Source organism: Salmo trutta, chromosome 7, assembly GCF_901001165.1.
Source record: "Salmo trutta chromosome 7, fSalTru1.1, whole genome shotgun sequence".
Classification (NCBI taxonomy): Eukaryota; Metazoa; Chordata; class Actinopteri; order Salmoniformes; family Salmonidae; genus Salmo; species Salmo trutta.
In genome coordinates this window covers 47,431,763-47,503,851 of record NC_042963.1, presented here as the reverse complement: position 1 = coordinate 47,503,851, position 72,089 = coordinate 47,431,763, and the positions used below count along the sequence as shown (strand labels likewise).

At 43.5% G+C, this 72,089-nt stretch overlaps 2 protein-coding genes across 4 annotated transcripts in view; both read right to left on the bottom strand.

Annotated features, from left to right (window-relative positions):
- Positions 1 to 21,123: 21,123 nt before the first annotated feature.
- dusp6 (dual specificity phosphatase 6) lies at positions 21,124 to 25,871 on the bottom strand. Its single transcript, XM_029759192.1, has 3 exons — positions 24,849 to 25,871; positions 24,205 to 24,639; positions 21,124 to 22,907 (listed from the first exon to the last, which is right to left on the bottom strand). The coding sequence occupies exons 1-3, from the start codon at positions 25,246 to 25,248 to the stop codon at positions 22,594 to 22,596; spliced, it is 1,149 nt and encodes a 382-aa protein (XP_029615052.1). The 5' UTR covers positions 25,249 to 25,871; the 3' UTR covers positions 21,124 to 22,593.
- A 35,991-nt stretch (positions 25,872 to 61,862) lies between these two features.
- Positions 61,863 to 72,089, bottom strand: part of poc1b (POC1 centriolar protein B) — a 53,852-nt gene continuing 43,625 nt past the window's right edge. The window contains exons 11-12 of one of the 3 annotated variants that reach the window (XM_029759188.1): positions 62,524 to 62,769; positions 61,863 to 62,279 (exon numbers count right to left, since the gene is read on the bottom strand). In XM_029759188.1, the coding sequence (XP_029615048.1) occupies positions 62,124 to 62,279; positions 62,524 to 62,769 (402 nt within the window). In that variant the 3' untranslated portion in view covers positions 61,863 to 62,123. Of the gene's footprint in view, positions 62,280 to 62,523; positions 62,770 to 64,479; positions 64,601 to 72,089 lie in introns of those variants that run through there. The other 2 variants (XM_029759189.1, XR_003879028.1) reach the window with 2 other exon arrangements.

The following is a 72,089-nucleotide window of genomic DNA, read 5'->3' as shown; positions in this document are numbered from 1 at the left end:
GAGACAGACAGCGAGAGAGAGATAGACACAGACACAGAGAGAGAGACACACACACACACACAGGGAGGGAGAGAGAGAGAGAGAGAGACAGACAGAGAGAGACAGACAGCGAGAGAGAGAAGTGAAAATAAAAAAGGAGAGAATGGGAGCGTTAGTTACATTGGTGACTAAGAGGCCGGTCTAACACCAGATTTGTTGAAGGGTGTGTGGGCGCTACTTCGCTGTGATGTTTTTTCATCACTTTTTCTCCACAGTGTTATTTATAACCCGCTTTTAAAATGGACATGATAATGGCTATTTAAACTCCTGTTCAGCCAAGCTCTCCGCGTGGGACTAATAGAGACACAGGAGGTGATTCACAATCACATCACAGGCGTTGGACCACCGCTACCTCTCTTCCTCTCTCCCTGCCTCTTTCTCCACCTCTCTCCAAATCTGTTCTCTTCCCCTGCCTCTCTCCATGTAAAAAAAAAGGATTGTCCTAGGCTGCTCAGGGATGCTTCAAGGTAGAGATGTTAATCCAAGGTGTTTGCAGGCTGTTTCTTTGAGCCAAAATTAAGTATTGTTTTGTTAATCATAATAGATTACTAAACTTTACATTTTAATCATTTAGCAGATGCTCTTATCCAGAGCGACTTACAGTTAGTGCATTCCAGTGGTGACCCGTCATTCAGGGCAGGTGGGGAAGAGCCGTGTTACATATCAGTTTGCAAACAATGTAAAAAATACATTTGTATGAGTTAATAAAGCCACATACAAACATGGTCTCTTTTTTGCTTTCTTGAGTAAGGCAGCTCCAAAATGCAGGTGTTTCAGCCTAGCTCAGTGCTTTTTGTGGTGGTGGGGCTAGCCAGCAGAAAATACAGAGTGTTGCGCCTGATTGGCTGTTTTCTGTCACTCATGGGACAGTACGTCACCCCTAATTTTAAGGTTAGAAACTGAACATTTTTGTCCCTTGGGTTCTGCCATAGAGTTATATTAGAAGTGTCCATCCAAGAAGGCTCAAGGTCATTGTCCACAGATAGAATGACAAGTTATCACGTTATATCTACAGTAGCTTTGATTGGACTGATCATGTCAACATCTTACTTTCAAAGTCTTAGCTAGCAGTCATCATCATAAATCAAGTCGACAATCTATTGGCAAATTCTTTTTAATCCTTGTCATATGAAGAGAAGTAATGAAGATAAATTATAGATAAAACGTAACGGTGCTCATTGTCCATTGGACATAAAGATTACACAACAAGTTGGAAATCGCAAATTCAACAATGAGTCTTTTGGAAGGAATCAGTGGCTAACTGCAAGCAGTGCAAAGAAATCCATAACAGTAGCCTGCTATTCAATCGAGCGGCTGGGTGTTTTTTTCCGAGTTCCCACCATAAATCCAGAGAATCCCAAACTTTGATGACAAAGTTTGATGACAAAACCGCTGCACCACCTTCATGTTTAAGTAAGCACATCACAAGCCAAGGTGAGTCCAAAAATTTACTGTATGCCACTGCATAAGTTATGTAATATGCCAGGGATATATGTATACTGTAGCTGAGAAAGTAATACTAACTGTATGTTGTGTAATAAGCTGTTAGTAGCCCATGTGCCTCACCCTAATAATTTAGTCTATTTCCACCAACGCGATATTGTAAACACATTGTTCGTGGCCGAAGTGTGCTTGTTTGCCTTTAACCTGTTTTAGAGAAATGTAATCATTTAATATTGTAAGAGCTTTCATTGTCTGTTTATATGTAATGGCCCCTGTTTTGAATTCTGTCGCTGTACATTTCAAGGGTGCTGAACAAACTGACTATGTGGCGGCAGGTAGCCTAGTGATTAGAGTGATGGGCCAGTAACCGAAAGGTTGCTGGATTGAATCCCCGAGCTGAGAAGGTAAACATCTGTCATTTTGCCCCTGAGCAAGGCACTTAACCCACTGTTCCCGGGCGCTGAAGACGTGGATGTCGATTATGGCAGCCCCCCGCACCTCTCTTACTCTGGTTTCAGTTGAATGTATTCAGTTGTACAACTGACTAGGTATCCCCCTTTCCCTTACGTGCATCGTCTCTCGCTCATTAATGTCTTAATCGAAATTACGTATTACCTCTTATCCACTTCTCGTCCCTTTATGCCATAGTATGTACATCTCAATTGTCAGGAGAAAACACATTTGTTTAAGCACGTCAATCATATCAGCTATGTTTTTTTAAAAGGCAGTAAATGAGGCTGAATTAACAGTAGCAGTGGTAAGGTGTTGGGACTGCTGTTGGGACTCTGCTGTTGGGATTGCTTTATGTAGGCCCTAACAGTTTGTGGGCACCGTTTGTCACCGATATAGTGCAGTTAATGTATTGTTTAGTGTTGTATTGTGGCTTTGCTGGCATGCATCCCACATTTTTTTGGTTTGCCCCACCAAGATTTACATGCTACAATCGCAACTGGTGCATTCATCTTAAGCTAGCTAAGTGAGACAACCCAATATCACAGGCATAGAAGGTACATTTGTCCTCAATATCATAGCTATCAGTACCGTCAGAGCTAAAAGAGAGACCTGAGGTGGCAGAACGGAGTGCTCGGGTTGGGTTGTAGGGTTTGAGCATAGCCTGAAGGTAGGGAGGGGCAGTTCCTCTTGCTGTTCCGTAGTTAACTATCCACGGTCTTGTAGTGGATGCAAGGTTTGACTGGAAGCCAGCTGAGTGTGCAGAGGAGCAGGGTGACATGAGAGAACTTGGGAAGGTTGAAAACCAGGTGGGCTGCAGCATTCTGGAGAAGTTGCATGAGTTTGATGGCACAAGCGGGCAGCCCAGCCAACAGCGAGTTGCAGTAGTCCAGACGCGAGAAGAAAAAGTGCCTGGATTTGGGCCTGCGCCGCTTCCTGTGTGAGGTAGGGTTCTACTCCTCAATGTTGTAGAGCATGAACCTGCAGGACCGGGTCACTGCTTCGATGTTTGCAGAGAACAACAGGGTATTGTCCAGGGTGATGCAAAGGTTCTTTGCACTCTGGGAGGGCAACACTGTGGAGTTCACAACCATGATGGGGAGGTCTTTGAGCGGGCAGGCCTTGCCTGAGAGGAAGAGTAGTTCCATCTTGTTGAGGTTGAGCTTGAGGTGGTGGGTCAACATCCAAGTTGAGATATCTCCCAGGCACACAGCGATGCTTGTTGCCACTTGGGTGTCAGAAGGGGGGAAGGATAAAAGTAGTTGAGTGTCATCCACATAGCAATGATAGGAGAGACCATGTGAGGATATGACAGAGCCGAGTGACTTGGTGTATAGGGAGAAGAGGAGAGGGCCTAGAACCGAGCCCTGGGGGACACCAGTAGTGAGAGTATGTGGTGCAGACACAGATCCTCTTCACATCACCTGGTAGGAGCCGCCTGCCAGGTAGAATGCAATCCATGAGTGTGCAGAGCCTGAAATGCCCAGCCCTGAGAGGATGGAAAGGAGGATCTGATGGTTCACGGTGTCGAAGGCAGCAGATAGATCTAGGAGGATGAGAACAGAGGGGAGAGAGTCAGCTTTGGCAGTGCAAAGAGCCTCCGTGACACAGAGAAGAGCAGTCTCGGTTGAGTGACCCATCTTGAAGCCTGACTGGTTAGGATCATGAAGATTGTTCTGTGAGAGATTGAAAGGGGACAGTGCGAGTCATAGGAAAGGGGGGAGAGTAGGGATGAAGAAGCAGAATCAGGAGACAGGAGGGAGAAGGATTTAGCAGAACGGAGAGATGGTAGAATAGAAGAGGAGAGTAGTGGGAGAGAGAGAGTGAACATTGCGACATTGGACAACCATCTGGGTAGGGGCTGAGTGTTTGGTTTGGAGGAAAGGGAGACAGAAAAAGACACAAAGTAGTGATCAGAGACCTGGAGGGGTGTTGCAGTGAGATTAGTAGGCGAGCAACCTCTAGTAAAGATGAGGTCAAGCGTATTGCCTGCCTTGTAAATTGGAGGAGATTGGGAAAGGGTGAGGTCAAAAGAGACAAGGAGGGGAAAGAGAGAGTTGGAAAGAAATTAATCGAAGGCAGATGTCGGGAGGTTGAAGTTGCCAAGTACAAAGAGCGGTGAGCCATCGTCAGGAAATTAGCTTATCAAGGTGTCAAGCACATTGAGGAACTCTCCAAGGGCACCTGGTCAGCGATAGATGACAATAATGTTAAGCTGGAGTGGACAAGTGACAGTGACACAATGGAATTCTATTGAGTAGAAATTAGTAGACCTGTGCCACCACCGCGACAACCAAATGCTCTCTGACTATGATAGAAAACATATTCAGATGAAGAAAGAGCAGCGTTCTCTGGGGTGATCCATGTCTCTGTCAGTGCCAAAAAGTCAAGGGACTGAAGGGCAGCATTGGCTGAGATGAACTTGGCGTTCTTGACTTCAGATCGGTAGTTCCATACACTGCCAGAGACCCGGAATTCCATATGGGTTGTGTGCACAGGGTACACTAAATTAGAAGGATTACAGCCAAGGGGTGGGGAGCATCTGTAAGGGCTACAGGGAGAGGTGCGAACAGGTATAGAAAGCACACACATACTTGACAAAGCTACAAAAGAGGAAAATAATATAATCTGTAAATAACTAGGTAAGATACTCAAGTGAGAGAGTGATGTGGAGCCTTCCTCGCCTTCCTTCCTCGAACAACTTTGCAGAACAACTCGGCAGAACAACTCGGCAGAACCGTTTTTGTTTCGGCGACAATATTAGTTTTGTGACAAAACTGCCACTGACACGACTGCCACTTACAGCTGTCATTAAGAAACCTGGAGAGGCTAAAGAACTAACACTAGTTGCTAATTGCCTAGCAGAGGTGGAGAGCACACCTCCCTGTAACAATTGCCGGGAAGACAGGCAGCACTTGAAGTACAGTCGGAAGTTCACATACACTTAGGTTGGAGTCATTAAAACTCGTTTTTCAACCACTCCACACATTTCTTGTTAACAAACTATTGTTTTGGCAAGTCGGTTAGGAGATCTACTTTGTAGGCATGACACAAGACAGACAGATTATTTGACTTATAATTCACTGTATGACAATTCCAGTGGATCAGAAATGTACATACACTAAGTTGACTGTGCTTTTAAACACCTTTTAAACACCTTTAAAATTCCAGAAAATGTTGTCATGACTTTAGAAATTTCTGATAGGCTAATTGACATCATTTGAGTTAATTGGAGGTGTACCTGTGGATGTATTTCAAGGCCTACATTCAAACTCAGTGCCTTTTGCTTGACAAAAGAAATCAGCCAAGACCTCAGAAAAATTGTAGACCTCCACAAGTCTGGTTCATCCTTGGGAGCAATTTCCAAACACTTGAAGTTACCACATTCATCTGTACAAACAATAGTACGCAAGTATAAACACCATGGGACCACGCAGCCGTCAGGATCGGGTCACCTCCTTAATGTTAGCGGAGAACGACAGGGTGTTGTCCAGGGTCACGCCAAGGCTCTTAGCACTCTGGGAGGAGGACACAATGGAGTTGTCAACCGTGATGGCGAGATCATGGAACGGGCAGTCCTTCCCCGGGAGGAAGAGCAGCTCCGTCTTGCCGAGGTTCAGCTTGAGGTGGTGATCCGTCATCCACACTGATATGTCTGCCAGACATGCAGAGATGCGATTCGCCACCTGGTTATCAGAAGGGGGGAAAGGAGAAGATTAATTGTGTGTCATCCACATAGCAATGATAGGAGAGACCATGTGAGGATATGACAGAGCCAAGTGACTTGGTGTATAGTGAGAATAGGAGAGGGCCTAGAACTGAGCCCTGGGGGACACCAGTGGTGAGAGCACGTGGTGCGGACACGGATTCTCGCCACGCCACCTGGTAGGAGCGACCTGTCAGGTAGGACGCAATCCAAGAGTGAGCCGCGCCGGAGATGCCCAACTTGGAGAGGGTGGAGAGGAGGATCTGATGGTTCACAGTATCAAAGGCAGCAGATAGGTCTAGAAGGATGAGAGCAGAGGAGAGAGAGTTAGCTTTAGCAGTGCGGAGAGCCTCCGTGACACAGAGAAGAGCAGTCTCAGTTGAATGACCAGTCTTGAAACCTGACTGATTTGGATCAAGAAGGTCATTCTGAGAGAGATAGCAAGAGAGCTGGCCAAGGACGGCACGCTCAAGAGTTTTGGAGAGAAAAGAAAGAAGGGATACTGGTCTGTAGTTGTTGACATCGGATGGATTGAGTGTAGGTTTTTTGAGAAGGGGTGCAACTCTCGCTCTCTCGCTCTCATGTCAAACAACGTTCCTAATCAATCCTCAGGTACCCTAATATGTAAATAAACTATAAAAATGTAAGATGAAAAATAGTATATTCAATACCGGAGATAAATAGCCAAGTGCGCGCCCTCACCGGAGTGCGTCACAATCATTTTCCAACCAAGCAGATGCATCACAAAAGTCAGAAATAGCGATAAAATAAATCGCTTACCTTTGAACATCTTCATCTTTTTGCAATCCCAAATGTCCCAATCCCAAATTTGTGGGCAGGACTGAAAAGCATGTGCGAGCAAGGAGGCCTACAAACCTGACCCTGAACCTGACACCAGCTCTTTCAGGAGGAATGGACCAAAATTTACCCAAATTATTGTGCGAAGCTTGTGGAAGGCTAACCGACACGTTTGACCCAAGTTAAACAATTTAAAGGCAATGCTGCCAAATACTAATTGAGTGTATGTAAACTTCTGACCCACTGGGAATTTGATGAAAGAAATAAAAGCTGAAATAAATAATTCTCTCTACTATTATTCTGACATTTCACATTCTTAAAATAAAGTGGTGATCCTAACTGACCTAAGACAGGGAATTTTTACTAGGATTAAATGTCAGAAATGGTGAAAACTGAGTTTAAATGTATTTGGCGCCGGAAGAAATGGCAGCAGTTTTACGGGCGTCCAACCAATTGTGCTATTATGTGGGGTTTTTTCGCATTATTTGTAACTTATTTTGTACATAATGTTTCTGCAACCATATCTTACGGGAAAAAAATAGCTTCTGGATATCAGGACAGCGATCACTCACCTCGGATTAGACAAAGATTTTTTCTTCAACAAACAAGACGCACAAGACATTCTCCAAACACCCGGCAGGGCCAACATCCCTGTTATTTGCAAGAGGAAGCGACACAGGTACAGAGGACAAAGAGCCGGATGCCTGGTCAGGACCCGGAAAAGGCGAGTGGGAAAGCTGCAGTTACCGTCAATACTACTCGCCAACGTGCAATCATTGGACAATAAATTAGACGAGGTACGATCACGAATATCGTACCAACGATACATCAAAAACTAATATCCTATGTTTCACGGAATCGTGGCTGAATGACGACATGGATATTCAGCTAGTGGGATACACGCTGCACCGGCAAGATAGAACAGCACACTCCGGTAAGACGAGAGGGGCAGTCTGTGCATATCTGTAAACAACAGTTGGTGCATGAAATCTAAGGAAGTTTTTAGATTTTGCTCGCCTGAAGTAGAGTATATTGTGATAAATTGCAGGCCACACTACTTGCCTAGAGAGTTTTCAGCTATACTTTCGTGGCTGTTTATTTACCACCACAGACAGATGCTGGCACTAAGACCGCACTCAGTCAGCTGTATAAGGAAATAAGCAAACAGGAAAGCACTCACCCAGAGACGAAGCTCCTAGTGGCAGGGGACTTTAATGCAGGGAAACTTAAATCAGTTCTATCAAATTTCCATCAACATGTTAAATGTGCAACCAGAGGAAAAAACAATCTAGATCACCTGTACTTCACACACAGAGACTCGTACAAAGCTCTCCCTCGCCCTCCATTTGGTAAATCCGACCACAACTCTATCCTCCTGATTCCTGCTTACAAGCAAAAATTAAAGTAGGACGCACCAGTGGCTCGGTCTATAAAAAAGTGGTCAGATGAAGCAGATGCTAAATTACAGGACTGTTTTGCTATCACAGACTGGAACATGTTCCGCGATTCTTCCGATGGCATTGAGGAGTACACCACATCAGTCACTGGCTTTATCAATAAGTGCATCGGGGACGTCGTCCCCACAGTGACTGTACGTACATACCCCAACCAGAAGCCATGGATTACAGGCAACTTTCGCACTGAGCTAACGGATAGAGCTGCTGCTTTCAAGGTGCTGGACTCTAACCCGGAAGCTTACAAGAAATCCTGCTATGCCCTGCGACGAACCATCAAACAGGCAAAGCGTCAATACAGGGCTAAGATTGAATCATACTACACCGGCTCCGACGCTCGTCTTATGTGGCAGGGCTTGCAAACAATTGCAGACTACAAAGGGAAGCACAGCCATGAGCTGCCCAGTGACACGAGCCTACCAGACGAGCTAAATCACTTCTATGCACGCTTCGAGGCAAGCAACACTGAGGCATACATGAGAGCATCAGCTGTTTCAGACGACTGTGTGATCACGCTCTCCGTAGCCGACATGAGTAAGACCTTTAAACAGGTCAACATACACAAGGCTGCGGGGCCAGACGGATTACCAGGACGTGTGCTCCGGGCATGTGCTGACCAACTGGCAGGTGTCTTCACCGACATTTTCAGCATATCCCTGATTAAGTCTGTAATACTAACATGTTTCAAGCAGACCACCATAGTCCCTGTGCCCAAGAACACAAAGGCAACCTGCCTAAATGACAACAGACCCGTAGCACTCACATCCGTAGCCATGAAGTGCTTTGAAAGGTTGGTAATGTCTCACATCGACACCATTATCCCAGAAACCCTAGACCCACTCCAATTTGCATACCGCGCAAACAGATCCACAGATGATGCAATCTCTATTGCACTCCACACTGCCCTTTCCCACCTGGACAAAAGGAACACTTATGTGAGAATACTATTCATTGACTACAGCTCAGCGTTCAACACCATAGTACTCTCAAAGCTCATCACTAAGCTAAGGATCCTGGGACTAAACACCTCCGTCTGCAACTGGATCCTGGACTTCCTGATGGGCCGCCCCCAGGTGGTGACGGTAGGTAGCAACACATCTGCCACGCTGATTCTCAACACTGGAGCTCCACAAGTGTGCGTGCTCAGTCCCCTCCTGTACTCACTGTTCAACGACGAATGCATGGCCAGGCATGACTCCAACACCATCATTAAGTTTGCAGACGACACAACAGTGGTAGGCCTGATCACCGACAATGACGAGACAGCCTATAGGGAGGAGGTCAGAGACCTGGCCGGGTGGTGCCAGAATAACAACCTATCCCTCAACGTAACCAAGACTAAGGAGATTATTGTGGACTACAGGGAAAGGAGGACCGAGCACGCCCCAATTCTCATCGACGGGGCTATAGTGGAGCAGGTTGAGAGCTTTCAGTTCCTTGGTGTCCACATCAACAACAAACTAGAATGATCCAAACACACCAAGACAGTCGTGAAGAGGGCACGACAAAGCCTATTCCCCCTCAGGAAACTAAAAAGATTTGGCATGGGTCCTGAGATCCTCAAAAGGTTCTACAGCTGCAACATCGAAAGCATCCTGAATGGTTGCATCACTGCCTGGTACGGCAATTGCTCGGTCTCTGACCGCAAGGCACTACAGAGGGTAGTGCGTATGGCCCAGTACATCACTGGGGCTAAGCTGCCTGCCATCCAGGACCTCTACACCAGGCGGTGTCAGAGGAAGGCCCTAAAAATTGTAAAGACCCCAGCCACCCCAGTCATAGACTGTTCTCTCTATTACCGCATGGCAAGCAGTACTTGAGTGCCAAGTCTAGGACAAAAAGGCTTCTCAACAGTTTTTACACCCCAAGCCATAAGACTCCTGAACAGGTAATCAAATGGCTACCTGGACTATTTGCATTGTGCCCCCCCCCCCCCCCCCCCAACCCCTTTTTCTACGCTGGTGCTACTTTCTGTTTACAATATATGCATAGTCACTTTAACTATACATTCATGTACATACTACCTCAATTGGGCCGACCAACCAGTGCTCCCCCACATTGGCTAACCGGGCTATCTGCATTGTGTCCTGCCACCCACCAACCCCTCTTTTACGCTACTGCTACTCTCTGTGCATCATATATGCATAGTCACTTTAACCATATCTACATGTACATACTACCTCAATCAGCCTGACTAACCGGTGTCTGTATGTAGCCTCACTACTTTTATAGCCTCGCTACTGTATATAGCCTGTCTTTTTACTGTTGTTCTATTTCTTTACCTACCTATTGTTCACCTAATACCTTTTTTGCACTATTGGTTAGAGCCTGTAGGTAAGCACTTCACTGTAAGGTCTACACCTGTTATATTCAGCGCACGTGACAAATAGTCCATGGTGCTTGCCTACGGAGCTGTGAGGGGAACGGCACCTCCGTACCTTCAGGCTCTGATCAGGCCCTACACCCAAACAAGGGCACTGCGTTCATCCACCTCTGGCCTGCTCGCCTCCCTACCTCTGAGGAAGCACAGCTCCCACTCAGCCCAGTCAAAACTGTTCGCTGCTCTGGCACCCCAATGGTGGAACAAGCTCCCTCACGACGCCAGGACAGCGGAGTCAATCACCACCTTCCGGAGACACCTGAAACCCCACCTCTTTAAGGAATACCTGGGATAGGATAAAGTATCCTTCTACCCCCCCCCCCCAAAAAAAAAGATTTAGATGCACTATTGTAAAGTGGTTTTTCCACTGGATATCTTAAGGTGAATGCACCAATTTGTAAGTCGCTCTGGATAAGAGCGTCTGCTAAATGACTTAAATGTAAATGTAAATGTAATTTGATTTGATGTAAACTTCCAACTTCAACTGTAGATGGCCCTAGCTAACAAAAAGACAGTGCTAGACCACAACAGATAACCTCTACGGGCTAGGGGGCAGCATTGAGAATTTTGGAAAAAATATGTGCCCATTTTTAACTGCCTCCTACACCAACTCAGAAGCTAGAATATGCATATTATTGTTCAGGTTTGGATAGAAAACACCCTAAAGTTTCTAAAACTGTTTGAATGGTGTCTGTGAGTATAACAGAACTCCTATGGCAGGCAAAAACCTGACAAGGTTTCATGCAGAAAGTGGCCTGTCTGACAAGGAGTCGTTCTTCTTGTCTCTGTTTATTGAAGAGTAAGGATCTTAGCTGTAACGTGACAATTCCTAGGGCTCCAATAGGCTCTCAGAACCCTGGAAAAACCTGAACGATGATGAGGCAGCCTCAGGCTGAAACAAATTATCTCCTTTTCCAAGTGTCGCATCAGAGGACCATTGAATTAGGCGCGGCCGCGATTCTCCCCCGTGGAGTATTTTCATTCGGCTGTTTAGCTCATTGCAGATTCCCGGTTGGAATATTATCGCTTTTCTACGAGATAAATGGCATAAAAATTGATTTTAAACAGCGGTTGACATGCTTCGAAGTACGGTAATGGAATATTTAGAATTCTTTTGTCACGTTCTGCGCCATGCGCACGACCGTGATTTAGCATTCTGATAGTGTCTAGAACGCACGAACAAAACGTCGCTGATGGAACATAACGATGGATTATTTGGGACCAAACCTACATTTGTTATTGAAGTAGAAGTCCTGGGAGTGCATTCTGACGAAGAACAGGAAAGGTAAGACCATTTTTCTTATAGGAAATATGATTTTGGTGAAGGCTAATCTTGCCGGGTGTCTAAATAGCTAGCCCGTGATGGCTGGGCTATGTACTTAGAATATTGCAAAATGTGCTTCATCCGAAAAGCTATTTTAAAATCGGACATATCGAGTGCATGGAGGAGTAATGTATCTATAATTCTTAAAATAATTGTTATGCTTTTTGTGAACGTTTATCGTGAGTAATTTAGCAAACTGTTAGTAAATTCCCCGGAAGTTTGCGGGAGGTATGCTTTTTCTGAACGTCACATGCTAATGTAAAAAGCTGTTTTTTGATATAAATATGAACTTGATTGAACAGACATGCATGTATTGTATAACATAATGTCCTAGGTGTGTCATCTGATGAAGATCATAAAAGGTTAGTGCTGCATTTAGCTGTGGTTTGGGTTTTTGTGACATTATATGCTAGCTTGAAAAATGGGTGTCTGATTATTTCTGGCTGGGCACTCTCCTGACATAATCTAATGTTTTGCTTTCGTTGTAAAGCCTTTTTGAAATCGGACAGTGTGGTTAGATTAACGAGAGTCTTGTCTTTAAATAGCTGTAAAATAGTCATATGTTTGAGAAATTGAAGTAATAGTATTTCAAACGTTTCAAAAATCGCGCCACTGGATTCAAGTGGCTGTTATGTAGGGACGAATTCGTCCCACCTGCGCCAGAGAGGATAAAGATAAAAAATATATTTTTATCACTCCTGGAGATGTCAGGGGACATCTCTGTAGCACAGAGTCTCAGGAAACACTACACTTAAAGGCTACCGTGGCTAGGTATTAAACAGTACATCTACTTCCTCTTCCAAATGCAACCCGACAGAGTTCTTGAGTAAGTCAACTTTTCAGGAAAGTAACAAGTTATTTTCAGTGCCACGGGCCAGAGTTATTGGGGTAAATAGTGCTAAGGGCGTCACTACAGACCCTGGTCTGATCCTGGGCTGTATCACAACCAGTCGTGATTGGGAGTCCCATAGAAATGCTAACCTCTCAGCATTACAATATTTGATATTTGTACATCTGTAACGTTGTCACTAATCATTATTCACAAATTAATTCAATTTTTTTTTTAAAAACCCTCAAACTAAAGCTGACAGCTGCACTTTAATCTCATAGTCATGGGCTCCCGAGTGGCGCAGTGGTCTAAGGTGCTTCAAGGGGCATCACTACAGTCCCTGGTTCAAATCCAGGCTGTATCACATCTGGCTGTGATTGGGAGTCCTGTAGGGTGGTGCACAATTGGCCCAGTGCTGCTGGGGTAGGCTGTCATTTTAAATAAGAATTTGTTCTTAACTGACTTGCCGAGTTAAATAAAGGTATGAGAATAATACATTTGAATTCAATCACTTTTTGACAGCACCCTTTCGAATTGAACAAAAACTTCTATACATATTTGCCCATTGTAGGAGTGCTCAGAAAGCAACTTTTTGGAACTGATTACAAAAATATTCAAGAGGTAAAGGTGTTAAAAGTTCATCCCTCCTCCTCTTCAACCGATCGCTGCCTGCACCTGCCCGCCCATCCAGCATAACTTCTCTGGACGGTTCTAACTTAGAATTTGTGGACAACTACAAATACCTAGGTGTCTGGTTAGACTGTAAACTCTCCTTCCAGACTCACATCAATCATCTCCAATCCAAAGTGAAATCTAGAATTGGCTTCCTATTTCGCAACAAAGCATCCTTCACTCATGCTGCCAAACATACCCTCGTAAAACTGACCATCCTACCAATCCTCGACTTCGGCGATGTCATTTACAAAATAGCCTCCAATACCCTACTCAACAAGCTGGATGCAGTCTATCACAGTGCCATCCGTTTTGTCACCAAAGCCCCATATACAACCCACCACTGCGATCTGTATGCTCTCGTTGGCTGGCCTTCACTTCATAATCGTCGCCAAACACATTGGCTCCAGGTCATCTACAAGACCCTGCTAGGTAAAGTCCCCCCTTATCTCCGCTCACTGGTCACCATAGCAGCACCCACCTGTAGCACGCGCTCCAGCAGGTATATCTCTCTGGTCACCCCTAAAGCCAACTCCTCCTTTGGTCGTCTCTCCTTCCAGTTCTCTGCTGCCAACGACTGGAACGAACTACAAAAATCTCTGAAATTGGAAACACTTATCTCCCTCACTAGCTTTAAGCACCAGCTGTCAGAGCAGCTCACAGATCACTGCACCTGTACATAGCCCATCTATAATTTAGCCCAAACTACTACCTCTTCCCCTACTGTATTTATTTATTTTATTTATTTTGCTCCTTTGCACCATATTATTTATATTTGAACTTTGAACTTTCTTCAAACTACAAATCTACCATTCCAGTGTTTTTCTTGCTATACTTTATTTACTTTGCCACCATGGCATTTTTTTGCTTTTACCTCCCTTATCTCACATCATTTGCTCACATTGTATATAGTCTTATTTTTTTTTCTACTGTATTATTGACTGTATGTTGTTTACTCCATGTGTAACTCTGTGTTGTTGTATGTTGTCGAACTGCTTTGCTTTATCTTGGCCAGGTCGCAATTGTAAATGAGAACTTGTTCTCAACTTGCCTACCTGGTTAAATAAAGGTGAAATAAATAAATAAATAAATAAAAATACCCCACCATACCAAGAGACATCCATGCGAAAGCGGGAACAACACAAGAACCTCAGAGGTTGTGAAATAGGGTGTGAGCTACAACTTACGCGAATATGAAGAATTTTTTTTTTTTGATAATTGATGGAAAAAAATTCAAATTAATATTATTATTTTTTCTTTCAAGAAATAATCAAATTGTTTGACAACACTGTTTGTAAGCTTTTAAATGATATCAAACTCAACCATTCATATTTTCCAGTGATGAAGACATGGATGTCTCATGTTATGGTGGGGTATGCAAAATGGGTCAACGTTGAGCACATTTATCTCCTGAATGTTTTAGCATTCAGGTCCTGTTTTGTTTAAATCAAAAGGGATGCTATCAAAAACGGATTTAATTCAAATGGAATTACCAATAAGTGAAAATAGACTAACATTTTGAATCAACAATTTTTCGCTAAAGCTGTCAAGCACCGACAATTACAGTCAACAGGGCTCTTCTGACACAAAATGTCTGCTGTGCTGTGAAAAGTGAGTGGGCTGTAATATAGAAACCAGAGTACTCCACAACAAGTCCGAACCAGTGACCATGGAGATCAACAACCAACAAACGACTGAGTTCTTGTTCTTTCTGACCTCATTCCCACATAGAACTCTAGAGACATTACATCCCAGCACTCCACAGTTCCAGTAGGTGGGGTCAGGGGTCAGTCAACAGAGCATGTGATGGTTTTAACAGTGTCACTCAGAGGCTGTACGTTAATGAAACACACACACACACACACTCATTTCTTTGACAGAGTATTGACAGTGTTCCTAGCATTGATACAACTCTTACAGTGAGCTTCTCTAGGTAATAAAGAGAGAACCAGACAGACATTTCCCTTGTTGCCACAAGAATAGGGCAAACAGTAGAGTGTAAACAACATTACAACCTATATTTATCTGGTTCTATATTTCCCTTTCATACTTCAACTATTGGCACGTTGTTACAACACTGTACATAGCCAATAATAACATTTGAACTGTCTATATTATTTAAAAATGTGTCATGTTTACTGTTAATTTCCCTTGTTTATTTCCCTTTTGTTTATTGTCTAGTTCACTTGCTTTGGCAACGTAAACATTGGTTTCCCATGACAATAAAGCTTTTGAATTGAATTGAATTGAGAGAGAGAGACAATGAAATAATGGCATAATAGAGAGAGAGGGAGAGAGAGGGGAGACGGAGAGGAGAGGAGAGGAGAGAGCTAGAGAGGCATTCACAGACAGAGAGAAAGCCAGGCACAGACAGAGTACAGGAGGTAAAGAGATTATTAGTTCTGGTGGCGGTAGTGAGTTCTGGCTGGCCAGGCGGCAGCGGAAGCTCTCTCTCTCTGTCCATGTGGGTGATTCTGGAAAGAGGAGGGGAGGAGATGCAGAGAGGAAAGGCACTGATAGCTTTGTATGATAGCAGCCCTCTCAGTACCCATAAAACAGTTGTTCACTCCACAACCACAACCCTCTATGTCTGGTTAGGACATGATGAAAGAGCTGAGAGGTGGAAAACAAGTCCCTATAGATCAGGTTCTACTGTCAAATTGATTATCTTAGCAGTCCTCCTCCTGTCTGTCATCACCTCTCTGTCTGAAGGTTTGATTTCGTCTGGTTGTTGCTAGTTCACTAAATTAATACGAAAATGTATGCCACATGATTGTAAGTCGCTTTGGATAAAAGTGTCTGCTAAATGGCATATATAATGAATGAATGAATGAATGAATGAATGCTCGCCCACTTGCGCTGCAGATTAAAGGGAAAAATAAAAACCTGTGTGAGCCTTTTAATTAGCAGTCTGGCTGTTGCTCAATTAGGAAACATTTACAGCTGTGCCAAAACACACACACAACCACCCCTCACATACCCACATATGCACACACACACACATATGCACACACACACACACACACGCACGCACGCGCACACACACTTAAATTACTGCCATGTTCGCAGATGTGCTAGTGTGTGTCACCCCGCCACCCTGCCACCCCTTCCCTCACCCTTTTCATATCACCACCACCTCATTATACGATAACAAGCCCTGGAGTGGGGCCAGGACACTATTAGAAGAGGGGGTACATACATGAGGGGTGTGTGTGTGTGTGTGTGTGTGTGTGTGTGTGTGTGTGTGTGTGTGTGTGTGTGTGTGTGTGTGTGTGTGTGTGTGTGTGTGTGTGTGTGTGTGTGTGTGTGTGTGTGTGTGTGTGTGTGTGTGTGTGTGTGTGTGTGTGTAGAATCCTGAGACAGGAAGTTGACAGCCAACCCGTCCGTTGTGCACACAAGGGGAGCGAGGGGGAGAAAGAGAGAGAGGGGGAGAGAGAGAGAGAGGAGAGGGGGAGAGAGAGAGAGAGAGGGGGGGGGAGAGAGAGAGAGAGAGGGGGGGGGAGAGAGAGAGAGAGAGAGAGAGGGGGAGAGAGAGAGAGAGAGAGAGAGAGAATGAGAGAGAGAGAGAGAGAGAGAGAGAGAGGGGGGAGAGAGAGAGAGAGAGAGAGAGAGAGAGAATGAGAGAGAGAGAGGAAGGGTGCAGTGGACAGGAGAGCATGGTAAGGACAGTGTGTGTGCATGCGTGTCCGTGCATGTGTTAGTATATATGTGGAGGCAACCAATGAGAAACATGATCTGCACTAGAACACTAGAACAGTAAATTGCTGGAATGGCAGAGCGGGGACGGGGGGCGAGGGGTAAAGGGTGTGTGGGGAGATGTCAGTGTACTATCACTGGAGGGTGACAGGGACAGGAACCGTTAGGGCAGGATTAGCACTGGGGGCCAAGTTTAGCCACAACCTGCTGGGTTTATTTTCACTGCTCAAAGAGCCTTTAAAACGGGGACCGAGGCCAGTGTGAAATGGGGCAGCTATGGCTGGAAGCATCCATGTCTGGATCCGGAATGTTGAGGTGTCAAAGAACCTGGCTGTCAGATATTCTATTTCATCTAATCTCATCCCACAAAGGAACTGGAGGACCATGACCAGATCCAGAACTAGAGGCCCCGTACAGTATGTGTCTGTCCACATTCCCTTGCCTATGGGAGGTTGACCTTCAAATAGTTTCAAGTTTCATTAATCGTATGGGATACACATGGTATACATTGTCCAACGAAATGCTTACTTGCAGGTTCCTTCTCAACAACGCAGCAACAATAAGAAATATTTAAATATTAGAATATAAAGTAAATGTGTCAATAGAATAGAATAATACATGTTAGCATAAATATAATACACGAAGGCACAATTTATAGTCCAATATTTACTTGTGCTTTGAGGAAGGGGGGGTGAGGGCTAGTGTATAAACTCAGCAGTATAATAAGAGTCTGGTAGCAACAGTTGTGATGTGTGTGTAGCATGAATGTACACTGAGTGCACAAAACATTAAGAACACCTTCCTAATATTGAGTTGCACCCCCCTTTTTGCCCTCAGAACAGCTTCAATTCATTGGTGCATGGACTCTACAAGGTGTCGAAAGGGTTCCACAGAGATACTGGCCCATGTTGACTACAACGCTTCTCACAGTTGTGTCAACTTGGATGGATGTTCTTTGGGCGGTGGACTATTCTTGATACACACGGGAAACTGTTGAGCGTAAGAAAAAAAAACAGCAGCGTTGCAGTTCTTGACACAAACCGGTGCGCCTGGCACCTACTACCATACCCCATTCAAAGACACTTTAATCTTTTGTCTTGCCCATTCACCCTCTGAATGGCACATATACAGTTGAAGTCGGAAGTTTACATACACCTTAGCCAAGTACATTTAAACTCAGTTTTTCACAATTCCTGACATTTAATCCGAGTAAAAATTCCCTGTCTTAGGTCAGTTAGGATCACCATTTTATTTTACTTCAGCTTTTATTTCTTTCATCACATTCCCAGTGGCTCAGAAGTTTACATTCACTCAATTAGTATTTGGTAGCATTGCCTTTAAATTGTTTCACTTGGGTCAAATGTTTTGGGTGGCCTTCCACAAGCTTCCCACAATAAGTTGGATGAAATTTGGCCTATTCCTCTTGAGAGAGCTGGTGTAACTGAGTCAGGTTTGTAGGCCTCCTTGCTCACAAACGCATTTTCAGTTCTGCCCACAAATTTTCAACGGGATTGAGGTCAGGGCTTTGTGATGGTCACTCCAATACCTTGACTTTGTTGTCCTTAAACCATTTTGCCACAACTTCGGAAGTATGCTTGTGGTCATTGTCCATTTGGAAGAACCATTTGCGACCAAGCTTTAACTTCCTGACCGATGTCTTGAGATGTTGCTTCAATATATCCACATCATTTTCGATCCTCATGATGCCATCTATTTTGTGAAGTGCACCAGTCCATCCTGCAGCAAAGCACCCCCACAACATGATGCTACCACCCCCGTGCTTCACGGTTGGGATGATGTTCTTCGGCTTGCAAGTCTCCCCCTTTTTCCTCCAAACATAACGATGGTCATTATGGCCAAACAGTTCTATTTTTATTTCATCAAAACAGAGGACATTTCTACAAAAAGTACGATCTTTGTACCCATGTGCAGTTGCAAACCGTAGTCTGGCTTTTTTATGGCGGTTTTGGAGAATTGGCTTCTTCCTTGATGAGGGGCCTTTCAGGTTATGTCGATATTGGACTCGTTTTACTGTGGATATAGATAATTGTATCCTGGTTTCCACCAGCATCTTCACAGTGTCTTCACTTTGTCACTATGAGGAATTGTGTGTAGAAAAAAATGGGTGAGAAAAAAAATCTAATTCATCCATTTTGAATTCAAGCTGTAACACAACAAAATGTGGAATAAGTCAAAGGGTATGATGAATACTTTCTTAAGGCACTGTACTTAACTACCAACCAACCACCCTCATCCTGCACCCTCACCCCCTCCAGAGTCCTGTGTGGCTTGTCATGTCACAACAGAGGTGCCAACTGTGAGAGCAAGGGTGAAGGGTCAGGTTGCCAGTCCCCATCCCCATACGCATACCCTTCTATATATAGAGAGGTAGTTTCCTGTGCCCTGTAATGCAGGGCATTAAAACAGTAAAGGCCAGCGGACAGGAAGAGCCAGCATGAGGCCCAGAGAGCCTGGCGTACTACACATTCCCCCTAGCTGTCAATCATCAGACCAACCCATCATGACGTCAGAGTGATACTAACTATAGTATAGTCACTCTAGTATGGTGTCACCACTATATTCTCTCTGGTACGCTGTTGGATCCAGTATTATTGAGAAATGATTTGAATGTGCTAAGTTTGTGATGGTGTGGAGTAAAAACATTTGTGTAAAGCTTTTTAATATTCTTAAATCATTATGTTCTGTAGTTTCACATTTTAGTGATGTTGGAAATGCATTGTTTGTAGATTCAGATCATAGCACATGGAAATCCTAGGTCCTCCATCTTAAAATAATTTGCTAATCTACAGAGTTATATAGTTGAGCTGACTAAACTCAACGATTTACCATGGAGTTGAACGCCGACTTGCATGGACGGACTGGAGCTCTGACTGATTTCAACAACAAAAAGAACATTGTTCTGTGTAATTGCGGGATATTCTTTGGGTGATGAAACAAGTAGTTTTTTTATAAAAACATAATTATATGTGACGTCAGAGCGCCGGTCCGCCCACACTAGTTGCTGCTCAACTCCATCATAAATCGTGGAGTTGAGTTTAATTGGCTACCTATAGCTATGCATAGAGAGTCCTGCTTCCTCTCCACATCACAGCATTAACACACTCCAGTATCCTATATCTGCTAATAGGTGCGTGCGTGCGTGCGTGCGTGACACAGTCACTCCACCGACATGTCATGATTTGAAGATGTGAACTGCAGTTGGCGTTGCGTGAGAAAATGATCTCCTGCTTAGCTGTGAGGATCGTCTCTATGCTCTCCAGGTCTTGACAGGTACGCACCACACCACGCCATCCAGTGCCAGGTAACATTATGTTTAGGGACTTTGTTCCCTTTGATGGGCTGCTTTGCTCAAAGGCCATCGCCTTCAGGAAGTGCCTTCGGGAATGTATGTGTGTGTGTACCCAAAAGCCCTAACCTGGGTATACCTGGAAAAAACAGTCGTTCAGTGAGTCAGTCAATCATTCAGTCAGTCAGTGTGACCGGAATCACTGTGTGTACTTCTATGTACATGTTCAGTCACATTTTGGATTTAACCAAAATAACATAATGTGGCAGACAGAGACATGTCATACCACGCTGTGGGTGTGACAATGTGTTAAGTGCTATTTGTATTGGACAACTGCTGCATTTGAGGGACTAGATGTCCCAACCTTTGTGGTTAAAGGACAGCCATATGTTTGTGAATGGCTCCTTCTTAGTCATCTGGCTGATAATTGTCATGAACACACACACACACACACACACACACACACACACACACACACACACACACACACACACACACACACACACACACACACACACACACACACAGGAGGAGTTGGAAGTACACTTACGTAAATATGTCACTGTGTGACCTGACCACTGTTTGAACACTGTGTGACCTGACCACTGTTTGAACACTGTGTGACCTGACCACTGTTTGAACACTGTGTGACCTGACCACTGTTTGAACACTGTGTGACCTGACCACTGTTTGAACACTGTGTGACCTGACCACTGTTTGAACACTGTGTGACCTGACCACTGTTTGAACACTGTGTGACCTGACCACTGTTTGAACACTGTGACCTGACCACTGTTTGAACACTGTGACCTGACCACTGTTTGAACACTGTGTGACCTGACCACTGTTTGAACACTGTGTGACCTGACCACTGTTTGAACACTGTGTGACCTGACCACTGTTTGAACACTGTGTGACCTGACCACTGTTTGAACACTGTTTGAACACTGTGTGACCTGACCACTGTTTGAACACTGTGTGAAAAACTTCTACAAACTGTTGAGAAATTAAGAAAGACATTGTTAGAAGGAAGTAGACAAAATAGTAATTTATTAATAACTTATCATTTCTTTACATTCGTAAGACAGGAGTGTGGACTTGAGGAGTGGTGAGGGTTGAAACCAAGATGGCTTCTCCCACAGACAGTTCTTCTCTCAGGAACGAGAGAAAGCCAAATCCACCCATAATTTTGATTATTTTCTAAAACAACAAAAAACTGCATTTCACAGAATTTCCCTGAAGAGGCAAGGCCTCCTTTTTTGTCAACATCTCCCAGACTTTGTAAGCCTTGAACACAGATAAGCATTCACTTGCATTAACCCTAATTGTTCCTCACTAAATAACAACAGAAAGTCGCCATCTTAAATTGGCTTCATTAAAGGTATTTCCACCAAACTTAACAAATTTACAACTCACATTTCTTAACATAGGCATGCACTGACAGTTTCAGCGATTTGATGTAGAATTATTTTGCTATGGTTCAATTCGGGTGGAATTGTGATAGGAGGTGAAAGCATAGCTCGGGGAAAGCCCTTTGAGGGTTAATGCACAATAACACATCTATGTACAGAACTAAGGCATACAACCAAGGTGACTGATTTGTGTGAGGGTGGGGGCAAAAAAGGCCTGTCGGCTGAAATTACATATAAAGCAAATATGATATATATTTACACAATTTTACGATTCTTGGAAAACCTACTACATTTTTTGGCATAATAAACTTAGATACTGATCAATATACAGTTGGTTTGCTTACATAAAATAAGATTTAAAAAAAAGAATCAGTACCCACTTGTTGCAAAGGGTATATACTAGACAAGAACAAGGCTTTACTGTATTGTCTTTTATATTAAGATATATACACTTGTATAAATGATTAAAATGACTCCACACATGTAAAATCGAGTTCAATATACTGTGCCGTCTAACCGGGGATGTTTCAACCCCAAACAGGCAAGTCTTCACTGAAGACAAGTAATATGCACCCCAACAAAAATTATGAAGGTGCAAGTGCTAGCCCAAAAAACAAAAAAGTATTTATAATCATATATATGTTCAGATAGAACAATCATGTTTCTTTGGCACACCAGCCTTTCGTCGTGAAGCTAAACGTACACCAGACCATCAGACCACTTAACATCTCTTTCAAAGCATTGACAGAATTTTTGGGGGGCAAAAACCTCATCGAGTCCAATAGCAATATAGGGTTCTAGAAAGTTCATGTGCTTTGTCTTTCTTCGCTTCCCCTCTTTTCTCTTTCTTTCTTTATCTGTTCCCATTTTTGCAGCAGCTGCTTGTGAGCCCTCGGGCAGATCAACCACGTGCCCCCTTCAGAGTCCATGCTTGGCAGCTGTCACCTCAAGCCAACTGTGTCAACAACGGCATGATGTCACCGTGTCACAACAGGTGATGGAAATAAAGTAGAGAAACATTTCAGCGTTTCAGGAGGTTTCATTACACCTCTGAGCCAGTAAGGGGGTGATGGTGGGGCTGCCTCACGTGGACTCCAGTGGGTCCAGCTGGAAGACGTTGTGGTTGGTGGGGGTGGTGAAGTACAGAGGTTGTGTGGGGGTCACCACCCGGTTATCGCAGGGGCTCTTCAGGCCCAGGGTGCGCTCAAAGTCCAGGAGTTGGCCCATGAAGTTGAAGTTGGGCGAGATGTTGGACTTCTTCATCTTGACGATGTCGTAGGCGTCGTTCATGGACAGGTTGAGCTTCTGCATGAGGTAGGCTACGGTTACCGTCACGGAGCGGCTGATGCCGGCCAGACAGTGGACCAGGACGCCACATTTTTGACCGCGGGCCTCATCTGAGAAGGACAGGAACAAAGAGGAAGAACAAGTTACAGACTTTTGTTAGATATTCATAATTTGTATTTAGAGAAAACACAGCAAGACAAAAACAGATAGATATTCTGAAAATGAGAAATGCCTACTGTGAAGGGACTAGTGTAAGGGAAACCAGATAAAACAATGCCTGTTGTGACAAAACAACAGTCACATTCAAGTAGTAGACTCTACACTACAGTTAATGCTGTAGTGCTAAATGCTAATCGGTTGTAGTCAACATTGACTGGGCCAGTTCCACGGTTAAGCAGCAGAAGTCTGAAATGATCGTAACAGTCTCCCGCACACGTCAATCAACAAACGGCTGCGGTCTGGTACTCTGCGTACTCTGCGCATAAACAGAGCCGACATTCTTTAATTTGGTCAGGAGTACCACGACTTGGAAATGTACTATTAACGCTCTATCAAGTCATTCTTCAGCCTGCCCGGTTACTTGACAATGGTGCCATTTGGGCGTGTAAACGTAGGAGTCATGAGGGCACCCTGTCAGGGCTTACAGGATGTCAACAGAGCCTGTAAATGGCTCTCTTTGTGAAAGGAAAACATCGCAGCACTGTCCTAGATTACTTTCAATGGCCGTTTCCTTCCTGTTGTGTTCAAATTACCCCCCTCCTTCCCCCTCTCCAATTTCCACACAGGCCTTTGTATTACAATTACACAAGGCTGGGGGTAAGCTAGGCCCCGGCTGCAGACAAAAAAGCAGACAGGAAGTATTCCATTGAAGTTTAATCATTGTAATTGGGAGCAGTTTATAGTAAGGACCATACAGCTAGAATAGTATTTATCTGCTTGGCACAATGGCATGAATCTTGTTCCCTCTGTAAATCCCTCCTTAACTGACTTAATAAGAAAGTACCCATTTTTTTACATTTACATTTTAGTCATTTAGCAGACGCTCTTATCCAGAGCGACTTACAGTAGTGAATGCATACATTTCATACATTTTTTTTTTTGTACCCAAGGACACCTATAATCTAAATTGCACAACAATAATTAAATAACTTCCTGGTGATATGAAGATATCTTACTAATAAGATGCCTGTACTGTGGGCCTGTGGCTTTCTTTCACTTGTTAGGCCAATCATTGCTATATAGGCGTAAATATACAACTACATTTATTACCCTCAATTCATTCTGTGGTGATGTAAAATAAGCCTGCTTTATATATATATATTAACCCTGCATCTTAAAATCAATTCTTGTGTGTAAAATATAATTTGAGAGCTATCAGTGTGCTTGAATAGAAGTTATTGTGCTTACCTATGAAGCCAATGGCCTCTGGGAAAAACTGTGACAGATTCTGGCTCCAGTGATCTGAGATGGGGATCTGCTTGTACTTGAATTCCCCTGCGTTCTCGAACATGTTGGGCAGGTTGGGAGTCACGTTCAGAATGTACTTGATGCCAAACTCTTCCAGAATATCCAGGTTGGTGGAATCCTTGGCGCAGCCCAGGTAGAGGTGCGGGAGGATCTCCACTGGGAAGGAGGGCTGAGGGTTGGAGAGGGGACTGCCGTCTGAGTCTGTGGCGCTGCTCGGGTCTCGGTCGATGTCGGACTCGATATCCGAGGAGTCTGAGCTTATCCGCAGCCCCCCGAGGCCGAGCACCTGGGCCGTAGGAGAACTGCTGTTGAAAGAGCCGACCAGATTGGTCTCGCACTGGGCAGGGAACTCGGCTTGGAATTTGCTGAAACCACCTGTAAGGTGAATGAAATAATAGTGTTAGACAAATCCATTGATAAAAACAGGCCTCGGCTACTCTATGTTGTGACCTAACACACTTGCATTATCCTATGCGTTTTTGCGCAAAATGCATCCAAAATTTCACTTATACATTATTATTCACCAAATTAGGCCTACATTTTAGTGTGAAATGTGTGCTTCTGGAAGGAATAACAAAACTCACCCTCAAGGTAAAAAGCCTTGTAGCCCTCGTCTTTCATCCTCTTCAGGAGCAAGCCCAGCACCGAGCCCCCGTTGACATTTTCGTTCCATTCCCTGCTGTATTCGTCATATAGCACAATGGTATCAGTCTTGCACCTCCGCGCAAATCTCTCCCGGTCCTCGCCGTTTGAGAGCAAGGACTTGATGGAAAGATTGCCCTTCTTCAGCCGCCGGAGCATCAGACTCGGGATAGCCACGTTAATCGCCGTTTCGACGTGCGAGGACTCGTATAGCTCCTGCGCTCTGCAGTCCATTACCAATAGGCAGTCTTTGCGCGTCTTGAGGTGCTCCTGCAGCCACTCCACGGTCTTGCTGATAGCCATTACCGATTCGAACTGAACGGGCTTGAGCTTGTCAAGCATTTAGCAACAAAAAACAATTGTCACTTCACTGCAGGAAAATGATGTGCTTGGTCCCTTTAGGCTACCGCAAAAAAACGTCCACAACAACAGAACGTTATGAGGACTGGATCATTGAAGAAATGGCAACACAGACTGATCGAGATAAAATATATTCTGGAATAATTTAAGAAATTAAAAAGGATATATTGTATTTCTCACGACCTTGTCGGTTTTGTAGGCCTAGTTTGAAACGAAATCAACAAAAGAAGATTGTTTCTTAAATATCCGACTGTAGATTGCCTATAGGCCTACACTAGCAGTAACACTCATTCATGCAGCTGCGTGAAGAATGTCCCATGTATTTATCAATGACTCACTGGCCAGCACTGACGTTGTCTTCGTGTTATATAACTGCCGCTTTCGCATAGAAAATGTTATTCTTCTGTAAAAATCTAAATAAGAGGGATTGATTGCAGTTCAGTTACAGATGCAAAGCACTTGAATTTCCAATAATGAATTCTGTTGTCGTCTATTCCCAACGTTCTCGTTGTGAATAAGCGTATTTTGTTGTTGTCGACACTGGGTCGTCGATGTGCTCTCTGCAGCGCCAAACTAGTGAATGGTTACAAACCCGAGGCGTTTCAATGGATACATTATATCCGCCAGCCAATCAGAGGGTGCCGAGCAGTCGTCGCCCTGGAAACGGGGCCGGGTGGAACGGACTGTGGTGATGAATTGTTAATAACTTTGTCATTCACAAAAAAAAAAAAGGCAAAGAATTTCCGCTCCGGATAAAGTGAGTGCAAACAAACAGAAGCGGCACTGCAGGGGAAGGAAGGAGAGGGTATTACTTTAGTGCGTAGAGGGGGATCCTACCTTGTGCTCAGATTTCTTAATGCCGAAGTTGCGCTATGACAGGTTTATTGCACGGTGAGGCGGAGTTTTAGAGACGATTTATTTGGGGACAGGAGGCACGATTGAATTTTGGAACCCCAGTGAATGTATTTATTTTTTATTGTTGTCATTTTTATCAATTAAATAAACTATTTTTATGATTCCATAAAATGTTAAATGATGTAATTATTTAATTCATATATTGTAATTCATTTGGTCTTCTAATTTAACATGCTTTGTAAAGTAGATTCCAATGTAGGGCCTATTGGGCGCGAAAGGCTGTTCATAACGCATGCTTAATTCCAGTATCCGTGCCAAAAATGCACCTGCAGTATGTAGGCCTATATGCTAGCCTAGGATACACAGGCTGCGTTTACACAGGCAGCCCAATTCTGATATTTTTCCCAACTAATTTGTCTTTTGACCAATCACATCATATATTTTCACATAAGCTCTTTTTCAGATCTGATCTGATTAGTCAAAAGACCAATTATTAAAACCAATCAGAATTGGGCTGCCTGTGTAAACGCAGCCACAGATGATTAATAAATATGTTGGTTTTCTGAAACAGAAGTGCGTGGGTTGGATGCTATAGCACCTCTCGTCTGGGTCTATTTTTATCCGTTCGTTACACTACTTCTTCGGCTCCAGAGCTTTGTGTGGGTGCAATTTCCATTTTATCATGAAAATCTCTATTTTTCTCTCGAGCTCTCTCTCTGATAAAACAAACATACAATTAAAAGACTACATCAAAACCACATAATTTCACTACAGTCAACCGGATCTACAGCATTATAACATACACATGTGGTTTTGACTCAGTCATAACGAAACCAACGTTTACTGTGTCATCAAAAGCAACTGTTCGATCCTTTGGACCCGCTAATGGCCGTGCTAAATCTAAATGATGTCCCATTAATAAACACTAGAAGGCCAATCAGCGGTGGAATCGGGCATTCCAACGGACTTTCCTACACATGATTACCTCAATGAATACATATTTCTTTGCTACTTAGTACGGAATTTTAACTTCCACGCCAAGTTTGTGTAGGCATAAATACATTGCCAATAAGATTGCACAAATGAATGTGGTTACTCCAATTAACCATAGCTGCTGATTATTTGATAATCTAAAATCCTCCCAACTAATCCAAAAACGGAACAACAAAACAGACGCCATATGCAGGGAGGGAATTCTAATACCTAAGAATGTTTCTATATTAATTATACAACATAAAAAAATTTTTGTAAGTGAACAATAGAGGGAGAGTTCCCTAAATTCAAACATAAATCAAAACATTTTGACTTGTTAAATGTTGACTTAAGTTGTTAAAAAGCCTTCATAACAATGTCATTACAAAACATAACATGCCAGGTTATGGTGACAATAGTGAGAATCTTTGCCTTAGCTGTCTGTATCTGATATACAGAATTTAACAAAGTAATCTTATTTTTAGAGTAAATAGTGCACAGGGCTATCCACACACACACACACACACACGCACGCACGCACGCACGCACACACACACACACACACACACACACACACACACACACACACACACACACACACACACACACACACACACACACACACACACACACACACACACACACACACACACACACACACACCGGATCCTCTCAGGCAGAGGCATGTGTGTACATTTTCAGAGCAGTTAACATACGAAATGTGAAGCAGCAGACCTTTGCCCTTCCCCCTGTCACATTCAAATAGTCCCCTAGTAGACAGTGCTCTGGCTGAATGGAGCCAAGCTATTTCCTTTCAGGTTCAAATACATTCTCTCTTTCAGGAACAAATGCCCCCTGCCCCCTTTTCTCCATCCACCCTCTCTCCCTTCCCTCTTTCTCTATAGCCTCCATTTTTTGATCTCCCCCAAACTGCTTTCTCTCTCCCTTCTCTCGCTCTCCCTATTTTCCTCCCTTTCTCCATTCACCTCCCTCCCTCCCTCCCTCCCTCCTGTTAATCTACTTTCCCTCCTCCTTGTTTCTCAGCCACTGGGTGCTTGTTGACTGACCAGGAAATCCTTTGTTCGTTCACAAAAGCTCCCTGTATCTAGGAGTTGTGGGGTCTGGACTGGAGCTGTGACGCTGTACAGATGGGGTTGGGGAGGGAGGGTCTGTGTCTGTGTGTGTGATAATGTGTGTTGGTTATCTTTCTCTAACTATGAGCCGTTCCTGATATTTAACTTCTTGTAAGTTCCTTGGTGGGCCACTAATGGAGAGAAAGTTCCAGACACCCCAGAAAAGATAACACAGAGACCTGTCAGACTACTGTCACTGATTGATGACAACAGAGACCTGTCAGACTACTGTCACTGGTTGATAACAACAGAGACCTGTCAGACTACTGTCACTGGTTGATAACAACAGAGACCTGTCAGACTACTGTCACTGGTTGATAACAACAGAGACCTGTCAGACTACTGTCACTGGTTGATGACAACAGAGACCTGTCAGACTACTGTCACTGGTTGATGACAACAGAGACCTGTCAGACTACTGTCACTGGTTGATGACAACAGAGACCTGTCAGACTACTGTCACTGGTTGATGACAACAGAGACCGGTCACTGGTTGATGACAACAGAGACCTGTCACTGGTTGATGACAACAGAGACCTGTCAGACTACTGTCACTGATTGATGACAACAGAGACCTGTCAGACTACTGTCACTGGTTGATGACAACAGAGACCTGTCAGACTACTGTCACTGGTTGATGACAACAGAGACCTGTCAGACTACTGTCACTGGTTGATGACAACAGAGACCTGTCAGACTACTGTCACTGGTTGATGACAACAGAGACCTGTCAGACTGCTGTCACTGGTTGATGACAACAGAGACCTGTCAGACTACTGTCACTGGTTGATAACAACAGAGACCTGTCAGACTACTGTCACTGGTTGATGACAACAGAGACCTGTTAGACTACTGTCACTGGTTGATAACAACAGAGACCTGTCAGACTACTGTCACTGGTTGATAACAACAGAGACCTGTCAGACTACTGTCACTGGTTGATAACAACAGAGACCTGTCAGACTACTGTCACTGGTTGATAACAACCTGTCAGACTACTGTCACTGGTTGATGACAACAGAGACCTGTCAGACTACTGTCACTGGTTGATGACAACAGAGACCTGTCAGACTACTGTCACTGGTTGATGACAACAGAGACCTGTCAGACTGCTGTCACTGGTTGATGACAACAGAGACCTGTCAGACTACTGTCACTGGTTGATGACAACAGAGACCTGTCAGACTACTGTCACTGGTTGATGACAACAGAGACCTGTCAGACTACTGTCACTGGTTGATAACAACAGAGACCTGTCAGACTACTGTCACTGGTTGATAACAACCTGTCAGACTACTGTCACTGGTTGATGACAACAGAGACCTGTCAGACTACTGTCACTGGTTGATGACAACAGAGACCTGTCAGACTACTGTCACTGGTTGATAACAACAGAGACCTGTCAGACTACTGTCACTGGTTGATAACAACCTGTCAGACTACTGTCACTGGTTGATGACAACAGAGACCTGTCAGACTACTGTCACTGGTTGATGACAACAGAGACCTGTCAGACTACTGTCACTGGTTGATGACAACAGAGACCTGTCAGACTGCTGTCACTGGTTGATGACAACAGAGACCTGTCAGACTACTGTCACTGGTTGATAACAACAGAGACCTGTCAGACTACTGTCACTGGTTGATGACAACAGAGACCTGTCAGACTACTGTCACTGGTTGATAACAACAGAGACCTGTCAGACTACTGTCACTGGTTGATAACAACAGAGACCTGTCAGACTACTGTCACTGGTTGGTAACAACTGCGACCTGTCAGACTACTGTCACTGGTTGATAACAACCTGTCAGACTACTGTCACTGGTTGATGACAACAGAGACCTGTCAGACTACTGTCACTGGTTGATGACAACAGAGACCTGTCAGACTACTGTCACTGGTTGATGACAACAGAGACCTGTCAGACTGCTGTCACTGGTTGATGACAACAGAGACCTGTCAGACTACTGTCACTGGTTGATGACAACAGAGACCTGTCAGACTACTGTCACTGGTTGATGACAACAGAGACCTGTCAGACTACTGTCACTGGTTGATAACAACAGAGACCTGTCAGACTACTGTCACTGGTTGATAACAACCTGTCAGACTACTGTCACTGGTTGATGACAACAGAGACCTGTCAGACTACTGTCACTGGTTGATGACAACAGAGACCTGTCAGACTACTGTCACTGGTTGATAACAACAGAGACCTGTCAGACTACTGTCACTGGTTGATGACAACAGAGACCTGTCAGACTACTGTCACTGGTTGATGACAACAGAGACCTGTCAGACTACTGTCACTGGTTGATGACAACAGAGACCTGTCAGACTACTGTCACTGGTTGATAACAACAGAGACCTGTCAGACTACTGTCACTGGTTGATAACAACAGAGACCTATCAGACTACTGTCACTGGTTGATAACAACTGCAGTCTATCTCCTGTTATAACAACAATGATGTAATCTGCAGTAGCCTACCCAAATAGACAGACACACATGGGCGTGCAAATACACACACACACACAAATATGTACATTACTCACATACAAACAGAAAAATCCTCAAAAAGTTCTACAGCTGCACCATCGAGAGCATCCTGACTGGTTGCATCACCTCCTGGTATGGCAACTGCTCAGCCTCCGACCGCAGGGCGCTACAAAGGGCAGTGCGTACGGCCCAGTACATCAATGGGTCCAAGCTCCCTGCCATCCAGGACCTCTATACCAGGTGGTGTCAGAGGAAGGCCATAAAAATTGCTAAAGACTCCAGCCACCCTAGTCTGAGACTGTTCTCTCTGCTATGGCACGGCAAGCGCTACCGGAGCGCCAAGTAAAGGTCCAAAAGGCTTCTTACCAGCTTCTACCCCCAAGCAATAAGGCTGCTGAACAGCTAATCAAATAGGCTACCCAGACTATTTGCATTTTACGCTGCTGCTATTCGCTGTTTATTATCTATGCATAGTCACTTTACCCCTACCTACATGTACATATTATCTCAATTACCTCGACTAATCGGTGCCCCGCACATTGACTCTGTACCGGTACCCCCTGTATATAGCCTCCACATTGACTCTGTACCGGTACCCCCTGTATATAGCCTCCACATTGACTCTGTACTGGTACCCCCTGTATATAGCCTCCATATTGACTCTGTACCGGTACCCCCTGTATATAGCCTCCACATTGACTCTGTACCGGTACCCCCTGTATATAGCCTCCACATTGACTCTGTACCGGTACCCCCTGTATATAGCCTCCACATTGACTCTGTACCGGTACCCCCTGTATATAGCCTCCACATTGACTCTGTACCGGTACCCCCTGTATGTAGCCTTGTTGTTGTTGTTTTATTGTTGCTCTTTTATTTTTTACGTTAGTTTATTTAGTAACTATTTTCTTAACTCTTATTTGTCTTAAAATCTCATTGTTGGTTAAGGGGTTGTAAGTAAACATTTCACGGTAAGGTTGTGACCTGTTGTGACAAATACATTTTGATTGGATTTTGATTTGATAATAATCACTTACTTCAGTGAGAACTCATACATTTCAGATAACAATATCTTTGACCAAAGCAAGGTGAATAGGGCACCATTTTCCATGTGCCCAAATGAGCAGCAGGTTATATTCCAGTTGGAGCCTGAGATGCTGGTGATGGGACTGAGATCAAGGCTCTGATTGATAGTGGAGACGGGCCCTGTCGCACGCTCTCTCCACAGCTATTCAAATGGAAATACAGGGGCCTTCATATTGACAACAGGAACAAATGGGGTCTGGAGAACCACAGGGCAGCACACACACCAGACACACTTCCTGCAATGGGATGGAATGAGGATCTGTCCCCCTGACAATCTCACACACACGCACACACCACTCTGCTTTCCTGCGGCTCTAAGGCAGAGGTGGGGTGACCAATGTGGTTTCGTGAGAGGCCACACACACACACACACCCTAGTCTAGGCACTCCGGAGACAATGGCGTCTCTACTCTTATCAGTTGGCCCCATCACTCTGTCTCTGCACTGCGTCGGGGCCCTCAGTTATTGCGCCGGTGTGTGTGTGTATGTGTAAAACAGGAGCATAGCTCTCACAAAGACCCAGTAGGTCAAGGGTCATGCACGGTGGGGGTGGGCCAGAACGAGTGTGTGTATGTGTTGCGTGTGTGTGTATGTGTGTGTGTGGAGAAAGAGAGCAAGATTTCCTCTTTGCTGGGAGTCCACATCCTCTTCCTTTGATCCACTTCTGTCAGTCTCACTGTCCTCCCCGGTTTCTAACCTTCACATCCTTACTCCAGCGTTGAGAAACATCCTCTGTGTGTTCAACACATTTTGGCATAACTTTCCATTGCATATGCATAATTTGAGGGTAACTGGAGTGGAATCATGTAAATATGGGTTAATAAGGGAGTATGTAACATTCAATGTAACAAGTATGTACAGTTGAGGTCAGAAGTTTACATACACTCAGGTTGGAGTCATTAAAACTCGCGTTTCAACCACTCCACACATTTCTTGTTAACAAACTATAGTTTTGGCAAGTCGGTTAGGACATCTACTTTGTGCATGACAAGTAATTTTTCCCACAATTGTTTACAGACAGATTATTTCACTTATAATTCACTGTATCACAATTCCAGTGAGTCAGAAGTTTACATTACATACACTAAGTTGACTGTGCCTTTAAACAGCTTGGAAAATTCCAGAAAATTATGTCATGGCTTTAGAAGCTTCTGATAGGCTAATTGGCATCATTTGAGTCAATTGGAGGTGTACCTGTGGATGTATTTCAAGGCCTACCTTCAAACTCAGTGCCTCTTTGCTTGACATCATGGGAAAATCTAAAGAAATCAGCCAAGACCTCAGAAAAAAAATTGTAGACCTCCACAAGTCTGGTTCATCCTTGGGAGCAAATTCCAAACGCCTGAAGGTACAACGTTCATCTGTAAACAATAGTACGCAAGTATAAACACCAAGGGACCACGCAGCCGTCATATCGTTCAGGAAGGAGACGCGTTCTGTCTCCTAGAGATGATCGTACTTTGGTGCGAAAAGTGCAAATCAAACCCAGAACAGCAAAGGACCTTGTGAAGATGCTGAAGGAAACAGGTACAAAAGTATCTATATCCACAGTAAAACAAGTCCTATGTCAACATAACCTGAAAGGCCGCTCAGCAAGGAAGAAGCCACTGCTCCAAAACTGCCATAAAAAAGCCAGACTATGGTTTGCAACTGCACATGGGGACAAAGATCGTACTTTTTTGAGAAATGTCCTCTGGTCTGATGAAACAAAAATAGAACTGTTTGGCCATAATGACCATCGTTATGTTTGGAGGAGAAAGGGGGATGCTTGCAAGCCGAAGAACACCATCCCAACCGTGAAGCACGGGGGTGGCAGCATCATGTTGTGGGGGTGCTTTGCTGCAGGAGGGACTGGTGCACTTCACAAAATAGATGGCATCATGAGGATCGAAAATTATGTGGATATATTGAAGCAACATCTCAAGACATCAGTCAGGAAGTTAAAGCTTGGTCACAAATGGGTCTTCCAAATGGACAATGACCCCAAGCATACTTCCAAAGTTGTGGCAAAATGGCTTAAGGACAACAAAGTCAAGGTATTGGAATGGCCATCACAAAGCCCTGACCTCAATCCTATAGAAACATTTGTGGGCAGAACTGAAAAAGAGTGTGCGAGCAAGGAGGCCTACAAACCTAACTCAGTTACACCAGCTTTGTCAGGAGGAATGGGCCAAAATTGACCCAACTTATTGTGGGAAGCTTGTGGAAGGCTACCCGAAACGTTTGACCCAAGTTAAACAATTTAAAGGCAATGATTCCAAATACTAATTGAGTGTATGTAAACTTCTGACCCACTGGGAATGTGATGAAAGAAATAAAAGCTGAAATAAATCATTCTCTCTACTATTATTCTGACATTTCACATTCTTAAAATGAAGTGGTGATCCTAACTGACCTAAGACAGGGAATTTTTACTAGGACTAAATGTCTGGAATTGTGAAAAACTGAGTTTAAATGTATTTGGCTAATGTGTATGTAAACTTCCGACTTCAACTGTAAGTACTAACAGTTACATGCATAACTTATTCTGGTTTACAAGTAAAGATGCATGTAATACTGTTATTACAGTACTTACTAGGTATTTACTCAGGTTTTAAACCCATGTAATGTACTGTGTAGTGTGGTTCCCATTCCCCTTTTGGGGCCAGAATGGAATGGTAGAATGGAAAAGATATACATGAAAAGAAGCAGCCTAAGCAGGTGGCCATGCCAATGTTATGGTCATAATGCTGGAACTATTGACACTAGGATAAACAAAGAACCACCGCAAAAATAGGTGTGTGTGTGCATATTTGAATCAAATCAAAATATGCCGAATACAACCGTTGTAGACCTTACAGTGAAATGCTTACTTACAAGCCCTTAACCAACAATTCAGTTAAGAAAAATAAGTGTTAAGAAAGTATTTACTAAAATAAACTGAAAAAATAAATAAAATACAAAAATAAAACAAAATACAAAAATAACAAATAATTAAACAGCAACTATAAAATAATAGTAGCGATGTTATATACAAGGGGTACCGGTAGAGAGTCAATGTGCGGGGTCACACGTTAGGCAAAGTAATTGGGGTAATATGTACATTACCGATCAAAAGTTTGGGGTGACTTGTGACTTTGTCCTTGTTTTTGAAAGGAAAGCACATTTATTTGTCCATTAAAATAACATCAAATTGATCAGAAATACAGTGTAGACATTGTTAATTTTGTAAATGACTATTGTAGCTGGAAACGGCAGATTTATTTGATGTAATATCTGCGTAGGTGTACAGAGGCCCATTATCAGCAACCATCACTCCTGTGTTCCAATGGCACGTTGTGTTAGCTTATCCAAGTTTATAATTTTAAAAGGCTAATTGATCATTAGAAAACCTTTTTGCAATTATGTTAGCACAGCTGAAAACTGTTGTACTGATTAAATAAGCAATAAAACTGGCCTTCTTTAGACTAGTTGAGTATCTGGAGCATCAGCATTTGTGGGTTCGATTACAGGCTCAAAATGTCCAGAAACAAAGCACTTTCTTCTGAAACTCGTCAGTCTCTTCTTGTTCTGAGAAATGAATGCTATTCTTTGTCAGAAATTGCCAAGAAACTGAAGATCCCGTACAACGCTGTGTTCTACTCCCTATACAGAAAAGCGCAAACTGGCTTTAACCAGAATAGAAAGAGGAGTGGGATGCCCCGGTGCATAACTGAGCAAGAGGACAAGTACATCAGAGTGTCTAGTTTGAGAAACAGACGCCTAACAAGTCCCCAACTGGCAGCTTCATTAAATAGTACCCACAAAACACCAGTCTCAACGTCAACAGTGAAGAGGCAACTGGGATGCTGGCCTTCTAGGCAGAGTTGCAAAGAAAAAGCCATATCTCAGACTGGCCAATAAAAATAAAAGATTAAAATGGGCAAAATAACACAGACACTGGATGGGGGGGGTCAATGCAAATAGTCTGAGTAGCTGTTCATGGCTTGGGGGTGGAAGCTGTTAAGAAGCCTTTTGGACCTAGACTTAGCGCTCCGGTACCACTTGCCGAACCATAGCAGAGAGAACAGTCCTTGACTAAGGTGGCTAGAGTCTTTGGCAATTTTTAGGGCTTCCTCTGACACTGCCTGGTATAGAGGTCCTGGATGGCAGGAAGCCTGGCTCCAGTGATGTACTGGGATGTATGCACTACCCTCTGTAGTGCCTTGCGGTCAGAGGTCGAGCAGTTACCATACTAGGTGGTGATGCAACCAGTCAGGATGCTCTCGATGGTGCAGCTGTAGAACTTTTTGAGGATCTGAAGACCTATGCCAAAACGTTTGTCTCCTGAGGGGGAATAGGCGTTGTCTTGCCCTCTTCACAACTGTCTTGGTGTGCTTGGACCATGATAGTTTGTTGGTGATGTAAACACCAAGGAACTTGAAGCTCTCAACCTGCTCCACTACAGCCCCATCGATGAGAATGGGTGTGTGCTCAGCCAGCCTTTTACTGTAGTCCACAATCATCTCCTTTGTCTTGATCACATGAGGGAGAGGTTGTTATCCTGGCACCACACTGCTAGGTCTCTGACCTCCTCTCTATAGGCTGTCTCATCGTTGTGTCATTGGCAATGTTGTGTCATTGGCAAACTTAATGATGGTGTTGGAGTCGTGCTTGGCCATACAGTCATGGGTGAACAGGGAGTACAGGAGGGCACTTAGCACGCACCCCTGAGGAGCCCCCGTGTTGAGGATTGGTGTGGCAGATGTGTTGTTACCTACCCTTACCACCTGGAGTTGGAAGTGAAGTGCAGTATCCAGTTGCAGAGGGAGGTGTTTAGTCCCAGGGTCCTTAGCTTAGTGATGAGCTTTGAGGGCACTATGGTGATTAATACAGCAATACAGCAGTTAAAATATATGTTTTGGACCATCAGGGCACTGCAGGGGGAAACATTGCTACTCAGCACTCTCTCGCTCTAGCTGGCTTAATAAAAAACAGAAGTGGTGTTGTGTTGAAAGGCCTCCCCTCAGAGCAGCTGTAAACAAACAGGCCCGCTGGAACCCTCTACAGCACAGCACCATGCAGAGAAAACAGGAAGTGAGATCTGCCACAGTGGGGAGCGCACCATAGGACTGACGTCTAGGAGTAGTGTGTGTGTAAGCATGTATGACGGTGGAATTTAGGAACAAGTAGTTCCCTAAGCCCCATCAACCTTCTTCTTTGGGCCCATTACAGGAAGTTAAAGGATAAGTAGCATAAACGCAGAGGTGGAAAAAGTATTAAATTGTCATATGAGTAAAAGTAAAGATACCTTAATATAAAATGACTCAAGTAAAAGTAACCCAGTAAAATACTACTTGAGTAAAAGTCTAAAAGTATCAGATTTTAAATGTACTTAAGTACAGTGGTGGAAAAAGTACTCATACTTGAGTAAAAGTACAAAGTAAAAGTAAATGCTACACATCAAATTCCTTACATTTAGCAAACCAGACAGCAACAATTTCCTTTTTTATAACTTTTTTTGATAGCCATGGGCACACTCCAACACTCAGACATAATTTACAAAGTAAGCATTTATGTTTAGTGAGTCCACCAGTTCAGAGGCAGTAGGGATGACCAGGGACGTTATCTTGATAAGTGTGTGAATTGGACCATTTTCCTTTACTGCTAAGCATTCAAATTGTAACTAGTACTTTGCGTGTCAGCGAAAATGTATGGAGTAAAAAGTACATAATTTTCTTTAGGAATGTAGTGAAGCAAAAGTAAAAGTAGTCAAATATATAAATAGTAAAGTACAGATACTCCAAAAAACTATTTAAGTAGTACTTTAAAGTATTTTTACTTAAGTACTTTACACCATTTTTACTTAAGTACTTTACACCACTGCATAAACGAAAACACATGATTTGCATTCGTATGCGCATCAAAACTCCCAATGCAAAGTTACACTTCCTTTTTGTATTTTTTGTGTTATTACATAAAACGAATCAGAATGCCGAACTCATGCCGGAAATTGTTTTTGCGGGGTGTGACGTAATATGGAAGACCCGGCATGCCAGCCTATACCCTATAACGTAAACTCCAACATAAATAACTTCAAATGTGTAATTTCAAATTAAACCAAATCGTTTGAACTAAGGATGCACGATATATCGGTGAACATATCGGAATCGGACGATATTAGCTAAAAATGCCAACATCGGTATCGGCCGATGTCTAGTTTAACGGCGATGTTAAAAACCGATGTCAAAGCTACCGAGCATACCTATATAACGTAGGTATATGACATAAAGACGCCACGTAAAATGTTGCGTGGTTCGTTCTGCGTTGTGTGATTTAATTAGGACACTGCCACAACTGGAGGTCTGTTTGTTGGATATTTATTTGCCCTGCACACGAAGAGACAACAAACAATATGTTAGCCCTTGGCGCAGTCACAGCTCTCAGGCACCTCGCTAGCTGAAGGTCAGGCAAAAGAGAGAACCAAAAATAAATAACAGGTGCAGCGTGCACACATTCAGTGCACAACAGCACACCATACAATACAAGTAAAGTGATATACAACATAATTCGGACAAAATAAAAGACATACCTGCACACGAAGAGACAACACACAATATGTTAGCCCTTAGGGCAGTCACAGCTCTCAGGCACCTGTTCGAGCACATGGAAACTCACTCAAACACTGTCCCAAGTACCCACAAGTTACAATAGGTACCCTAGTTATAGAACTTGGTGAATCTTGTTAACATAAATCTTTATATTGTCCGCATTGTAACAAAACGTATGGTTGCATAACAGCACATTGTGTAACACTACCACGGTTTTATATTGAAAAATTGCGGAGCCAAGGACAACATACCTCGCTAGCTGAAGGTCAGACAATAAGGGTGTATGGAAAAATAACCCGCGATGGACCAAACCAAAATAAACAAAACTTTTACAATCAAGTGTATTTACAATATAGATATGAAAAAGTGTTTGTACACTAAAAAATAATCTTAGCTATGCAGCTGTAATTAAATAAAAAAAACACACTGAATTATTATTATTATTATCAAATGATTAACATCCCCTCTTGACCTGGCCTATTCAAACTGGTCCTTGTGTGCAACTTGGTGCATAATCTAGGGGAACAACATCACTCTGCTACACATGCAACATAGCATTCCTAACCTAGCCCACAAAATGTCTGCTGTGTGGATCGAGCAGTCAACAACTCGAGCAGTCATTTGAAAGAGTAAGAAAACTTCAGCGAGACAACTCAAAGTCGAAATCCATTGAAGCCAAGATAATGGAATTCATTGCCAGTGAACCGTTCTCTGTCGTGGGTGATGTTGGCTTTCGCCAACTGGTCGAGCACCCGTACACACTACCAACTGCGATATTTTTCAGATGTTGCCCTATCGGAGTTACACAGTAATAGCGTCACTACTATTAGCTTCACGACATACATACATCTTTGCGTGTCAAAAAAGTCTGCAAACAAGCAAACACCGGCAACAAACAATGTGTTTACAATTTCCCGTTGGTAATAAAGCATAATTTGTTCGACCGCAACTTCTGGGGTAGCTTTGGTACCTAGCTAGCACCAATACAACCAGCCTGAAAACAATGACCAGTAGAAACTACAGTCATTTTAATTATTTTTAGCAATGATTTAGGAATCCTTGTGAGTATGTATTAGATGGGTTGCCACTTGTTGTTTGCCTAATGAATTTGAACTTCGGTTCATGAAAATAAATAGCTAGCCAGCTACTTAAACCTGTTGCCCAAAGCTAACGTTATAAGCAGCCAGCAAGCTTCATCTGGCTAGTGAGGCCCGACCGGACCGGGTTATGTGTTGTGAAGCTAGCCACAATAAGGATTACGCACAATAACGGAATTGGCGGTTTGCCTTAAAAATAAAAGTATGTCATTGACAGTGATGCAAATGAATACAAATAGTAGAATTATGCCATACTTTTATTTTGAAGGCTTACCGCAAAGTCTACTATTGTGGCTAATCCTTATTGTGGCTAGCTTCACATAGATGGGTCCGAACAAATAAGAACTGTCTTGTAAATTAGGGTTATTTTAGATGATGACGCCTAGCTATATAGTTAGCTAGCTATCTATAGCTACTGAAAGAGATGTCGTTTTGCTATGTTTTTGGGGAAGAACGTTGTTTGCATCCATGAGCTAGCACTGTAGGTGCGCGAGACAACTTTACCAGCATCATAGCATATGTATCCATGAATCATTGTGACATATGAAATAGAAGTGATAGTGGAATCAATGTGTAATAACTACGTAACGTGTTAAATAATTATGTGAAGTGCAGTCATATTCAGGTCCTGATTGGTCAACAAGCTTATTTAACACTCAAATAGTGCTATTTGACGTGTATCTTTTTTGACACGCAAAGACCCAAACGGCGTTTCATAGAAATCCTGATTAAGAATGAAATGACTGAACAAATGAACAACGAAACAGCACAGCAAGTAAGTGAAAGTAATAGGTTTTGATTATGTTTTACTGGTAATGGGGACATACGTAAACACCAACAAAATAACTTTTTGGTCAGTGTGGTGTGTGTGTGTAACCTTTATTTAACTAGGCAAGTCAATTAAGAACAAATTCTTATATACAAATGGCGGCCCAGACAATGCTGGGCCACTACTGCCCCGCCCTATGGGACTCCCAATCACAGCCGAATGTGATACAGCCTGGAATCGAACCAGGGACTGTAGTTACGCCTCTTGCACTGAGATGCAGTGCCTTAGACCGTTGCATCCATGTGTGTGTGTTAACTATTTAACTGTACTAGAATGCTTTGAAGGCTGCAAAAAAATGTAATAATGGCTATCGATATCAATTTCGTTTTTTTTTGGCAAAGAAAATATCGGATATCGGTATCGGACAAAAATGTCATATTGGTGCATCGTTAGTTTGAACTCATGACTACTGGTTTCAATTTAATTTTCAGCCCAACTTACAAGCAAATACTTTATGAATTTATTGTTACAAATCAGCTTGCTATGTTGCTAGCCAACTAGCCTGCTAACGTTAGTGCCACCTACTAACGTTATCCCTACATTTGAGTCATTTAGTAGATGCTCTTATCCAGAGCAATTAGGGTTAAGTGCCTTGCTCAAGGACACAGACATATTTTTTTCACCTAGTCACTGGCCAAACACCCTTAACCGCTAGGCTACCTGCCGCCCTGCCATTAGCACTGCATGAGTCAGCCAGTTGCTATCAATACAGTGAGGGACAAAAGTATTTGATCCCCTGCTGATTTTGTACGTTTGCACACTGACAAAGAAATGATCAGTCTATAATTTTAATGGTAGGTTTATTTGAACAGTGAGAGACAGAATAACAACAAAAAAATCCAGAAAAACGCATGTCAAAAATGTTATAAATTGATTTGCATTTTAATGAGGGAAATAAGTATTTGACCCCCTCTCAATCAGAAAGATTTCTGGCTCCCAGGTGTCTTTTATACAGGTAACGAGCTGAGATTAGGAGCACACTCTTAAAGGGAGTGCTCCTAATCTCAGCTTGTTACCTGTATAAAAGACACCTGTCCACAGAAGCAAACAATCAGATTCCAAACTCTCCACCATGGCCAAGACCAAAGAGCTCTCCAAGGATGTCAGGGACAACATTGTAGACCTACACAAGGCTGGAATGGGCTACAAGACCATTGCCAAGCAGCTTGGTGAGAAGGTGACAACAGTTGGTGTGATTATTCGCAAATGGAAGAAACACAAAAGAACTGTCAATCTCCCTCGGCCTGGGGTTCCATGCAAGATCTCACCTCGTGGAGTTGCAATGATCATGAGAACGGTGAGGAATCAGCCCAAAACTACACGGGAGGATCTTGTCAATGATCTCAAGGCAGCTGGGACCATAGTCACCAAGAAAACAATTGGTAACACACTACGCCGTGAAGGACTGAAATCCTGCAGCACCCGCAAGGTCCCCCTGCTCAAGAAAGCACATATACATGCCCATCTGAAGTTTGCCAATGAACATCTGAATGATTCAGAGGACAACTGGGTGAAAGTGTTGTGGTCAGATGAGACCAAAATGGAGCTCTTTGGCATCAACTCAACTCGCCGTGTTCGGAGGAGGGGAAATGCTGCCTATGACCCCAAGAACACCATCCCCACTGTCAAACATGGAGGTGGAAACATTATGCTTTGGGGGTGTTTTTCTGCTAAGGGGACAGGACAACTTCACTGCATCAAAGGGACGATGGACTGGGCCATGTACCGTTAACTTTTGGGTGAGAACCTCCTTCCCTCAGCCAGGGCATTGAAAATGGGTCGTGGATGGGTATTCCAGCATGACAATGACCCAAAACACACGGCCAAGGCAACAAAGGAGTGGCTCAAGAAGAAGCACATTAAGGTCAGGGAGTGGCCTAGCCAGTCTCCAGACCGTAATCCCATAGAAAATCTGTGGAAGGAGCTGAAGGTTTGAGTTGCCAAACGTCAGCCTCGAAACCTTAGAGAAGATCTGCAAAGAGGAGTGGGACAAAATCCCTCCTGAGATGTGTGCAAACCTGGTGGCCAACTACAAGAAACGTCTGACCTCTGTGATTGCCAACAAGGGTTTTGCCACCAAGGACTAAGTCATGTTTTGCAGAGGGGTCAAATACTTATTTCCCTCATTAAAATGCAAATCAATTTATAACATTTTTGACATGCGTTTTTCTGGCTTTTTTTGTTGTTATTCTGTCTCTCACTGTTCAAATAAACCTACCATTAAAATTATAGACTGATCATTTCTTTGTCAGTGGGCAAACGTACAAAATCAGCAGGGGATCAAATACTTTTTTCCCTCACTGTACCTACTTTACAGCTACATTAAAGTAAATGAAGGTTTTGGAAATACATAATGTCATCTAACCAGTTATCAAATAATGTTACCTGTATATGCAGTTATCTTAGCCAGCAAGCTAAAGTTAGTTATTTTAGCCTGCTAGCTAGCCTAGCCAGCTAACTAACTAGAGACTTATGGCGTCAGCATGCTTTAATTCAGATGGTGGCTAGCCGAAGCTGTTAGGTGCAGTATTTTTCAATGAAAAAATGTGTATTAAAACGAGTCATCTCTTGTTTAATGACAACAAAGACTTTATTAAAGAATCCCTACTGTTGACCAATCACCGACGAATGGGCGTATACTTCAGCTGCGAACTTTGCCTCGTCGTCAAAATATATACACAAACTCTACCGAGCTGTTTCGGCAGCAAGCATGTGGACGTTTTTACCGATTGACGCTGAGTTAGCTACCAAAGAAGAGCCAAGGACAGAGGTGCTTCAGAGAAAGAGGCTGTTTCACCGTCCGAGGGAGAGTCAGCTAATCCAATAGCAATATAGTGAGGTAAATTCAAAGTAGATCTAGTCTAGAGGCATTGTGCACAGGAGACAAGGAGGAGACAAGGAGAAGAGTCAACAATAAGACAGCCATCGGAGGAAGGCTCCAGCAGATGGAAATGATCACAACAGCACAGTCAGTCAGCTACTGTAGCGTACTAGTTTCAAGCAAAGGTTGAAAAACTGGTAGCCTAGAAAAGTAGAAAAGTTCACTAAACAAAGTGGGGGACGAAAAACAAACGAAGAACATTTTAGTCATTTAGCAGATGCTCTTATCCAGAGCGACTTACAATAGTGAATGCATACATTTCATAAAACATTTTTACTTCCGTACTGGTCCCCCGTGGGAATCGAACCCACAACCCTGGCGTTGCAAACACCATGCTCTACCAACCGAGCCACACGGGACCCATATTTGGATAGATGAGGTACTAAACAATTAGATCAGGCATGAATGATTTTCCACTTTAATTTTGAGCTAGCCTGCAGCTGCAGCAGTTGCCTGGAGCAGCCGAGCAAGATCATGCAGCCCCCACATGTGGGGAATCTGATTGGTTGTTTACATCACACCTCCTCGTGATTGGTGGATTGTTGTTCACTGCCAACACTCGATCTGCATGGCTAGTGGCTATTGTTATTCAGAGTAGATTCTTCAAATGGCGTTGAGAAATAGTGCATTGTGGGTAGTTTAAAAGATATCTGTAAATAAGTTAATAAATATGTAAAAACCCCAAAACATAAACATGTTTGTAGTTATAGGTAACCAGATTGTTACTAATAAAGGTGGAAAAAAAAGTATTTTACCACAGTGTTGTGACTTTGGTGACTTTTTCAGCTGGGAATTTTTTTCCCACCAGAATATCTGGGGACCTCATTTTTATCCCAAGAATTTCTCACAACCCCACCTCACGACAAACATAATGTCACAACCTTAAATTGGGAAAATTTAGATTTTTACATCAATAAATAACCTTCAATTCATAGGATTTTTGGTCTCTTATCAAAATGAAAAGAAACCAATAAATACATTTACTCAATAAAATGTTTTTCAAATTATCTTCCTCAAAAACTTTTGTATATTGTGATACACCTGTACTCTTCATTTTCTGATTTTTTGGGGGGCGAGCCCACTGCAGTTCCCCATTGACCCCACTACGAGTCGCGACCCCGACTATAAATACCACTGCTTTAAAGGATGTGTAGTCACTGGACTTGTTTACCCATGTTATGGCATGATGTGTCCTTTCCGCTCTCACACAATACATAGGGAAGCAAATGTGAATTAGACTCATCCAATGTAAATAAACACACCTCACTATTCTCACTGTTTTGTTCACTATTTCCACCCCAACCAGTAGTGTTGCGCAACGTTCTCATTGTTTGTAATATGGAAAGCACTGTCCAGTGTTCTGAACTATTATCACCCAATAGGGTGTGTCTAGTCTAAGTGTTTCACACACACACAAAGGTGCATTGTAACACCCAATCAGGTAGCATTAAACACACGTCACCACAAGAACCCCAACACATTTACCTCACAATCCAACCCAACCTCTCTCTAAGGAAATAGCTCCTTATAAAATGGGCCTCCACTTAACAATTGTGCTTCCTCAACATAACAACATATCCTGATGATGATGAAGTCTCTGCATACGTCGCATTCTGGCGCCGTGTGCTAGAACATCCATGACGGCCGCTCTGTCTATCGAAGCAGTTAGCGCATGCCAGGAAACTAATCAAGACGTACATTTTGTACAAGCTCCGACATGACCTCCTCCACTCCTCGGCAGCTGTTTTCATCCCCCTCGCCCTGCATCCCTCTCTCCACTCCTCCCCAAATGGGAGAAGTATGGGAGGAATTTAGTAAACACTGAGCGAGACGGTGGCGTGGGCGGCCCTAGAGCATCGTGGTAATGGCCCCCGGAACGGAGCTCGTGATTAGATGAGAGCAGGATGAGGGCCATTAGGTGGTTGTTAGATTGTTGTTAGATGGTTGTGGTTGTTAGGTAGTTGTTGTGTGACTTTGCTATACAGGGAACCCTGTAATTACACTGTAGTGTTATTATGAGCGGCCAGCCAAAACGTCAGATCTAAACACCATGCTGCCGAGGCCTCCCCCTCGCCTTGCCATATCCTCCCCTACGGCAAGCCTGAACATGTCGGAAAGAAAGAGAGAGAGTGCGTGTGTGTTGGGACATGGGGGTTTATTTCAGTAGCATATTTCAGATCAAAATCTGCTTGACACAACACGCTTTTGAGGAACAAGACAAAACACTTCACTATGACCACTTCTGCTTGCTTTAGGACAAGTTTTTCTAGAACACCCACTCACTTAACTTGTAAAAAACACATATTGCTCAATAGGACTAAAATGCTAACTTCACAAACAGCTAAAAACACCTAGCCGCCTTCCTTTAACATAACATCAAATCTCACACAGACAATGCTGTGGTCTAGTTTCTTTATGACTGGCCTCACAAGTTGCCTCACAGGCTGATATACTGAATGTAGCTCTTTACTTTGTGGTATAGAAATTCGCAGGTATTAAATGAATCCCAAAAACAAACATCATTAATGAATTATTACGATTTCTTTACTACTTTACCATGCCATTTCTTAAATAGATACCAGAGAAAACAGCACTGTTAATAGGACTTGGTGAAAATCAGGACACTCATATTCAAGTCCATTTGAGCACTGGATGTCTTTCCATTGAAGATCCCGGGAGGTTGAACATAGACCTACATGAAGGTCTCAGACCATTTCAGCGAGGAGGGGTGGTTGGGTGCACAGCGGACCCCCTAAACCCAATCCTCCACACACAGCAGACCAGAGACTCCCAGACCACCCAGGCAGAGATATGGGCCATCCCAGACCCCAGCACAGACCACCACCCACAGCCTCCATTGTTCTCCTTTCTGATTCCTTGGAACAGGTCCAGGATCAGCAGTTCTAACCTCATTACATTCTCCTGAAACGATTCCTATGAGAATGACCTTTGAACCCACCAGAGTCTATGGGAGGGAAATGAACAGACTATAGTCTAAAAGATGGGGGAGTTGTGGTAACATAAAATGAAAGAGTCACTACAGATGCTAACTCAATTTGCTAAGTTTTCGGTCAGTAGTGAGGTAACAATCGTACAGTGTCTTTTACATTTTTATTTGGACTTCCTTGTGTGACTCTGCCAGGTGTTATTGGTGAAATGTTTTTCCGCTATAGTAGGCTACAGTTGACAGCTCCAAAGAAGATGTGTGGGTGTTATATGTGGTTTTTATGTTGTTCATGACACCTTCGTATGACTTCACTTTGTTATCATGTGACTCAGTGTTTGTCATACATACTGAACAAAAATATGAACGCAACATGTAAAGTGTTGGTCACATGTCTCATGAGCCAAAATAAAAGATCACAGAAAGGTTCCATATGCACAAAAAGCTTATTTCTCTAAAATGTTGTGCACAAATTTGTTTACATCCCTGTTAGTAAGCATTTTTCCTTTGCCAAGATAATCCATCCACCTGACCATGTGGCATATCAAGAAGCTGATCATTACACAGGTGCACCTTAAGATGGGGACAAAAAAAAGCCACTCTAAAATGTGCAGTTTTATCACAACAAATGCCACAGATGTCTCAAGTTTTGAGGGAGTGTGCAATTGGCATGTTGACTGCAGGATTGTCCAACAGAGCTGCTACCATAAGTCGCCTCCAACGTCGTTTTAGAGAATTTGGCAGTACGTTCAACTGGCCTCACAACCGTAGATCATGTGTAACCACGCCAGCCCAGGACCTCCATATCCGGCTTCTTCACCTGCGGGATCGTTTGAGGAAGGGGAGGGGGGTGCTGAGGAGTATTTTTGAATTTAATAAAGCCCTTTTGTGGGGAAAATCTCATTCTAATTGGCTGTGCCTGACTCCTCAGTGAGTGAACCTGGCTCCCAAGTGGATGGGATTATGCCCTCCCAGGCCCACGCATGGCTGCGCCCCTGCCCAGTCACGTAAAATCCATAGATTAGGGCCAAATTAATTCATTTCAATTGAATGATTTCCTTCTATGAACTGTAATTTAGATAACATTTTTGAAATTGTTGCATGTTGCATTTATATTTTTGTTCAGTAGTAACATGCCTTTCTCTGGATTGCACAAAGGCAACATCATGCAGTTCCCATTCAGGCCTATTGGGAATTAATCAATGGGCTACTTGCACCAAGTACTTCCAAATAAAGACCTTCTTGTTTCTATTCCATAATTAGTGATTTATTTTGGATCTCCCCCCCAAAAGTCTTACTGAATTCCCAATACAAGCTATAGTCATTATTTTGTATGATTGTCACTGACTGGGACTATGGTGTAGCACACTCCACTCACAAGAAGCACATGTTGTTCACTGCGCGCCGCCTTGTAAAAGTATATTTCATCTCTGGCATTAAAGGCAATGTAAACCATGGAGTTTATCAAAATATCAAATAAAGGTTAAAATAACAACCCCCCCACACACACACATCAACCTGCCAACCCCAACACAAACCCATTACAACACACACCCTTATTTCCATTCCCACTGGACTGTAAAGCCAAACATCACTAATCCTCTATGCTGCTTGGTGTTCTCCTGTACCATCGGGGTGACTGACGTCAGGGCTTTGGAGGAGTGAGACAGGTTGCCCTCTCTCTCTCCCTTCCTCCCCACGTGCCTACCTCCCTCCTTTCATCCCTCCCATATGCGACGGTCGTGGATAGGGCCAGCTGCCAGCAGGTCTGGTGCGCAGCAGTAGCAGCATCTTAAAGGATCTCCCCGGTCCTAAAGGCTGTAAAGCCACTTAAGCGCTTCGGAGTGAGCAGAAGGCCTCCCGCGACTACATCTAAGTCCCTGGGCCACTAACTACAGCTACACTCTCACCACACAGCCTGGTAGGAACGAGTGTATTACTGTACCTATGTGACCTAGAGAGAGGTTAGGAAATGGAGACCAGGGACGGCAGCATTTTGAAACTTTGCAATTATGCCGTCTATTGATCTGTCTGTCTATATCGTCATTTGTATGGCTGTGTACCATGCTTTTCTAATACACACACACACATATGTGCGAGCATATTACACACACGCCAAGAGAAATAAGGTGTATCCTAGAGTGGATGCAGTCATGTGTGGGTGTAACCTCCACTGTGCTTTGTTGTTCTTGGATAAAATGTTTCACCAAAGATATTTGTGTGGTTATTGTGTGTATTTGTTTGTACATATGTGTTTTGTTTGTGTTCTATGTAGAAACAGAGCATTTATTTGCTTAATAATCCAAGCCAGAGTTATATAAAACAGAAGGGTAATGAAACGTTGTGTTTATGTGAAAATCTGGTTCCTGACTTCCTGGCGCCTGATTATGACATAGTCACAACAGAATGCTGCGTTCCCATGTCACCAGTCAGAAAGAGAGGCTGAGAGGGCATGAGGTCACTGAGTGTTTGGGTGAATATTCTCTGCATGACAGGCTGCCAGGACCTCAGGCAACAGCAACTCAATGACTCCATGACTAACAGTTCAAAAGATAAAACAAAACAAGGAAACCAGTGACTACAGTAGTGTCTACGCAGTTGACTGAAATTGACATGTTACATCAACAGCCCATTGAAATAATTTCTATTAATGCAGTTTGGGGGCAGAGATTAGCAAAAACCTAAGACTACGAGTAGCATGAAAATAATCATAATCAGAAAGGCAATGAGGGAAAGGGATAATATTGTATTTATCATGAGTAGACTAAACCGCTTATCAATCATTTCATTCAAAGTGGGGGATATCCTCACTTTAGTCAGAGTATTGATGAGGGAAATAGTTTCAAAACAAACCCCCATAGTGGTCTGGTTCCCCATTCACGCTCAATCGTTGATTGATCTCTAGTCCAATGAAAGCTCTTTGATGTGGGGAACAAAGAGCTCTGATTGGGTTACACAGTCTTGGATTGATGATGCATGGAAATCCAACACCAATCCAAGTCAAACCGAGGGACAGTCAAAAGGAACTAGAGGTAGGTAAGGGGATTCTCTCATCCCACATTATGATCATTCAGTCTCTAGACCTACTAGAGACAATGATAATTACACTATCAATTCAAGAAGCAAGTGACACATCTATGCATGACTATCAGATATCATCCTCCCTTTCTTTCATCTGTCATCTTTCCCTTTCTCCCCCTCCCTCCCTCTGGTTTGGGATAGACTACTTGACAGATGGACCTAGGATATCCGGGTGTGAGGATTTAGAGGATGGGGGAGGGAGGGAGTGAAGACGCTTAGCTAAAACAACATTGCTAGATGACAGGTACAAAATCCTCCTTACGGGCCGAGAATCTGTCTGATTACAGAGATTGAGGGATAACGGAGGGGTGGACAGGGGAGGAGAGGCGGGAGGGGTGGACAGGGGAGGAGAGGCGGGAGGGGTGGACAGGGGAGGAGAGGTGGGAGGGGTGGACAGGGGAGGAGAGGTGGGAGGGGTGGACAGGGGAGGAGAGGCGGGAGGGGTGGACAGGGGAGGAGAGGCGGGAGGGGTGGTGGAAAAGGATGGGCGGCGGGGAAGAGAGGGTAGGCGGGTAGAGGAGATGGGAGGGGGCAGTTTTAGGTTTGGCAGAGAGCACCTGGTGAGGATTAGAGGGGTGTAGGGGGGATGGAGAGGGAGGATAAGGGAGGGGGGTAAACCCAGAGCTCTTGTGTTCTCTAGTGCTTTGTTGGCACTTCTGTGGATTAGACTTGAGAAACAGTGTGTGTGTGTGGAGGAACTGGGGCTCCCCCCCAGACACACACACACACACACACACACACACACACACACACACACACGCACAACCTTAAGCTTGCCCTTTCCCAAAAAGCACAGTTACCTAAGCTTGCCATTTTACAGATGCCTATTACAAAGTGTTTTCTCTTTGGTAAAAAAACAAACACTATTTTGACACTTGAGACAGAAAATAAATGTCCCTTTAAAAGCATTACTTCAGTCAACCACTCAGGTGGTGTTCTATTGGCCAGTAGGTAAGTGGTATAAAAGCTACAGGAGATGAGTGGCTACCAAAGCTATTAGAGAGGCCAGGGATGGACAAGTTTCTCTGTGCTTCATCAAACAGTCAAGTCTGAGTGAGACTAACACACACACCACACACACACAATAATAACAGAAAAGCGAGAGAAGGCGCCTTTGACCCGAACAGACTGAGGATGAGAATGGAGAGAGCGGTAAACAAACAGTTGAGTGAAAGGCAGAGGTGTGTATGCCAATCCCATCAGAGATAAAAGGAAAGGAACAGCGATGACTGGTGACAGGAGAGGACCACAGAGTGGTGAATTATGGGAGCTGACCTGGAGAGGACAAATGGCGGGGGGTGGTGATGGTTGTGATGAAATCAACTAGTGAATAAAATGAGTGTCTCAGACATAGTAGAGTAGACACTCCAATTCAGAGATATCAAAGTGTGGTGATTTCTAATGATGAGTTATTCTTAGTGTTTATCAATCATTTGTGTTTATAACAATTTGTTGTGGCCTACAGTATGCATGATTCCTAACCACCTGTATTTCCCATAAAAAATGTAATTGACACATCATATTGCCAGATCTAAAACAGAAACCATACAAGTGTTAACCTGGTCTGTTATGACTATCTGTGGTATTCCATCTGGTCTCATGCTGACCCTGCCCCCACCCAGAGCAGTAGGGGCCAGTAGAGGACAGGAGGACAGAACAGTAAGGGACAGTAGGGGACAGAGCATTAGGGGCCAGTAGAGGACAGAACAGTAAGGGACAGTAGGGGACAGAGCATTAGGGGCCAGTAGGGGACAGGAAGACAGAACAGTAAGGGCCAGTAGGCTACAAGTGACTTTAACCAATAGAAACACCCCAAGCTAAAAAGACCATACAATATGCTAAAGATGGACAAACATTAATTACATGGCATAGAAATGTGGGTTGGGGACATGTGGAGAGTTGTCGGGGGCTGAGTGAGATGGTTTGAGTTGGGGAGGGGATGAGGGTTGAGGGAGGGAGAACGGGATATGCCAGCCACCACCCAGCTGGCACTTTCCGGAAGTCTGAGTCCCCAGCTGTCACCCACAGGCTCCAAGGGTTCAGCAGGCGCCAACACACACACAGACGCGCATAAACAAACACACACACACCACTGTCAGTGTCAAAAACAAGGCTTGTTCAAGCTCTACGCAGCCATTCAGTTTGGCAGTTGGTTGTTTATCCCTTTCTCTTTCACTCCACAGAGGATAGAGAGAGAGAGAGAGAGAGAGAGAGAGAGAGAGAGAGAGAGAGAGAGAGAGAGAGAGAGAGAGAGAGAGAGAGAGAGATAAGGGGAACAGGACAGAGTGAGCAGCAGGGGTGCGTGGATAAAATCACTGAGGAAGCCAAGCCAGAAAAAAAGTACACGCTTTTAGTTTTTGTTGTCCTAGGCTACCTGGCTAAGCTTACTAGCCTACTACATCTAGCTACATATTGAACTTCCATCCTCTCAGGCCGGGGGCACAAAGTATGAATGTGTGGTTGGAACAGAATCACTGTTATAATAATTGGCCAGTACGGAGAATTAAGTAAAATCACAAGTCCAAATCCCCATCTCCAGCCATGGCTAATTTAGGAAAGGGCCATTTTTTGTTAACTAGCTAGCCACCGGAGTACAACAACAAGATGCAACAATTCAAGTTCTGTCAATGACGTTTGGTATTTTGATGTGATTGGTGTGAAGCCAAATCCAAACTGGCTTCCCTTGACACTTTATTTTGGTGTGCCAGAACCATTCACAGTTGAGCTAAAAAAGTTTAGTTCAATGCTGATTGGTTAGAATTTGATATATATATATTTTTTATCAAGCAAGGCCAAAATGCTTGCTGGCTTCCCTTCTACACGGGTGGCTGGGGGGTGTTATGTGTAACAATCCTTCGTAGAAGTGCTTATATTATCACGTATAATTTTAATAAATTAAGATATGCAAGATTTATATACAGTACCAGTCAAAAGTTTGGACACACCTACTCATTCAAGGGATTTTCTTAATTTTTTACTATTTTCTACATTTTAGACATCAAAGACATCAACACTATGAAATAACACATGTGGAATCATGTAGTAACCAAAAAAGTGTGAAACAAATCAAAATATATTTTATATTTGAGATTCTTCAAAGTAGCCACCCTTTGCCTTGATGACATCTTTGCACACTCTTGGCATTCTACTAACCAGCTTCACCTGGAAGCTTCACCTGGAATGCTTTTCCAACAGTCTTGAAGGAGTTCCCTCATATGCTGAGCACTTGTTGGCTTTTCCTTCACTCTGCGATCCAACTCATCCCAAACCATCTCAATAGGGTTGATTGTGGGTGATTGTGGAGGCCAGGTCATCTGATAAAGCACTCCATCACTCTCCTTCTTGGTCAAATAGCCCTTACACAGACTGGAGGTGTGTTGGGTCATTGTCCTGTTGAAAAACAAATGATAGTCCCACTAAGTGCAGACCAGATGGGATGCAAAATGCTGTGGTAGCCTTGCTGGTTAAGTGTGCTTTGAATTCTAAATAAATCCCTGAGAGTGTCACCAGCAAAGCACCCCCACACCATCACACCCCCTCCTCTATGCTTCATGGTGGGAACTACACATGCAGAGAACATTTGTTCACCTACTCTGCATCTCACAAAGACATGGCGGTTGGAACCAGAAATCTCAAATTTGGACTCATCAGACCAAAATGAATGATTTCCACCGGTCTAATGCCCTATGCTCGTGTTTCTTGGCCCAAGGAAGTCTTTTCTTCTTATTGGTGTCCTTTAGTAGTGGTTTCTTTGTAGCAATTCGAACATGAAGGCCTCGTTCATGCAGTCTCCTCTGAACAGTTGATGTTGAGATGTGTCTGCTACTTGAACTCTGTGAAGCATTTATTTGGGCTACAATTTCTGAGGCTGGTAACTCTAATGTCAATTAGCCTATCAGAAGTTTCTAAAGCCATGACATCCTTTTCTGGAATTTTCCAAGCTGTTTAAAGGCACAGTCAACTTAGTGTATGTAAACTTCTGACCCACTGGAATTGTGATGCAGTGAATGATAAGTGAAATAATCTGTCTGTAAACAATTGTTGGGAAAATCACTTGTGTCATGCACAAAGTAGATGTCCTAACTGACTTGCCAAAACTATAGTTTGTTAACAAGAAATTTGTGGAGTGGTTGAAAAATGAGTTTTAATGACTCCAACCTAAGTGTATGTAAACTTCCGACTTTACACATATATGGGGGATACAACCATCCCAGCTCTGCAGATTTAGCTGCGAAGAGACATTCATCAGGTAATTTGTTCTGGTACTGCCCACATGTAGCTTGTTTTTGGTCACAGGTTTTTTTTCTTTCTTTTTTTTCACCTTTATTTAACCAGGTAGGTTCAGGAATGGCTGAAAAATTGCAACATTTACTTGGCGCTAACTCTACAAATAGCACCGCTAGGGGATTTGAAAAGTCATAGACAATCGATCAATAATATAATAATACTCTTAGCAAAGGTGTTTATCTTTGATTTACCATCTGTAGAAATGAGGAGAATAGAAAGGTTCAGAACTTTTGTGAAACACAGTAGAAAAACAGGCTGCTAGAAATCAAAACTGGATGGTCTTCTAGCTAAAGGCTGGGACTAAAAACAAAAAAAAGATAGTTTAAAATATACTGTCCATGAAATGTATATAGTATGTATAAGCTGGAAGTGGAAGCCTAAGTATTGTTGTCCATTAGTTTACTCCAATTAGGGGAAGGGTGGTAGGGTTAGGGGAAAATAATAAATTAAGAAAACATATTTCATTTGTTTACTCCAATTTGGGGAGGGGTGGTAGGGTTAGGGGAAAATAATAAAGAAGGAAAATATATAGAAATATATATCATTAAAATAATATACATATTTACAAAAAAATATATGGGGGATTGGAAATGATACACTGGAAGAAGCCACAATCTGCAACTTTAAAGCCTGGCTTCCCTTGGCATCCATGAATACATGCCACTGAGAGTGAGAGAAAGACAGAGAGAACAGATCTCCTAAACAGCTAGTGTAGTGTACTGGGGCTGAGTGGAGAGACAGGCAGGATATGTGGTTCACCAGAGTTGACCTCTGACCCATATGGAGCATGGCCACGACCCTGGACCAATCAAATGCCAGGAAGGTGGGAAGTCCACTGCTTCCTTATCACGGGGTTGGGGACGGAGTGTTCCACTGAACGGAAACAGCAAAAAAAACACAGATAGCCATGCTACCCATGAGGCTTTATGAGAAAAGGGATTGTCGTGGAGGTGGGGCATTTCTGGGAACTGTGGAAAAGTGCAGATGTTGACCATAGTAACAGTTATGATAGTCACTAGGACAAAAAAAGGTGGTTGGGTTGAATAATAATATACAAGTAATAAAATGCTACATTATTGCAAAACAATACACATGTACACATACTGTGCTATCACAAGTCAAAAATGTTAACATAATTTGGAAAGAATTCAATATTATCCTTCTTATGGACTCCTCAAAAATGTCCTGTCCTCTATAAACATATGCTACGAAACCGGTGGCTTCCGTAGGTTTCAGTGTGTACCATGGCACTGTGACAATGTTTAAAATGCCTGACATTGATGTGCCAAAAGCACATCTTCTTCCCACTTCCTCTACCATAACTGTAATTGCAGCAGTTTACTGATGTAGGATCTTAATTTGATCTATATTGTAACAGCAAAAGTATCCTGCAGAAACATAATTTGAACATTTAGTCCATAATGTTGCTTGATTGTGGTTAGGTTATTATCTGGCCAGAAGTAGGCTATATGAAAAGTGCAATACTGTTAATATAACCATGTGTTCGTATGGGTTTTCATTTAGTCCATAATGTTACTTGATTGTGGTTGGGCTATTAGCTGGCCAAAAGTAGGCTACATGAAAAGTGCAATGCTGTTAGACCGTGTATAAGTGTGGGATTTCAATTAATTTATGTAATCATGAAGCTCATCTGCATTTCCTGTGGTGAAGGAAAATTCTCAGCAACAAAAGAGTGATAAAATTATGATCCCACATCTGTAAGTAATGCTGTTCTGAACATAGTGTATATTGGCTTACCCTATTTTCCTACTGACTCAAACAACCCACATGGTTCAGTGGGCCTAAATAGATCTTTGCTCTGTCTCGTACTGTTCAAGGTAATTACACAATTTAAAAACTAAGGATATGACCTTACTTTCCCTATAAGACAGGAAGGAAACACTTTACAATTCCCTATATAGTGCACTAGTTTTTACCAGAGCCCTATGAGCTCTGGTTAAAAGTGTCACGCATCACTACTTCACAGGAGCCCCATTTGAACGTAACTTTTTTTATTTTTATTATATCAAAATGTGTTTTTGGCAGAAATGTCTTCTGGAACATGTGAACTTTCATGTGCCTAAATAACAAACGTGTATGGCATCTGTAAATACTAATACAATTGTTAAATTAGGAGCCTAGTTGGTTTCGCCACGGAAAAAGTCAGCAACCTTCCCACTAGCCATGATTGGCTAAGATAATGAGTGGGCTGGACATGCCGAGAGATGAGTTCGGATTGGTCTGCCATATAGCACGCTTCTGTCTAACATGAGCTGGTCAGTATGTGTAGGTAATCCTTTCTAATGCTGCTTTCCTGAAAGATATCACATAGTAGAACTGCATAAGTGTTGCTCTACATTTTCTGGAGGACCGAGTTTTGAAATCAGTGGAATTAGAGTATGATAGCTAAGGAGATGGAGAAAATTCTGAGTTGAAAAGCGAAAACACAGAAGGCTGTTGTATAAAACACCTGTCTCCAGATTGCATCTTCAAACTAAGGGCAACCATGGCATCCATGACAGAGAGGGAGAAGCGTCCATCCATGTATACGGGTAAGACAGTCTATCTAGTTTCAATTTTAGATATTACGTTTCCAATTTTGTCAGAAAGTCATTTTCATTTCAAGTTAAAGTGTACCGTTCGCTAGCAAGTTTACGTTAGCTGGCTGGCAAACTAGCTAACGTTACGTGTATGATCTGTGTAGTAATATTATTTGTATCTCAGAGCCATTTGCATTGCCAGTTATAGCCTAATGTTAGCTAGCTAACATTGAACCTGGTTGGTTAGCTACCTGCAGATTCATGCAGGGTAGTAACTTTATGAGTTGGGATTATGGTTCATTGTTTAGCTAGCTACATGTCTAAACAAAAGTGTCCACTATGCAAGTCACTATTTCAATATAATGTTAATGTCACTGCGACAACTGTCGATAGACGTAGCTGGTAAATTCGCTCTGGCTATCTACTCTGATTTCAGAACACTCTCATCTGAGTGTGCCAGATCGCAGAATAACTGACGAATTTACGAACGCTCAACACCCGTTGAATATGGCTGTGTCAGTAAAAATATATATATATAAAAAATTACATGTGTAACTAAATTGTTGCCAGCAGCACAGTTGCAGTCACCAACGCTCTGGATAACGTAAAAACAGCCTAACCCGCTCTGCTAGGGCGAGTAAAATGGTCAGTGAGATGTTCTCTGATTTGTGTCTGGAAGTAACTAGCAAGCTAGCCAACGTTAGCTAGTTAGGTTTGGTGCTTGACTGCTGTTAGGTAAATGTGAACAATGCTGAATGGGTGTAGACAAAGAAGAGCTCTCCCAGACGGGTACCAAAACATTCAAGGGCAATTTTCTCAAAAGTGAGGTTACAAGGTTATAAACTTTCAAAGCAGAACTACTTTCCCATTGTTCCTCAACTGTAGTGTATGATATACCATTTTCTAGCTCTGAGTCTCTACTTTTATTCAATGTAAAAAAACACAATTTCAAATTTTGCTACATGAGACCGAATCGAGCCGGTCGGTAACATTTGACCCTGCTTCTCACAGCATGAAAATAATCCTGCAGCAACAGGAAATGTGAATTACTATGTGTATTATTATTAATGTTCGTTGATATATTTTTCATCAGGGCAAATCAAGTCAGACATTTTAAAGTTGAAATTAAACTTTAGATGCCTTTTAAAAAATGGAATATATTACAATTTGTATTTCCTGCTGTGCAGGAAAATTCTCTGCAACAACAGAGTGATCAAATGAAGATAGCAGATCTGTATGTAAGAAACGACAGGCATTCATGTAGTATTTACAACAATTCGGGTTTCTAAGAAAACACTGACTAAATGTAGGTCATATGTGATAAGCACTGCGTAGCTAAAACTGCTTATATGCCTATTTCAGGGCAATTACAGTAGTTATTCTGGAATCTACCAGTATGTGTCAATGGCCTACATGTATGTAATGTAAACTTTAGTCACACAGAACTTGAGAGAAGCTTGAATAAAGACCCTTGGATTGGTTCATGCAACCTGATCAAGAGGAACTAGGCTAGATTGTAAAAGGAGCTAGCTATGGCTTCATGTTCATCTCTCTCTCGTCTCTCTATATCCCCTCAAATAGAAAAAAAGGAACAAGAAAAACAACTCAGGGATCAAATGACAAACAGATCATGCAAGAGCGGAGGTCCCTTTGAACCTCTCTCTACGGAAGTAAGCTTTTTCCCCGCTCTCTCTCTCTCTCTTATCCCCCCTTCCCTCCCTCCTTGCACCGGAGATGGGCTTTCAACACACAAAGCCCTGGAAAAACAGACCATGAGGGCCTGAGCCCTGGCCTTGTCTGTAGAGCAGACGTGTCACGACACTTTGTGGATCCTGTCTACACCAGGCACTCACTGTCTCCCTGAGCCTATCCCAGGTCTCTGTACTAAAAGGGTTGTATCAATAAGATTAGCCTGCAAACTTTGATCATTGATCATGGCCACACACTCATTCACAGAAAGCTCAAATTGAATGTAAGTTACTGTGAGTATATAGTCAGTTAAACTATTTCAAGCAACGCTTTCGTATGTAGTTGTGAATATCTGCGAGTTACGTTGGGCTGCGGTCAACACACTTTGCACTCAACAACCTTCCTTCCTCCCCTCCCTGAACAACTGAGACAGTGGATAATAAAGTATTCTTTTGCTTACTTATCTAAACTGAGAAAAAAAGGTTTAGAACCTAAAAGGGTTCTTCGGCTGTCCCAACAAGAGAATCCTTTTTGGTTCCAGGTAGAATCCTTTTGGTTCCATGTAGAACCCTTTCCCCAGAGGGTTCTACATGTTTTTTATTTTAATTTTATTTAACCTTTATTTAACTGTTCTACAAGTAACCCAAAAGAGTTCCACCTGGAAACCAAAAACGGTTCAAGCTGGAACCAATAACAGCCAAAGAACTATTTTGGAACCTTTTTTTTCTAAGAGTGTAGTAGCTTCACATCTTCTACAGTAGAAGACGAAGAGCTGTCCATACTTGGGATTCACCCTCTGAACACTATACTGTATGTATCTGTGCAGAACGTAGAGCAAAAATAAATAAACAGAATGGAAAACCAACTGGAACAAACAGTAAGCTAACAGTATGCAGGTGTGCCGCGGTTAACCTATCCTTTCTGTCTATTTGAACAGGTGTCACTGTGTGTGTGTGTGTGTGTGTGTGTGTGTGTGTGTGTGTGTGTGTAGTACGAGTACCTGGGGATATGAACAGATCCTACTGAGTATAGGACAGAGGCCTTTCCTTGTAATCTGATCAGCGTGGCACCCCTCCTCTCCTATTCTATACCTCGTTCCACTCCCTCCTTTGTCCCGTCCGTGTTTATCTGCTCATCCCCTGAAGGAGGTTACAGGGAATTTCCTAAAAGATAATCCCTCTGCTTTTAGCACCCGCCAACCAGGAGAGTTAAAGGAGGAGGAGGTAATGATAACCATTCTCCTCTCCTGTCTCTGTGTGTCTGAGAGAATGTCTTTACCATGTGTGCCCCCAAGTGATCATTTCTGCCTGTCTTGGGCACACACACACACACACACACACACGTTTTTCTATCCCTGTTTCCCATTCAAAACACTATTTTCCATAACTCTAAACCTTAAGCTTAAAATGGCCTTTGACCTCGTGGGGACATGGGAAATGTCCCCATGAGGGAGAATCTTTGTTTTACTATCCTTGTGGGGATTTAGGGGATTTCAGGTCCCCACAAGAATAGAAGAGCTAGATCACACATACATGTACCTGCATGCCGCTGTTACTTTTTTTGCTTACACACACACACACAGCCTTGTAACATTCATTCTAATAGTCAACAAGAACATCTGTGTCAAAGAGAACCACCAACAACAACAGGAAGCCCTGCCTACAGGAAGTCATTAAAGGGAAGTTATGGGTTTACACTACTAATAACACACACACACACACACACACACACACACACACACACGGGTGGGAGTGTGTTTTTTGCTACAGTATAATGTTGAGGGGAAGTAAGGATTAGTAGAAATTCTCCATAAAGTTCTCCAACTGAAATGAAGCCAATCGGTGCACATGCTGAGGTGGAAGTGGGACAAAGGACCTGAGTGTGAGGGAGAGTGTGGGAGAGAGAGAAAGAGACAGAGTGAGAGAGTGCGAGAGCATGTAGTATCTGCCTGACTAAACTTTGCATGAAACCCCAAATCCTCCCCAAAACACCAAAACATGTCTCCAGCCCTCTCTCTTTAAGGGCTGCACCACTTTATATAAAAGGAAGGGGGAACCAGAGAAACGAGGAAGGATGTGGTACAGAGACCAAACAGGAGCAAGCGCAGAGCCCCCCTTTGTGTGGCTTTTTACAGCTTCCACACCCGCCGGCGAGGGACCGCCTCAGTGTGAACCACATCTCGGTCACACTGGAAACGTCAACAAGACGACGCCAACTTCACAGAGGTACTGACTAAAAACATACATGTACAGTGCATTCAGAAAGTATTCAGACCTTTTTAGTTTTTCCACATTTTGTTACATTGCAGCCTTATTCTATAATGTATTAAATAAAACATTCCTCATCAACCTACACACAATACCCCATAATGACAAAAGCTGTTCACTTTTGCTAACTTTATTTTTTTATATACAGAAATACCTGAAAGACCGTTTGCTATGAGATTCGAAATTGAGCTCAGGTGCATCCTGTTTCCATTGATCATCCTTAAGGTGTTTCTACAACTTGGAGTCCACCTGTGGTAAATTCAATTGATTTGGAAAGGCACACCAGTCTATATAAGGTCCCACAGTTCACAGTGCATGTCAGAGCAAAAACCAAGCCATGAGGTCGAAGGAATTGTCTGTAGAGCTCTGAGACAGGATTGCGTTGAGGCACAGATCTGGGGAAGGTTACCAAAAATGTCTGCAGCATTGAAGGTCCCCAAGAACACAGTGGACTCCATCATTCTTAAAAGGAAGAAGTTTGGAACCACCAAGACTCTTCCTAGAGCTGTCCCCCCGGCCAAACTGAGCAATCAGGGGAGAAGGGCCTTTGTCAGGGAGGTGACCAAGAACCCGATGGTCACTCTGACAGAGCTCTAGTTCCTTTGTGGAGATGGGAGAACCTTCCAGAAGGACAATAATCTCTGCAGCACTCCACCAATCAGGCCTTTATGGTAGAGAGGCCAGATGGAAGCCACACCTCAGTACAAGGCACATGACAGCCAGCTTGGAGTTTATCAAAAGGCACCTGAAGGACTCTCAGACCAAGAGAAACAAGATTTTCTGGTCTGATGAAACCAAGATTGAACTCTTTGGCCTGAATGCCAAGCGTCATGTCTGGAGGAAAAAGCACCGCTCATCACCTGGCCAATACCATCCCTACCGTGAAGCATGGTGGTGGCAGCATAATGTTTTTCAGCGGCAGGGACTGGGAGACTAGTCAGGATCGAGGGAAAGATGAACGGAGCAAAGTACAGAGAGGTCCTTGATGAAAACCTGCTCCAGAGCGCTCAGGACCACAGACTGGGGTGAAGGTTCACCTTCTAACAGGACAATGACCCTAAGCACACAGCCAAGACAATGCAGATGGCATCGGGACTAGTCTCTGAATGTCCTTGAGTGGCCCAACCAGAGCACAGACTTGAACCCAATCCAACATCTCTGGAGAGACCTGAAAATAGCTGTGCAGCGACGCTCCCCATCCAACCTGATAGAGCTTGAGAGGATCTGCAGAGAAGAATGGGAAAAACTCCCCAAATACAGATGTGCCAAGCTTTTAGCGTTATACCCAAGAAGACTCGAGGCTGTAATCGCTGCCAAAGGTGCTTCAACAAAGTACTGAGTAAAGGGTCTGAATACTTTTGTAGATGTTATTTCAGTTTTCATTTTTAATACATTTGCAAAAATGTCTAAACTTGTTTTTGCTTTGTCATTTTGGGGTAGTGTGTGTAAATTGATGAGGGGAAAAAAACAATCAGTTTTAAAATATGACTTATGTAACAAAATGTGGAAAAAGTGAAGGGGTCTGAATACTTTCCGAATGCACTGTAGATAGATATGGAGATGAACACACATTTATTGTATATGTACTTATAAAGAGGGGCCGCTCCAGTGCTATCCACATCTTTGACTGTCGCTGGAAACGTCAACAAGACCACTGGCTTCACAGAGGAACTGACACGGACTGTATACTTGTAGATTCTGCTGCTACTGCTTGCCATTTGAGGTCTAGGCAAGGTTACTGTAAAGCACTTTGTGTGGAAAAGCCCATGATCTGGGTCGATGGACCATGAAAAAGAGTGAGTTTTGGATACTTGTGGGCTTTTATACAGCAACTGCTGATGTAAAAATGACACATATGGAGACATGCCAGTGCAATATGTTCAATTTATTTAGTTCATAGTATGAAAAAGAATGCATGAGAAAATATGCCGTACACTATACAACAGTGGTCATACACACAGGCGCTTCATCAGAACATGACATAATGCATAGATTCTACTAATAAATGCTAGTACAAGAACCCATAGCGGCACGCACGCACGCACACACACACACACACACACACACACACACACACACACACGTCAAAGGGAAGAGTGTGTGTCTGTGGAGAGGGAGGTGAGCGACCTTAGGCTGAGGCGACAGGGGATCCGCTCTCACCTTCCCTCTCTTCCTCCACCCTCTCCTCCCCTCGCACCTGCAGCAGAATCTGACTCTGGTTGAATAAACACTCCTTCAGTTTGTCCTCCGTCAGGGTGAGACGTTCTTCCAACACAGAGACAGTCTATGGGGTAGGAGAGGATCACACACCAGTTTTAGACAAAGTCTTTCACGACAATGTCAACACATTACTCACTTCAACTTCTGTCTACATCTAACTCTGTATCATCTGCTGTTCTTTCATAAACATTACAATTGAGTTGCCAGATTGGGATGGAAGGGGAAGTATTTTACAGTTGCCAGATGGGGTTGAAATGAAGTGGTTTAGCCAGGGCTGCCAGATTTGGATTAAGAGTTAAGGGACTGACCTGAGTGAGGACGTCAAGCTGCTGGACGATGCGTTCCAGGGTGCTGCTGAAGTTCATGGGGAGGTCTGAGCGCATCTCCAGAGGGTACGTCATCCCCTGTTCCCCCTCCTCCCTCCTGCCTCCCATCTGCCCAGACTGGGACCCAGATGTCGAACCCTGTCCACTACTGTGGCAGTCTTCATTGGGGTTGAGGCTGGTACTGGCAATCCGCCGTGCTGGCAAATTGTTTGCATGGCCGTTGACAGCCTTGAAAGAAAGAGGGGAGGGTGAATGCAACAGCTGACCAGGTTTGATTGATTTTGAAGTGAACATTAACTTTAAGGACCTCACAACTGAATTTGAGGGAAAGCATTGCAACTTATAACTCAAAGGTTTTACTTGGTGCGGGGACTTCTGACCTGAACAGGACCTCACAACAGGCAGGTCTGGTTCCGTAGACATCATGTGAGAGGGCTATTAACCAGGTAGAGACTGGTTTTATGAGACAACTTAATCGAGCCGGGTTCATCAACAACCCACTGACAATACGTAGACCAGAGATCATCAACAACCCACTGACAATACGTAGACCAGAGATCATCAACTAGATTCAGCCGCGGGCAGATTTTTCATGAGCGGAGGGTCAGAACATAATTACTAATAATTTGTAGACAGCAAATCTAATGCAAGAACCCAAACAGACATAATATTTGAATAAAATATAACCATTTCAAACCTTGCTTACATTTGTATACGATCATTTACATTGAGTGTACAAAACATTAGGAACACCTGCTCTTTACATGACAGACTGACCAGGTGAAAGTTATGATCCCTTATTGATGTCACTTGTTAAATCCACTTAAATCAGTGTAGATGAAAGGGGTGAACGAGCAATACAAAATATTGAAGTGCCTTTGAACCGGGTATGGTTGTAGGTGCTGGGCGCCCAGTTTGAGTGTGTCAAGAAGTGCAACGCTGCTGGGTTTTTCATACTCAACAGTTTCCCGTGTATATCAAGAATGGTCCACCACTCAAAGGACATCCAGCCAACTTGACAACTGTGGGAAGCACAGGTACAACTCAATATTAGGAAGGTGTTCCTAATATTTTGTAGACTCAGGGTCTCTCTCTATTACGCGGGGAATACATTGGAACAGATTTCCAAAATAAAAATAACTGATTTGCTGGTGTTTTTACAGTCTTATTTCCAACAATAAAACAATAAACAATTACAATGTAACTTTTTGCTCAAAAAACTTGGGGGGCCAAATAAAATCACCCATGGGCTGCCAGTTGGGACGCCCTGACTCCTGCCAGTTGGGAAGCCCTGACTCCTGCCAGTTGGGAAGCCCTGACTGCTGCCAGTTGGGAAGCCCTGACTGCTGCCAGTTGGGAAGCCCTGACTGCTGCCAGTTGGGAAGCCCTGACTGCTGCCAGTTGGGAAGCCCTGACTGCTGCCAGTTGGGAAGCCCTGACTCCTGCCAGTTGGGAAGCCCTGACTGCTGCCAGTTGGGAAGCCCTGACTGCTGCCAGTTGGGAAGCCCTGACTGCTGCCAGTTGGGAAGCCCTGACTGCTGCCAGATGGGAAGCCCTGACTGCTGCCAGTTGGGAAGCCCTGACTGCTGCCAGTTGGGAAGCCCTGACTGCTGCCAGTTGGGAAGCCCTGACTCCTGCCAGTTGGGAAGCCCTGACTCCTGCCAGTTGGGAAGCCCTGACTGCTGCCAGTTGGGAAGCCCTGACTGCTGCCAGATGGGAAGCCCTGACATAGAGGAAGTGGTTACAACCGTAATGCTAATGACAAAACATGGAAAATGTGTTAGTTCATGAATCCTATAAGCTGTAAAGCCTAGCCAGTCTCTCCCCCTCACTCTCCCCTCCCACTCTACATCCCTCCCTCTGGCCAATAATGTTTTTAAAGTAGAGGAAAGTAGAGGTAACATGTCTAAAAGACTACCACCCCCACGTAGCACTCACGTCCATAGCCATGAAATGCTTTGAAAGGCTGGTCATGGCTCACATCAACACCATCATCCCAGAAACCTGGACCCATTCCAAATCGCCCCAAGAGATCCACTCCACACTGCTCTCCTCCCACCTGGACAAGAGGAACACCTACATGAGCATGCTGTTCATTGACTACAGCTCAGCGTTCAATACAATAGTGCCCTTCAAGCTCATCACCCTGGGACTGAACACCTCCCTCTGCAACTGAATCCTGGACTTCCTAATGGGCCGCCCTAAGGTGGTAAAGGTTAGCAACAACACATCCGCCATGCTGACCTTCAACACAGGGGCCTCTCGGGGTGCGTGCTTAGTCCCCTCCAGTACTCCCTGTTTACCCACGACTGCGTGGCTACGCACGACTCCAACATCATTATTAAGCTTGATGACGACACGACGGTGGTAGGCCTGATCACGGACGACGATGAGACCGCCTATAGCGATAGAGGTCAGTGACCTGGCAGTGTGGTGCCAGGACAATAACCTCTCCCTCAACAAGACAACAGAGTTGATCGTGGACTACAGGAAAGGGAGGGCTGAGCACGCCCTCAATTACCTCCTGCACATCAACTCAGTACTGGTACATGTGTATATAGCCAAGTTATAGATACTCATTGTGTATTTATTTCTTGTGTTATTATTTTTCTATATTTTTATCTGCTTTGCTGGTAAGGGCCTGTAAGTAAGCATTTTGCTGTTAGTCGACAGCATGTGACAAATTACATTTTATTTGTTCACTTGAGCGGTTATGACCTGATAGACTTGGGGAGAAGGACTCATCGTATTGGCTTGCTCCTAAAAAAAAAAAAACAGGCAAACAGTTAAAAAACAGGGTCAACGAGTTGGAGAACTTTACTACATATTCTGAGACCAAATCCATACCTCCTGAACCAAGGTAAACAATAGAAACTAGCTGCACCCCGTAGTTACAGTAAATCATTGAATTTCATAGATTTTTTTCAAAAGGAATTTCATTATTCAAAGCAGGCCGTGCAGACAGACAAGGATCAACACGATCTACAATGTTGCTCCAACACACAGACAAAGATACAGACAAGATGTGTCCCTGTGCTCCAACTGCCCCATACAATACACAGACACATACAACGTGCTAGCGAGCTTCCTGGGCAGGGTATGGGGAGGTACAGGGGCGAGGAGATAGAGATGAAAAAGAGAAGGAATGAGACAAGAGGAGAGGAAGGTGGTGGTGAGTGGGGGCTTAATGCATGGAGGAATCGATTCCTGCCTTGTTTCCTGTGCACTTACATCAAAGAGTCTGGGGGGGGGTGAGAAGAGGGTGGAAGGGAGAGTAAGGAGGGCTTGGTCCTGACTGGAAGTGAACAAAGCTGTCAGTGTGTGAAGACGGACTCCAACTGGACTCCTTTCTATCTCGCTTTTCCCCTCCTTTTTTCTCCCCCTCTCTCTCGGTTTCTCTCTCTCTGACCCCCCTGGGCCGCATCTGGGCAACATCTGTTGTGTTCATTAATGCTCAGCAGACCCAGACCTGACTCCATCCATCTCTCTTTTCGCTTCCTCTTGTGTCTTTCCTTTCTCTTGCAGGAAGTTGAAGAGCAATCAGACATTAAGAGGCAACATACCATGTGTCAATCACTGTAACACACACACACTGTGCTCGTTTGCCATGTCATGTGGAACGGCGAGACACGGCTCATTGCCACAGCAAGCAAGGCCATCGGTGGCATTCTGCCAGCTCGGCTGTCTGTTCGTTTGGTCGGTGGGAGAAGAGTGGGCGAACAGAAACTTTAATCAAACTACAGAACCATTCCCAGATAGATAACAGAGCTGGGGCACCGTCTGTCTGATACCACTGTAACACTTGGTCTGATACCACAGTGTTAGTATGTAATATTATGAAAACTTAAATCCTGAGGTTGGCAACTAAATCTGTTACTATTACAGAAGGGCTGGCATAATATTCTGTAACATACCTGTCGGTAAAGGGTAAGAGTACTGTTTTAATATCAGTTTCCTAAGCAAGTATCATTGACAGAGTCTATTCTCAGAAACGGATAATGTATAGCAATATTAGATACATTTTGTTTTATTAAAAGGCTTGTGATGTTTCCATTAGCAGCATCTTCAGCCCATACAAGGTCATGCCACTCTGTCTACAGTGAACACACTGTCCCAGATTTTGAAGTGGACACAGGTGGACACCCAGCGCCAGCAGCGTACTCAATTAATGCCAACGACCAATTCATTTATCCCCGTCCTCGCCAGCCACTAACCAGCCTCTCCATCTCACCCAGACGATTAGAAATGAGTATGTCTAAAATGGCAGACTATTCCCTATGTACTGCACTACTTTTGATGAGTACCCTATGGGCACTGGTCTAAAGAAATGCACTATAAAGGGAATAGGGTGCCATTTGGGACTCATGGTATATTTATGAGCTACTCCAGCAGAGTGGTCTGAGAGAGAAGAAACAATAGGCCAATCAGAATAATTGTTATAGGCTGTATCTGTTGTTGCCGTGTGATATATAGTACAGGAAATATACAATTATAGTGGTGTTGTTAGGGGGGGTAAGTTGATTTCTTACTTTCTCTTGTGGATTTAGACAGCTAACATGCCATGTTACCAAACTAGTTTGATTGGGTTGCTGACTAAAGTGTTGTTAGATACATTAAAAGGAAAATAGATAAACACACACACACACACACAGAATATATTTGAGATTCTTAAAAGTAGCCACCCTTTGCCTTGACAGCGTTGCACACTTGGCATTCTCTCAACCAGCTTCATGAGGTAGTCACCTGGAATGCATTTCAATTAACAAGTGTTCCTTGTTAAAAGTTAATTCGGGGAATTTCTTTCCTCAATGCGTTTGAACCAATCAGTTGTGTTGTGACAAGATAGGGGTGGTTTACAGAAGATAGCCCTATTTGGTAAAAAACCAAGTCCATATTATGGCAAGAACAGCTCAAATAAGCAAAGAGAAATGACAGTCCATCATTACTTTAAGACATCAAGGTCAGTCAATCCAAGAAAAAGTTGAACTTTGAAAGTTTCTTCAAGTGCAGTCGCAAAAACCATCAAGCGCTTTGATGAAACTAGCTTGCATGAGGACTGCCAAATAAATGCTTCACAGAGTTCAAGTAACAGACATCTCAACATCAACTGTTCAGAGGAGACTGCGTGAATCAGGCCTTCATGGTCAAATTTCTGCAAAGAAACAACTACTAAAGGACACCAATAAGAAGAAGCGACTTTCTTGGGCCAAGAAACACGAGCAATGGGCATTAGACCGGTGGAAATCTGTCTTTTGGTCTGATGAGTCCAAATTTGGGATTTTTGGTTCCAACCGCTGTGTCTTTCTGAGACGCAGAGTAGGTGAACGGATGATCTCTGCATGTGTGGTTCCCACTATGAAGCATGGAGGTGGTGGTGTGATGGTGCTTTGCTGGTGACACAGTCAGTGATTTAGAGTTCAAGGCAAACTTAACCAGCATGGCTACCACAGCATTCTGCAGCAATACTCCATCCCATCTGGTTTGCGCTAAGTCCCTCTATCAGTTGTTTTTGAACAGGACAACAACCCAACTCACCTCCAGGCTGTGTAAGGGCTATTTGACCAAGAAGGAGAGTGATGGAGTGCTGCATCAGATGAACTGGCCTCCACAATCACCTGACCTCAACCCAATTGAAGATTTGGGATAAGTCCATGTGTTATTTCATAGTTTTGATGTCTTCACTATTACACTACAAGGTAGAAAATAATAAAAATAAAGAAAAACCCTTGAATGAGTAGGTGTGTCCAAACTTTTTACTGGTACAGTATATCATACACAGATAATAAAAAGAGAAAATGCAAGGTTTCGTGTGTGTGCGCGCGCTTGCGCGCGTGTCCTCAGTCCACATTTCTCCATTCCGTTCCCCTATAAACACATAGGCGAGTAGAGCAGAGGGCCGCTACTCTCTGTCCGCCTGCTGATGGGGAAGAGAACATTTCCTCGTCACAGGATACCATGGTAACACCATTAGTCAGCCTCAGAGAACAAGGAAATGGGTTGTTAATTGGATTCGTTCTGACATTCTTGATTTATTTTTTCTAGTTTTTGAATATTTATTATTTGTGCATTTGTTTGACATTTTACTGCACTGTTAAGATCTAGTAAAAAGCATTTCAATGAACCCGCTATAACATCTGCTAAACTATGTACGCGAACAACACACTTTAATTTGGATTTGAACTCCTTATGGAAATCAAAGGAGGCATTATCTCCCCTGACCCCCGCCCAGGTTCTGTCTCACACACTGCAGTCATTTTGACCATCTTCCTTCATGAGTCTTGGAGATTAAAGCGTTTGTGGGAGTTCATAGCAATGAGTACCTGGGTTCAAATACTATTTTGTGTCTTTCAAATACTTGAGCATTTGTTTTAGCCTGGTAGTTCACAAACTTTGGGGCGCATCCCATTGGGGGGGGGGGGGGGGGTTTGAGGACGGTGCCAAGTCCGGCTTTAAACAAGGTGCAATTTCAAAATTGGGTAGTGCATTATCAGTTCCTCTTGTCATGTTAGTCGTTTCTATTAATAACTTGTCAGAAATGTCTAAATTAACTAGCCCATGTCAGCTACCTTTTAAACTTTTTTTTGTCACTCAAATATCACATGAATACACATTAGACATGGCAAAATGTATAGACTTACAAGAAATGTGCTTTAAAACCGCAACATTTTCTTTGCACCCCATGACAAAATGTGTAGAACAGCAGGAAATAAGCTTTAAACCTGCAAAATTCCCTCCACCAACAAGATGGGTGTAAACAGTTTGTGTCATGAACAGTACTTCTGCCCATCGAAATTGACGTGGCACGCGGGATGTTCCCCAATGCTGGAAAGGGGACCATGTGTAAAAAAAACAAAAAAAACAACATGTTTCTTAACAACTGTTTTAGCCCACCTGTAGTGCTAGGTGGGCAGAGTTAGCACTTTCGGGATTTTTCTATTGGTTCCAATGCAACAGGCAAGCTCAATCAACTCCAGCTAAAGTAGTTCAAATAATATTTGAACCAAGGGCTGCTGGAGGGGAGCTGGCGGGCCAGGCTAAAAGACTTAAGTCTGCTCTCTGGCCTCAGTCTGTGTGTGTGTGTGTGTGTGTGTGTGTGTGTGTGTGTGTGTGTGTGTGTGTGTGTGTGTGTGTGTGTGTGTGTGAGAGATACGCGGGTCAGCTGTTTGTTCACCCGCAGTTGCTACAGCCCGATTCTGTGAAAATCTGAGGCCAGCACCCGACCCTAACCTGCGAACATAGAAAATACGGATGGTTTGACAGGCCTTTTTAGATAAGTCTGTTTCTGCTTATAACGTAATCTTGTCTATAATTAGGTATAGGCAGCTTCTCGTCGGTCAGTGCTTGTTGCTCTAGAAGACTAAGTAAACTCTTACGCACCAGAATAATGTAATAAATCAATAGAATTATCGGTAAAGTTTGTTTTCTCTTTTATCTCTGCTTCTCTTGCCTTTTACTAGTCTGTTCGACCTTTCTTTCGTATCATCCAAGATCCCTAAAGATTGGAAAGCTGCCGCGGTCATCCCCCTCTTCAAAGGGGGTGACACTCTAGACCCAAACTGTTATAGACCTAAATCCACCCTGCCCTGCCTTCCTAAAGTCTTTGAAAGCCAAGTTAATAAACAGCTAACTGACCATTTAGAATCCTACCGTACCTTCTCTGCTGTGAAATCCGGTTTCCGAGCCGGTCATGGGTGCACCTCAGCCACGCTCAAGGTACTAAACAATATCATAACCGCCATCGATAAAAGACAGTACTGTGCAGCCGTCTTCATCGACCTGGCCAAGGCTTTCGACACTGTCAATCACCGTATTCTCATCGGCAGACTCAATAGGCTTGGTTTCTCAAATGACTGCCTCGCCTGGTTCACCAACTACTTCGCAGACAGAGTTCAGTGTGTCAAATCGTAGGGCCTGTTGTCCGGACCTCTGGAAGTCTCTATGGGGGTGCCACAGGGTTCAATTCTCGGGCCAACTCTTTTCTCTGTATTTATCAACGATGTCGCTCTTGCTGCGGGTGATTCCCTGATCCACCTCTATGCAGACGACACCATTCTGTATACATCTGGCCCTTCTTTGGACACTGTTAACTAACCTCCAAACGAGCTTCAATGTCATACAACACTCCTTCCGTGGCCTCCAACTGCTCTTAAAACGCTAGTAAAACCAAATGCATGCTTTTCAACCGTTCGCTGCCCGCACCCGCCCGCCCGACCAGCATCACTACTCTGGATGGTTCTGACCTAGAATACGTGGACAACTACAAATACCTAGGTGTCTGGCTAGACTGTAAACTCTCCTTCCAGACTCATATCAAACATCTCCAATCCAAAATCAAATCTAGAATCGACTTTCTATTTCGCAACAACAGTCGTAAAACTGACTATCCTACCGATCCTCGACTTCGGCGATGTCATCTACAAAATAGCCTCCAACACTCTACTCAGCAAATTGGATGTAGTCTATCACAGTGCTATCCGTTTTGTTACCAAAGCGCCTTATACCACCTACCACTGCGACCTATATGCTCTAGTCGGCTGGCCCTCACTACATTTTCGTCGCCAGACCCACTGGCTCCAGGTCATCTATAAGTCTACCACCAACCAACCGCTTTACCTAGCAAATAATAAAAATAAAAAAAATAATAATAATTGCTGAAGCTGGAGACTTACATTTCCCTCACTAACTTTAAACATCAGCTATCTGAGCAGCTAACCGATCGCTGCAGCTGTACATAGTCCATCTGTAAATAGCCCACCCAATCTACCTACCTCATCCCCATATTGTTTTTATTTACTTTGCTGCTCTTTTGCCCACCAGTATCACTACTTACACACCATCATCTGCTCATCATCATCTGCTCATCCATCACTCCAGTGTTCATCTGTTTAATTGTAATTACTTTGCTACTATGGCCTATTTATTGCCTTACCTCCTCATGCCATTTGCACACACTGTATATAGACTTTTTTTTATATTGTGTTATTGACTGTACGCTTGTTTATTCCATGTGTAACTCTGTGTTGTTGTTGCACTGCTTTGCTTTATCTTGGCCAGGTCGCAGTTGTAAATGAGAACTTGTTCTCAACTAGCCTACCTGGTTAAATAAAGGTGAAAAAAAAAGACGTTTAGGGACCGGGGAGAAAATGCTAAATAATTAAAAATAGGAAACATTTTCCATGTAAAATGTCCAAGTGACATCGGTTTGAGCGGTTTTAAGGAAATTAAAAGCTATTGAAACGTCCCAACGTGATTTCTTCGGCTTAGATACATATTTTGTGTGGTTGAAATACTATCAGCGTTTATGATGCTGATAAAGATACCACCTTTACAGATGGTCCCTAAATGCACACTCATTCTCTCAAGATTAAAGAAATACATTGTATTTTTTACATTAGGTGTATAATTTGACTGCAAGAAATGCTTAATTCTGCAGGAGTTATTATAATATTAGGCTATGTGAGAGGTTATAGACCTGCAGTCGGTGTCCAGATTTCAGTTAGGCTACTATTCCATTTAACCCATCTGAACGGTACAGTTCACTTGACGTG

Bases quoted from the DNA above. Each gene is read 5' to 3' on its own strand.
- dusp6 (XM_029759192.1), bottom strand. From the start codon at position 25,248: ATGCTTGACAAGCTCAAGCCCGTTCAGTTCGAATCGGTAATGGCTATC. The intron at 24,640-24,848 runs GTGAGTTTTGTT...TTCACCTTACAG, and splicing joins CAAGGCTTTTTACCTTGAGG to GTGGTTTCAGCAAATTCCAA. The intron at 22,908-24,204 runs GTAAGCACAATA...TGTCCTTCTCAG, and splicing joins AGAGGCCATTGGCTTCATAG to ATGAGGCCCGCGGTCAAAAA.